Source organism: Aethalodelphis obliquidens, unplaced genomic scaffold (genome assembly GCF_003676395.1).
Source record: "Aethalodelphis obliquidens isolate GAN/ISIS:26980383/991018 unplaced genomic scaffold, ASM367639v1 scaffold24, whole genome shotgun sequence".
Taxonomy (NCBI): Eukaryota; Metazoa; Chordata; class Mammalia; order Artiodactyla; family Delphinidae; genus Aethalodelphis; species Aethalodelphis obliquidens.
Window position 1 is genome coordinate 22,795,279 of NW_020837968.1, and position 72,089 is coordinate 22,867,367.

The 72,089-nt window shown below is 41.9% G+C and overlaps 2 protein-coding genes across 11 annotated transcripts; one reads left to right on the plus strand and one right to left on the minus strand.

The window, feature by feature from the left end:
* Positions 1-29,568: 29,568 nt before the first annotated feature.
* On the minus strand, positions 29,569-38,269 carry ZBTB18 (zinc finger and BTB domain containing 18). Of its 10 annotated transcripts, none has more exons than XM_027122420.1 (3): positions 37,950-38,023; positions 35,583-35,666; positions 29,569-33,242 (listed from the first exon to the last, which is right to left on the minus strand). In XM_027122420.1, exons 2-3 carry the CDS (start codon positions 35,593-35,595, stop codon positions 31,660-31,662), a joined length of 1,596 nt encoding a protein of 531 aa, XP_026978221.1. In that variant the 5' UTR covers positions 35,596-35,666; positions 37,950-38,023; the 3' UTR covers positions 29,569-31,659. The 10 variants fall into 10 exon arrangements, with proteins under 10 accessions (XP_026978221.1, XP_026978218.1, XP_026978220.1 ...); XM_027122417.1 differs by having other exon boundaries at positions 33,446-35,666; positions 37,950-38,022; XM_027122419.1 differs by lacking the exon at positions 37,950-38,023 and adding an exon at positions 37,118-37,897.
* On the plus strand, positions 37,167-38,512 carry LOC113628659 (basic proline-rich protein-like). The gene is made up of 2 exons (XM_027122478.1): positions 37,167-37,221; positions 37,422-38,512. Exons 1-2 carry the CDS (start codon positions 37,167-37,169, stop codon positions 38,510-38,512), a joined length of 1,146 nt encoding a protein of 381 aa, XP_026978279.1.
* Positions 38,513-72,089: the final 33,577 nt, after the last annotated feature.

The window sequence follows — 72,089 nt, forward strand, 5'->3', positions numbered from 1 at the left end:
AACCATAAGCCTTTTGAAAGCATGATATGATGCGTATCTTGTCATTTTTGTATCTCCCATAGAGTCTGACATATGGCAGACACTTAGCAAATATTTGTTGAATGAATTAAGGAATGATGAATAGAGGTGATGATGCACTACCAGAACTACTACCTCAACCAATAATTACACCTATCACTTTTGGGACATTTGCTATGTGCCCAAAATTGTGCTAAGCACTTGTCATATATATTTTTTAATTCTTACAAAACCTTATAAGGCAGATGCTATTCTTAGCCCATTTTATAAATGAAGAAACTAAAGTTATCTTTTCCAAAATTGCATACCTAACAAGTGGCAGAAACAGCATACTAACCCAAGTCTGCCTGATCCCTCAGTCCATGAACTCGATCATTCAATTATACTACTTTGTAAGCCCAGCCTTGTCTGACCTTGAATTGGATTCTAAAGGTTGTATAATAGAATTCCCTTCAATCCCCACCACCCAAACTGAGTTCAATTCCCCTCTTCTGTACTTTTTGGGCAAGTCTCCACCATATACTCAATACATTGTCAAATAGTTACGTTTAGATGAGCATCTTGACAGCAGGGACACTTATGTTCCCCTATGGTGAATACCATAATGCCTGGACTACATTAAATAAATGTTTGTGGAGTTGACTAGCTACTGACTTCTGAATTAATGATGGTCGTTAGAAGTCTATGTTTACTAGAGACCATTTTGATTTTGATTCATGGATTCCCTCATGTAAGGACTGAAAGGTCAAGAGATAAGATAAACAAGGCTATTTCAACACCCCTCAGCAGCTACCTTTGGGGCTGGATTTATTGCCTTCTTGGGTGAAATGTTGCCCCTCAACTTTGCTGAACTGTCAAGAGTGGTGATCTTAGGTGTGAGGCTGTCAATTGCCCCACAAACTTACTTTTTAACTCAAAAGTGCCGTCTCGCACTGGAATGGGAGATCTGTCATGAGGAGTTCACAGGACCACTGGACCTCCAAGGAGGTGGGACAGGGGAGGCCATCAGAAACAAGGATCACCCTGTTCCCAACTTTGAAATTAAAATAGTAAAATAAAGGAAGAAAATTTAAACTATAAAAAATGTAAAGCTTTTAGTAAAAGATTAACAATAGTAATAAGAGCATCCTAGAGTAATGGTTAAATAGCCCAGGCTTTGGAATTAAACAAACTTGTTTCAAATTCAAATTCTTCACTCACTACCTGTGTTATACAGGGCAAGTTACAATCCTAAGCTTCAGTGTCCTTGTCTGTAAAATAGTACGAATAATGACTACCTTATATGATACACATTAGATAATGCATGTGAAATATTTAAATTAGCACCTATTATATAGCAATGGCCCAATAAAAAATAGTTCTTATTCAAACAGTTAAATCTTATTTATCTACTTAATAAATATTGATTCAGCACCTACGCTTTACCCATCAACATAGAATAGTGAGCAAATACGTATAGGATCTGGGCCCTCACAGAGCTTCATGGTGAACCGTAAAAGTAGCCACAGACTTTTCTCCTCCTAATATCCACACCCCCAACAGGCCCTTTGCGCGCCTTCCCACTTTGATGCTAAACTTGGTCATGTGACTTGTTTTGGCCAATGAGATATTAGCCAACATGATACAAGCAGAGTCTTGTAAAATGCTTGTACTTTGTCCTGTATGGCTGCTCTTAGAGCCCCTGCTGCCACCACCATGTGAAGAAGCCCAAGCTAGACTGCTGGATGTTGAGAGACATAAGGCACAATTGTTGCTGTCTCCTTGTCCAACAGCTGCCAAACTTCTGAAATGTGAGTGAGGCCATCCTAGGATCATGGCCTCCAACTGACCCACCAACCGACCACAGGAAGATTAGAGTGCCCAGCAGAAATCAGCTGATCGGCTGACCAGAAAACCTACCTAGCCAGGTCATAGAATTATGAACTAAATAAATGGTACTTGTTTTAAACAGTTAAAGTTTTGGGGTGGTTTCTTATATAGCCAGAACCAACTGATACAAGCTTACAGCCTAGCATGGGGGTCAACAAACACTTTCTGCAAAGGGTCAAATGGTCAATATTTTGCCTTTGCAAGCCATAAGGTCTTTGTGGATACGACTCAGCTCTGCTATAGTAGCCCCAAAGAAGCCGTAGACAATATGGAAATGAACAGTCAGGACTGATTTGCCGCGAGGGCTATTGTTTGCTGACCCCTGCTCTAGCACAAGAAACAGACATTACTCAAATAATCACAAAAAGAAATATGTGCATATAGACTATATTAGCTACTGTGCAGCCAATGCTCATCATGCTATTAGAAAGAATAATTGGAGGACCTGTCCCAAGCTGGTCATTCATTTACAGTGTCTTAGTTAGATTTCCCCAGAAGCAAACCCCGAGATAAGGATTTGAGTGTAACAGTCTGTTTGGGAGGTGACCCCAGGAAACACGATAGGAGAGTGGAGACACGAGATAAAGAAGAAAGCTATTATGAAGCAAGTTAATGGGCAAGTTAACCCACTGGCAAGTGAGGCTTAGTCTGCTGGGGCCTCTGAGAGATGCCCTAGGTCACTGTGGGTTGAGGAAGCTGGGCTGTCTATTCTCCACCGTCCCGCCCATCATTGTTGGAGGGTAGCTCCTGGAGGGCTTCACTCTCTGACGTTCTGGCCACAAGAGCACTTGGGCCGAGAGTAGCAGTTCACAGGAAGAGTTGGACCTGGTAGCGAGGCATGCCAAGGGCTGTGGGTGGACTCCAAGAGTGACTGCTGCAGAAGGCTTCCCTGTGGGAGCCAGGACTGAGTTAAGCTCTGGAAGGAAAGATTAACAGCCACAGCTGAAGCGTAGATGTAGAGAAGGTCCCCTAGGGAGGAGGCTATTCAGAGAAATAAAAAGAAGCCTAGAACTAAGTGTTTAGGAAAACCTACATCAAATGGAGGATGAGCTGGAAAGGGGACATTAGTTTCTCAGGCTACCATAACAAAGTACTGCAAACTCAGTGGCTTTAAGCAACAGAAAGTTATTCTCTCGCAGCTCTGTAGGCCAAAAGTCCAAAGTCAAGGTGTCAGCAGGGACATACTTTTTCTGAAGGCTCTAGGGGAGGGTCCCTCCTTGCCTCTTAGTTTCTGGTGACTCCTGGCAACGCTTGGGAGTCCTTGTTTTGTGGGTGTATCACTGAAATCTCTTCCTTCATCATCACATGGCCATCTTCCCTCTGTTCGTATCTTTGTCCAAATTTCCCTCTTCTTTTTTTTTTTTTTTTTTTTTGCGGTACGCAGACCTCTCACTGTTGTGGCCTCTCCCATTGTGGAGCACAGGCTCTGGACGCACAGGCTCAGCGGCCATGACTCACGGGCCCAGCCGCTCCGCGGCATGTGGGATCTTCCCGGACCAGAGCACAAACCCGTGTCCCCTGCCTCGGCAGGCGGACTCTCAACCACTGCGCCACCAGGGAAGCCCTCCCTCTTCTTAATAAGGACGTAAGTCATTGGACTAGAACGCACCCTAATGACCTCATTAATTTGATTGCATGTGTAAAGACCCTATTTGCAAACAAGGTCATGTTCTGTGGAAGTTAGGACATGAACATATCTTTTGAGGGAACATAATTCAACCCATGACAGAGACCGACCAGCAGCCACAGAGAGGAAGAAAATCCGGAGAGGACGCGTTCATGCATAGCCACAAGAAAGCAGCGCTTTGCGGAGGAGGGAGAGAGTGTCATAAATAAGGTGAAGACCGCTCATTGCATTTAGAAATGCAGACAGCATGGTTCTTACCAAGGGCTGATCCTGTGGAGAAATGGAAGAATAACAGCAGTGAATGCGAGATGAGGAAATGGAACTAGCATTCAAATCTATCAAAACGCTGGACAGTGAAAGGGAAGAAATAGACAGAAGCAAAGATTTACGGGGCTGAGGGAGGATATTTTTTAAGATGGCAGAGATGGGAAGGACCGAGTGTGGAGGGAGATATTGAATGTGGAATAGACCAGCAAAACGCAGGATCCTGAGGAGACAGGAAGGGATGGGTTCCTGGGACCAGGCGTCTCTGTTGTAAGAGGCGGGGACAAGTGGAGACGTGCAAGCCCCAGAATGATCCCCTCTATGCTTTACGCCCTCGTTCTTCCCACCTAATGGCCTCATTTGCCAGTCTTAGGACAATCCGCTTGGTAACAACTACCAACTGATCTGCCCCCAGGGAAATCTGGTTTTCCACATTTTCCTGGTATTTCCCTTCCGCGTGATCCTTTACCAATGTTTGTCAATAATTGTCTTTTGGGTCTACCAAGGCTCTGTCTAAAAGGATTATCCTGAGAGGAGTGAGCATAAGGGTGCAGGGCTTTGGTAGATGTGTGCATTATTCATTCATCTTGAAAACAGCCCCAGCAGGTAGGCAGGACAGCGTAGTTATTTTCACTTTACACAAGAGGAAACTTGACTCCAAGATGTCAAGGGTTTTAGACAAGATCACGTGGATTTAAACCCCCCATCCTTAGATATCTTGTTGGAGCTTTTTCCACTGCAGAGAGCTGCCTCCCTCCACGTGATGTCAATAGTGGTTTAAAAATTACATCAGAGGGCTTCCCTGGTGGCACAGTGGTTGGGAATCCGCCTGCCAATGCAGGGAACGCGGGTTCGTGCCCCAGTCCAGGAAGATCCCACATGCCACGGAGCGGCTGGGCCCGTGAGCCATGGCCGCTAAGCCTGCGAGTCCGGAGCCTGTGCTCCACAATGGGAGAGGCCACAACAGTGAAAGGCCCGCGTACCCAAAAAAAAAAAAAAAAATTACATCAGAAAAGGAATATTATGGCCTCCAGAAGGAAATGGAATATATTTTTCTCCAAGATTTGTAGAGTAACAGGAAATATTTATGGCCTTGTTTTCTTGGGAATAATGAAGCAGGCTGGCATCTTGGGAACTAAATTTGCCTTCCTTGAGAAGGCCATATACCCGCATGATCCAGATGAAAGTACACAAGAACTATTTTCCCATCATCTTTGAGCATTACCTATCCAGCACACATTTACTGAGATCTACTATGGGCCAGGGATTATTCTAGGGACTAAGGAATAAAAATGAATTGGGCATCATCTCTGTTCTCAAAGACCTCAGAATCCGGGGAATAGGCAGGCACATTTGTGGGCAGGCTACCCTGATCACGTGGAACGGTGATCCTTAGGAATATACTCCAGTGTCTGGGGAATGATGATACTTCAAGGAAGTTGGGGGGGGACACAAACTCTGTGAGAAGAGAGGGGAGGGAGGAGAGCGGGCCCCAGGAGATCAGGCCAGGGAGGCAATAATAATAGCAATAATAAAATACACTTGTGTGGCATTTACAGTTTTATATAATTTTTTTCATTTAGTTTTTACAGCAACCCTTTGAGAAGTAAACAGTAAAGCACTCTCTCCCCCATACAGGTAGCTCTGGGAAATGCGCTTTCCCTAAGCAGCAATGTATTCAAAATGAATAAAGTAAGAAATCTGCCCATATTATGCCACAAATTCATTAGACTTGTCTTCCTGAGTTTCAATTGACAGATATTGCCTAGTTTGGGGGGCTCTCATTGATCATGTGTAGCCCAAGCGGGGCTCCACAATGTCATCTCTTAAAGGTTCCTAATTCTGCCAGCTAAACTCTGAAAGCTGGTTAAAGTCTCAAGCCCTGTCTTCCCCACGTTCTGCTTCCTCAGCCATGCGTTATCTGCCATGACACAGCTGCAGTCCTTCCTGGTATTTTGTTAACTGATCACCAGTGTGAGCGCCAAGAATGGACAGCTTCAACTGGAACACTCACTTAGGTGGAGTTCTAGACAAGTCTGTTAACGATGAACTCCCTTCTTAAGGAAGTGATTCATACCCCACAGTTCATCCATCCATCCTTCCATTCACCAAATGTATTGAATGCCCGCTCTGTGCAAGACACACACTGATAGACTATGCAAAGGACTCAAATAGCAAGACATGTATTTGGAATCTATTGGGAGGAATAGGATCAGAACACAAATAAATAACTAATGTGCAAATCCAAGTGAGGTAAGTGAGAAAAGGGAGCTAGGATCATCTGTTCTTTTATTTCTTCAGCAATCATTTATTAAGCCCCAATTATGGGAAAGGAACTATGCCAGGTTCTCTCCCGTATGTTGCCTCATATAATCTTCACAACAAGGAGACAGAAGCTCTTAGCTCCATTTTATAGATGAGGAAACCGAGGCTCTCCTTCCTTCCTTCCTTCTATGGAAGGGCTTCATGGGAGAAGTTTTTTCTTTCTCTGTTTGGGAGTTTCTTTGCTTGTTTTGTTTATTGTTGTTGCTGTTGTTCAAGTTTGAGGTTTGCACATGATTTTAACATTTGAATCTAGGAGGATTTAACAGGAAGCTGAAGAAGCTTGGCCTTCAAGGACCCAACTTTTCATGGGTTCCTTTCAAGGACTCCTATGAGGAGCCATAGACAAGTGTTCACATTTTCAGATGTTTCTGAAAAATTTGCCGAAGTAATGTATTTTAGCATTCTTTTTAGAGAGGCTGTCCCAAAATGTGTACACTTCAGGTCCCACAAAATCTGGACACACTATTGCATTTAAAGAGAGAATGAAGGGCACGTGAAAAAAAGGAAGCTGCTGACAAATGCAGTGAAGTGGAGAAAGGTCGGTCAGGGCACACATGGGAGGAGTGTGTGTGGCCCATTCTGCGCAGGACCAATTCAAGGCAAGCCTAGAAAGGATGATATAATGGCTTCCTCAACCTTGCATCTGCCCCCTCCTGTCCTCCCCTTGGCAACACTGAAAGAGGGACCTTTCCTCCGCAGGGCTGATCTCTCACCCAGGCTCAGATTCCTACTGAGGGAGGGAAGGAAGGGAGGGGAGGAAGGAAAGAAAACCTCTTTGAAAGATTTTTCCTCTCCAGACTCAGTCCTTTCTTTTTCTCTCCATTCTTGGCCGAAGTTCTTGACAGAAATCATCTTCACTTAACTGTTTCCATCATCTCAGCTCGGATGACTTCTCAGCCCACTGCAGTCTGTATTCTTCCCCCACCAGCACCATCTCCTCCTGCAAGGAAACTGCTCCTGTCAATGTCATCAGCAACCTCCTTGCTGAGACAACAACCAGCTCGTGCTCTGTGGTCCTCATTTTCCTTGGCATCCTGACTTTGAGGACCAACTCCCAGGATTTCCTCCTGCCTCTAGGCCTCCTCCCTGTCTGTCTCTGTGGCAGGCTCTCCTTCCCACGTCCAGCCTTGACCACTGCTGTTCCCTGCTTGTCCCCAGTCACGATAAATATTTCTCCTGTGTGTCACAGGCACTGACTCTCATCATGTCTGAAGCTGAGCTCAGCACCTCACACCCCAACCCGGCCCTGCCCAGACCTGACAGCTGCCCATCCGATGCTCCGGCCCAGGAAAGGCACCACTGTCCACAAGCTGCCCAGGCCAGAAACCTGTGGAAGGGACTTGTCACCTCCCTCTCTCTCACCCGCTACCTCAAATCATTGCCCAGACTTGCCCTCAACATCTCACGTCTGTCCCCTTCCATCCACCCCCACTGCCACGATTCTTGCCTGGGTTCCTGGACGCACCCCGTCACTCGTCCCCCAGCCTCTCTTCCGTCTGCTCACCGACCATTTCTCCAAACTGCAGACAGAATGGACTTTCTAAAACACAAGTCTGTTCACATTACTCTTCTGTTTGCACCCCTCAGTGGCCTCCCGCTGCTCTCAGGACTGGGTCTGAACCCCTGCCAGGGTTTTCAAGCCTTTTATAGTTGGGACGACCTCCATCCTGCTGTCATGCTGCTCTCATGGACTACAGCCCAACTGCACTGCTCATATGCTCGGGCCTCTGGCCTTTCACCGCCCTGCGCCTCCTACATTTTCCTGCCCCCCACTCCCACCCCCCAGCCTGGTCCTTATCTGGATCCCTCCTGTGCATTCAGGTGACGGCAAATGATTTTAGACAGGAAGCCTTCCCTGACGTCCTAGGGATCAGGCTACGTAGCTCCACAACACTTCCCCCGTGGACCCTACCATACTCTCAGGTCCTCAAGAGAGGCACCAGGACTTTGTCATTTTGCATCCACAGTGGCGGCCCCAGTGCCTGGTGCATGGAGAAACAAACATGTGTTGAGCGAGTCATGAATGAAAGATTGGAGGAAACTAGGTGCCCGTGTGCACTGAATGAATGCCAGGCTGGAGAGCTTGGGTTTTATTTTGTGCGGGAAGTGGAGCCAATACAGGGTTTGGACCAAGGGAGAGCGATGACCTGACCTGTGCCTTAGAAATTTCGTTGTGGTGGCACAGTGGTTGGGGGCTTCATAAAGACAGACAACTCCTAAAGCAGGAAGCCCAGTTAGCAGGCCCTTGGGAAAGTCCAGGCAGGAGGTAGCCAAGCACGGGTGCAGGCAGGGAGACGGCAGCAGGGAGGAGAAACAATGCAAAAATCACATTGACGGACCCCATCAACTGATTAGCCTGGGGCTGGGGGAGTCCAGGTGACCAGGGATGGTCTTAGACTTGTTCTCTTTGTCCCCCGAAGTTTCAGGCTCTGAGACTTTGAGCCTCTGCCCCAAACCCTTATGTGGAGAGCAGATATTTGCATAGCACTTTTTATTATTACCTACCCAAACAGGACTTGAATGATGAAATCGACAGCAGCTTGCACTGGTGTCTCTTTACACAGAGAGCATGTCCCCGACCCCACCGGGGCTGTAAAGAATATCTACGGCAGAGGATTGCGGGTTTGGAGTTCTGCTTTGTTTTTCAACCTTTAAATGCTCTGCTCAGCGCTCCGCAGTGGAGCTTCCCCCGTGCGCCCTTCGTGGGCAGCGGCAGCAATCATCAGAGCGTGTGCCACTACGGCACAGCCAGCCTGGGGACAGCCCCCACCACGCCCCCTAGAGACCAGAGCACAGCCAGAGGCCCAGCAGCCGGCTCTCCACGGGGTGGGACTGGCAAGGAGCTCATGTCTTCTCTGCTTCCCACAAATGAAAACTTCAGGGCACAAGGTTCATTGGAACATGATTTATCATCATCCGGCGTAGCCTCACTGGGGTTCAGGTGTTCAGCAGTTTCACCAAGCTCAATATTTCTGCAACACTTATCCCTGTTGGACAGGCTATTACTGATGAAAGCAGGAAGGCTAAAGACAGGAATGTTTTCACTTAGTTCAACGGCACTGTGCTACACTCACAGATCACAGCACAGGACACACAGGTCTATGATGTTGGCAGTGAAGAGTGTGGACCTGGAGGTCCGACCACTTGGAATCAAAGCCCAGCTTTGCCATTTACTGGCATCGGGACCTTGGGCAAGTCTTTCAAGCTCTCTCACCTTAGTATTCTTCTCCGTGAAATGGGTGTGGTAAAAGTAACAACGCCCAGGGCTATTACAAGCATTAGAAGAAACGATCCCCATAAAGCACTTAGATAGTATGGTTTCTCAACCTGCAGACACCTTCAGCAGAGTAAGTAATTCTAATGGCCGTGTGGTTCCCTTTCCAGGTCTGTATGGTTCCCCATCCCCAAGGGCTTCTTCTTATTCTTTTTTTTTTTTTTAATTCATGATATTATATCCCTCCTTAAAAAGAGCTTCCAAAATGTAATTGCCCCCAGAAATGATTAGTAACAGTTTTTCTTTTCTTGTCTTTTTTTTTTTGCATTCTTAAAAATTGTGGTAAAATTACAAATATAAAATTTACCATTAGTGGGACTTCCCTGGTGGCGCAGTGGCTAAGAATCCACCTGCCAATGCAGCATGCACGGTTTCGAGCCCTGGTCCGGGAAGATCCCACATGCCGTGGAGCAACTAAGCCCGTGCGCCACAACTACTGAGCCTGCGCTCTAGAGCCCGCGAGCCACAACTACTGAAGCCCTCGCGCCCTAGACCCCGTGCTCCGCAACAAAGAGTAGCCCCCGCTTGCTGCAACTAGAGAAAGCCCACACGCAGCAACGGCAAGGCAGCCAAAAATTAAAATTAATTAATTAAAAAAAAAATGACCATTAGTGACTGTTAGTACATTTACAATGTTGTGCAACCATCACCGCTATCGAGTTCCAGAGCATTTCATCACCCAAAAGGAAACCCCGTACCCATAAGCAGTCATTTCCTATCCATCACCCCCACCCCAGCCCCTGGCAACCACTAATCTGCTTTCTGTTTCTATGGATTTGCCTATTCTGGGCATCTCATATTAAATGGAATGCTTCTTTTATTCCTAAGACAAAGTTTCATTTCTCCTTGGAAGCAGTAAGTAAGCTCTGTCAGGCAGGGACTTTTGACTGTGCAACTGTGGGCGAGTTACTTAACATTTCCACAACTTGGCTTCCTCCCCTAGAAAGCAAGGATGACAGTCATGGGACCCCTACCCAGGGCTGTGTGAGGAACGAATGGGATGGCATATGCCCAGTGCTTAGTAAGTACTCTCGACTATCACTCATGTTATTTTCGATGACACAAGTAATGCAGGTTCTTTGGAAAACAGAAGTGTACACATAAGAAAAGAAAACTGCCCCCGTCCCCCAGCTACACTGGCGGTTGAAGGTCAGTGGCCACATCCTACCTTAGTGTGAGCAGTGGAAGCCCCAACAGCCGGTACTGGGGTAAGTGGACCTCAGCCTGCCTCTCTGCACTGTGACAACATGGGTGACCTTGGACAAGTCACTTAGCTCCTGTGAACCCTATTTCCTCATCTGTCACCATGGGGAAACATCCACTGCAGGAGGCCAACGTGAGAAGCAAAAGAGATGTTCAAGGCCAAGGGCCTGACACATAGTAGGGTCTCAGCAGCCAAGGGCATGCTTGGGCACCAGAGAAGGCAGCAAGTGAGGAGAGGACTCGGTTACAGGCACTGCACGCAGAGGTCATGCAGATCCGGGGAGAAGGTGGGGGTCTGAGGGGCCGTCAGGATTTGCAGAGGCAGAGACACGAGGAAGGACCGTGCAGGCAGGGGGACGGAGCTGAGCATGGCAGGGCTGGGGGCTGTTTTACTCCCTCACCTTCACGCTCGTCGCTTCCATCCCTCTATCCTGTTCACTCTTCTCTGGGTCCCTGCATTCCCAGGAAAGTGGGCACTGGGTGGTGCAGAAGACATGGAAGTCGTGGGTAGCAGCAACTACAGCAGTAGTAAGGGCTGGATTCATAGGGAGGGTTCCCGTGGGCCAGGCACCAAGCCCATTGCCCTTTCTCACTTCATCCTCAACTCCAAGGGAGGGAGGGATGAGGAAGCTCCTGCTGTAACAGCTCTTGAGGACGGAGACAGAGACAGCAGAGGGTCTGCCAAAGGGCTGAAGTGGAGGCACCCGGTCTCCACAGGCCTCGGCTCTCCCAGCCACACCTCCTTGGAATCTGAGGAAACATAGCTTCTGAGAAGGGAACAACAAAGAAGAAGGCAAACACGCAGACTTATGTTCAATTCAGAAAGACCCTAGAAAGTAATAGGCCAGTTGCCTCAGGTATTGGAAACTGCCATATGAAACTCAGAGTGCCAGGCCAAAGTCACATGCTTCTTTCAGAAAGCCAAAGCAAGGCCACCTGGGCTCAGAATATGCCAAACGTCAATTAAACGTAAACTGATCCCTCAATGCACAGCCGACCTGAAACAGGGCCAAGGTTGTTCACTGGGTTTTGCCCACATGGCACCAAGGAAGTCTGACTCCTGGCAGAGGGTACGCGTAGATTGGCCGTGAGCAGAGCCACGTAAACTGTTGTAACAATTGCACTGCAGTTCGCTCCATCAACTAAGAGATGACTGTGATCATTCCCAGCACTTCCGTGGGCCCCAGATGACTAGGGTGGAGCCACCTCCTTTACCGTGCTGAGTAGCTCAGATGGTGAAAGGAACACCAGGCAAAACCAAGTTTTATCTCCACACCACAAACCAGCTGTGTGACCTTAGGCCAGTCACTTAACCTCTCTGGGTCTCAATTTCCATACTTGATAGTGAAGGATTTGACTGAAAGAATCTAAGTTCCCTTCTGGTTCTAAATTCCTTTTTTGGGCCTTCTTGCATTGACTTTTGGAATCAGCAACTGAGGCCAAAAGAAGCTGTGGCTACATACACTTCCAGATTGAGCAACAAACTCCTCAGCCAGCAAGGCCTCCTGCAGCCCACTGTGGGTGTTCCTAAAACTGTGGAGGTAAGTCAGATGAGCAAAAACTGTATCATAAAAGTTCTAGAATCACTCAAAATTAAAAAGAATTAAGAATTCTTTTGCAAAAGGAAGAATACTTCTGTAATGCCTCTAATTCCCTTTCCTCTGCATTTTAATTTGAATTTTCACAAGTGGATTTAGTGGACTTTGGAGTCAACAGAACTGGGGTGGAACCCTGGTTCCTGGAGGAGTTACTCTCTGAACTTCAGCTTCCTCATCTGTAAAATGGGTGTTTATACCTTTCTGGAAACATTGTTGGAGAGATAAGCAGGGATTTATATTGAGTGATACAGAATGTGTAAAACATGAGGTGCCCATTAAATGCGTTTTTGTGCCAGTCCTAAAGAAAGACACGTGGCATGTGTATTCACTTTTTTCCCCCCAGTCTCTTTTAGGTCCTCCAGGATAGGGACAAATTTCTTCTCCTCCTTGGTAAAGCCCACAGTGTTTTGCATGGCACTGAGCAGAATAAATGAATTCATCAATTAATGAAATTACTCTTTTGTTCTTCCCTAAGATTCTGCCTTCCTTCCCAGAGTTCACACCATTTCACCCTTCCTCTTTGAGGTGGCAGGTTTAACGTCTCTCCTGACCTTGGCAAGTCTTAGAGACTGTCCTTTTATGAAGAGGACTCCTGGCGTTTGCACATCACAGCAGAACACGTGTCCACTGAGAACCACGAGGCCCCAGGCAGCCTGAAGGTGGAAAGCAGACATCTCCTCAGTACCCCAAAGAGCAAGCCCAGCCCCCTCAGTGGGGTGAAATGGGGTGGACCCTTTACACTTTGTGCCTTTCCAGTCCCAGGAAACCACACAGGTCTTTATGTTCATATGCTCCTACAACATCTTTGTAGGTACATACAGTTTCAGCCCCGCCCTCTCCGTTTCCCAGACTAAGAGCAAGGAGTAGGAATGGGAAGGAGGTGGCAAAAGACGGGGTGGGGAAACGTGTTGCAAGTAAGACTGGAAATATGCCTGAGAGGTAGGGCAGGAAGGCTGCGCTCTCCAAGGGGAGCCCCATTCCACCTCCTGGGACTTGGGTAGCATTTCTGTGTCCCCTTATCCCCAGGTTAGACTGGAGAAGCTAACTCATGCTCCTCCTCAGTTTAGCTGCAGAGATTACCACACCAGAAGGAAACCAGGAAACCAGTGGATCAGGAACGTCCATGAGCAGAGGGGAGGTTGGCTGCTGCTGGGATCAGCAAACAGGAGCTGGGAACCACAGTTACCATCAGTTACCACGTTCCCGGTGCTAGCTCGGTGCCTGGCCCGCTCGAAATGTTTGTTGAGTGAGCAGATGCATAAATACAAGAAGAAATGAGCAAATGAATGAATTGCAGCCGGCACTAAATTCAACAAGTACTTCAGGTCCCTTTTCAAGGGGCTAAGACCACCATTTCATACCTTGCGCTGCTTAGGAGGGATAAGTGAGAGAATATTTGTTGAAGGCTCCGGGGCAGTGGAGAGGGTAACTTGTGTGCAGGTCCCAGGAGAGAAGAGCTGCAGGTGGGGGGAGCCAGCTGCCCAGGAAGCAGATGGGGAAGAAGGAGGAGGTGGGCGCAGCTGAAGCCTGGGGGGGGAAGTACCGGGGGGAAGTGGTGGTCGAGCACTGAGAGGAGGGGAAGCCCACACACTGGGGGCGCCCACATGGTGTAGGTCGTCATCTAGTCTCCCCAGAGCCCTGTGAAGTCAGTATATCATCTCCATTTTTTTTTTTTTTTTTTTTTTTTTTTAACTGTTGTGGCCTCTCCCATTGCGGAGCACAGGTTCCGAACGTGCAGGCTCAGTGGCCATGGTTCACAGGCCCAGCCGCTCCGCAGCACGTGGGATCGTCCCGGACCGGGCCACGAACCTGCGCCCCCCGCATCGGCAGGCGGACTCTCAACCACTGCACCACCAGGGAAGCCGTATCATCTCCATTTTATTGAGGAGAAGACTGAGGCTCAGAGAAAATAAGAAACTTAACTAAAGTCAAGAAGCTGGAAAGTGGAAGTGTTGGGATTTGAACCCAGGTTTAGCCAATTCCAAAGCCAACATTCTTCCCCTCTCCCAGTGCTGTCTCCTGGAGAACACAGAGCATAACGATGTGCATTGTCCACGAGGCTCCCTCGGCCTCCATCCTGCTGTCCCTCACTCAGCCACTGAGGGACTGTAAGTAAGTGTGTTCCTACTTACCATATACTTCTCTTTGATACTTTGATCTCTTATGATACTTTACCATGACTTTTTGTTTAATTGTTTCATTAACCAGTAAGTTCTATGAGGGCAGGAACGTTGTACCCTCATGCGTACAGCTGTCACTTCATAAAGCACCACAGCAAGTCTCCTGACAGACCCCGCCAGCTTCTATCTCACTGCCCAGGCACAGCCTACTTTCACAGAAGAAGCAGAGGGTTTTCCAGAATGCAGATGGAAATGTCACTGGTCTGCTCTAGGATGCATCTAGATTCCCTAGGACCCAGCATCACCTGTCAGTCCAAACTATCCCTCCTCACTCTCCCCTCTGTACTGGACTCCATGGCACCCCCAAAAAGGTGCCACACCCACATCCAAACACCCCGACTCTGTGAATGTTAACATCTTTGCAGATGTAGTCCATTTAAGGATCCTGAGATGAGGAGATCATCCTGGATTACCCAGGTGGGCCCTAAATCCAAGTACAAGTGTCCTTATAAGAAGAAGCACAAGAGGATGGGCTTCCCTGGTGGTGCAGTGGTTAAGAATCCGCCTGCCAATGCAGGGGACACAAGTTCGAGCCCTGGTCCGGGAAGATCCCACATGCCGCAGAGCAACTAAGCTGGTGTGCCACAGCTACTGAGACCGCGTACCACAATTATGGAAGCCCGCGTGCCTAGAGCCCGTGCTCCGCAACGAGAGAAGCCACCGCGGTGAGACGCCCGCACACCACAACTAGAGAATGTCCACACGTAGCAACAAAGACCCAATGCAGCCATAAATTAATTAATTAATTACTTACTTAATTTTTAAAAAGCACAAGAGGAGAAGAAACAGACATGGAGTAGAAAGCCATGTGCAGATGGAGGCAGAGATTGGAGCATGTAGCCACAGGGAATCCCTAGATCCGCCAGAAGCTGGAATTTAAGAGTGAAGGAAGGAGTGAGGCCCCGCTGACATCTTGACTTTGGACTCCCAGCCTCCAGAACTATGACAGAATAAATTTCTATTGTTTTAAGCTGCCCAGTTTGTGGTAATTTGTTATGGCAGCCCTAGGAAACTCATTCATCTTCCCCCACGTTGCTCTAGCCATACTCACTGGCCTGAGAAAGAACTAACAAGCTCCTGAATGCTGCATGGTTCTCTTTCTGGGCCTTTCACATACTGATCCCTCTGCCCAAAACAATCTTCCACCCCCTTATTGTGTGACTAACTCCTACTCTCCTATCACTTCTTATGAAAACGCTTCTGTGACACATCAGCCGGGCTGGGTGTCCCTTACCATGTGTTCCTACTTACTATATACTTCTCTTTTCACAACACTTATGATACTTTACCATAACTTTTTGTTTAATTGTTTCATTAACCAGTAAGTTCTATGAGGGCAGGAACGCTGTACCCTCATGTGCACAGTTGTCACTTCATAAGTAGTTGCCCTCTACCGTATCACTTTTTCCTCCCCTCCCACACCCAACTCAAATTAGTCTTCCTAGGCAGGAACCCATGAATAGAAATTATCCTTTATCTTTGTTGCCCTGGTACAGTCTTTCTCTCCTGTGTTTGGGCCCCTCAAAATTTTCTGCAGTTCTACTTCCGGCTCTGGCAGGCTTGAATTAAGGCTCATCCAGCGGCTATAAAGAGCCATTGGGAACTCCCTGATGGCCTAGTGGTTAGGATTCCGGGCTTTCACTGCCGTGGCCTGGGTTCAATCCCTGGTCAGGGTACTGGGATCTCACAAGCTATGCAGCGTGGCCAAAAAAAAAGCCATTATATGGCCCCAAGCCTACCCAAGCATAGTACCCCCTTTATCGGGTCACAGTGATTGTCTTGTGGATAAGCCCACCATCTAGGTCAGGTTAGAGTTCTTTTATTAGGATTTAAATACAGATGTTCAGAGGATGCCATCCTCTTCCTTTTGGGGTCACTGGCTGGGACAAGGCCAGCTAGGACCATCTTTGTCTATGTCCAATTCCCCCATCGTGTGAGGAAAGCCCATTTTCAGGTATAAATACAGAAGTAAACCCAAGAGTGGGTGGGAAGGGAAAGAGAGCTAAATGTCACTGTCACCTGAGTCCTTGTACCCAGTCATCCCTGAGGCCACTGCCACCCCCAGACCTCCCCAGATGTGAGTTAGTGAATTCTCTTCTTTTGTCAAGCTAGTCTATTTCCGGTCACCTGTGACTGAAACGGTCCTGGCAGATGCAGTGCCTATGCTACTTGAAAGGTACCGTATCACCAGTCCACGTGGCCCTTCTAAAGGGGAGCTGCAGAAACTTCTGTTTTGGTGAGTCAGCACCTGCCTGAGCTCAAAGCACAAACTCTTCTCCTCTCCTGGCTTCCCAGGTGCCTTCATAGGCAGGCAGGAGGGGGAGGTCAACAAAAGCTGGAAATAAGATAACATCTTCTATCAGTCCCCAAAGTTCCCCCGATGCAGGCCACAATAATATGAGCAAAAATAGCAACAATGAAACCCAAGGTGCCTAAAATACTCTTATCTGTTTTCTGCTGAGTCTGTGACACCCTGAATCAATTAGCCTTATGCTTCTCCACCTTGGCCTTGAGGACCTAACTCTAACAAGGAGCCTCCTTCAAACTCTGATTGTTTTGCATCTTTAGGGAGCGGGCAGTGAGTACCCAAGGAGTGACGAGCCACATGTCCAAACAGCCTGTGTCTGCCATATAAAACAATCTCAGGTTGGGGAGCCACATCTCCCTGAGGCTCACTCTCTCCTTCCAACAGGCAGATGCACTTCTCAACTGCAACACTTTGACACCGTGACTGGGGAAGCACCTGAGAGGGCTAACGCAGCTTTGAGAGAAGCCAGCACCCTGGCTTGGAGGACCTCTTTCGCAGCAACCAACATTGCCACCCCTACCCTTACCCTGGCCCCTCCGTACTCTGCACCCATGGATTCCTGTGTCCCAGGTTGAGAACACATGGCTCTTGCCTGCTGTAGAGCTCTTCATTGCACCGTCTCTTTCCTACATCCCAAACAAGAGGAAAGGGAGAAGCATCTTCTCTGTCCACAGTGCTCTGTTACCCGATCACCCCTCTGCCATGCCCATGGGGCACATGGATCACTGTTAAATCGCTGAGAGGCGAGGCCAGCAACTGAGTTCTGTGGCCTCACCAGGATGAGGCAGGTAAGGATTTCTTGAACATGCTCCAAGATTACCAAATGGTAGGTAACTGGAGAGACATTAGATGAACTAAGTTAAACGAAAATTAATTTATATTTTACAGTATTTAAAAAACATACATTATTTCATTTAACTACTTGCCCATGGGTTAGAAATTAACTGGTATTAGACCACAAGGGAGAATATATTGTTCTCACTTGCAGATAAATAATATTTTTTTCAGAGTTTCCCTTGAATTTCAGTAGAGAAATGTAATGGCCCCTATGATTTTGTCAGCTCAGCACCAGCTTCATTTCAGGGAACTCTCTGCCTGTCCGCTGGGGAGTTCGCCCTTGGCCTTCCCATACCTGTGCCCTCCACATGCACATGGCTACCATGTGGACTGCAGATTGATACAATGGGCGTGACTTTGGCACAGCCCATTGGTCAAGCAGTGGGCGCCCAATCCAAAAAGGCCAATCAGAATTCTCCCCCAGGATTTGGGAACTGCAACTGACAAAAGAAGTCAGCCTTTCCCTGGGTGTCTGAAATTGAAGACATGTAAATGCAGAAGCAGTTGGCAGTCTTGTTCTACCATGTGGACTGAGGAATAGAAAATGCCAATCAGCAGAAAGAGTTCAGAGGCAAGGAAAGGAGAACAAATCCTGACAGCCTCTGAGCTCCCACTTCTAGCTGCTCCCAAGGCCTGTCCATATTCCTCTTTTGGATTCCATTGAATCCATGTATCCTTATAATAAAATTTTTGTTTGGCTTAAACTAGCTTAAGTTGGATTTCTGTTCCTTGCAAGCAAGAGTTTTAACTAATATAAGAATGCAGTCCTATTTCAGTCTCACTTACATGCTAATCTTGAATTCCTCAACCATTTTACTTTGTAACTTCAGGATGAAAAAACTAAAAGTGAAAATATTTGAGTTAGACTCTAGTACAAATTAGTCCGCCATCATTCTCTTGGACTGTTTTTTTCACACAACAGTCTGGTGGGGTTTTCCTCCATACTGGAATGGATTAAGTACAAGCTAGGCATACAGGGGATGACTAGGTCAGCGGTCTAGCTGCCAATGACAAAACATGGGATTTTTATAATAGTCACTAAGAATTTGGTCTTCCCTAAGTTTAGAGTCCATTTGTGAGCGCTGTGTGTTCTCTTTTGATGACCTACTTAACTCAAATGACCTCTGATTTGTTGACCTCACCAGTCCCCTTGGACACTCCAAATTCGGTGAACCACGTCCACAGCAATGGTCTGTGGTGCGCCCCTTCCTATGGAAGCCGCCTGTCTACCAGAATTAGCCTTTTCATTTACAAGGCCTGTCCTAAGAAGGTGGCAGGGAGCTGTCCAACCAAGACTCCGAAGAGGAGCTGAACAAGCACAAAACCTTTCCAGGACTAACAGGGATGACTCCTTAGCCAGGAGCCCTTAGCGCTTGTTCACTGCTAGTTAAAATAGTGAATGACAAAAACAAAGGTGATACCGTCCCATTCACTTTCCCAAAAGTATGTGCGGAACTAGATTAGCTCTTGCCTGATATCTGGCTAGGATCTCTCAGGGTTCTCCTATGAAAAAATAGAAATTAACCCAAAACCCACTGGGCTCGACCAAAAACAAGGAGGCCTGTGTCTAGCACATGCGAGGGAAAACACAGCTGGATACTAAAAGTCCCAAGGCAGGTAGAAATGCTCACCAGCCTTGCCCGTGCCCTCCCGTCTAAGTGAGTGTGCCTTTGATCACTATGAGCCTCGGAAGCCTGAGTGGCAAATTAGTCACCATTTCTACTCTAACTGGAAAATATTTCCTTGTTGTGAGCCCCAGTTGAATCAGCATTTCAGTTAAATAGGTTTAAAATACCCGAGGAATTTAGAGCTGGAAAGAACCTCAGAGTCTTCTAGCCCAAGAGTTTATTTTAAAGATGAAGAAAAAGAAGCCCAGAGAGATACAGTCACTTGTTCAAGAGGCACAGCCAGTGAGCAGAGGGCTAGAGAGCAGAAGCGCGTCACCCCGCGCTGGCTCCAGGCTCTGAGAAACGAGCTCGGGGCCTTCTGGATCGCGCTGCTCCCGGGCAGCACTGCATGCGCCGAGGCCTAGATGTCCAAGAAATCAAGGGCACTGGCTCTTCTAAATTCTCCACGGAGAAAGTTCCAAGGCGCTGGGGGCCGATGCGGAGGATTTTCAAAGGCCTGCAGCGGAGCCCTGCTCGCAGGGACACGGGCCAGATGTCCTCACGTCCCCTCTGCAGACGCTGGGCTGCCTGCTGCAGTCCACCCCGCGCGGGCGGCACAGCCGCATCAGGCTCCCGCAAGCCCCGGGCGCGTTCAGAACACACCCAGGGAGACGCCGAGAATTCCTGCCCGGGGGAAGTGCAGGGGCGGCGGGCTGGCTGCGAAGGTCAGTCTGTCTCCCCTCCCTTCCTTCCCTGGTCGCTCCCTGTGGCGGCAGAGAAAACAATGAACCCGCGGGGCAAACAGAAGACAGCCTGACGCATCACCACACTGGGAAGCGAGGGCCCAATTGCTAAGCAGCTTGAGTGGGGTCGTGAGAAAACCGTGGGGTTTTCACAGAGCAGGTGGAGTTCAGTGCAAAGGCAGCATGTCTTGCCAATCATTGGAGATGACACTTTTGTTCGGATTAAGAAGTGCAATTCCAGGGGCACTTTTTTTTCCTCGAAAAAGAGACTGTAAAGACAAAATAAATTTGTTTAAGCTCAAGACGTGAAACTGATGCCATGCCTTCTCAGCTTTCTAAGTTAGGGATGACGGTGTAATTTAGCATCACCTGAAGCCAAAACTCACCTGAGTAGAATTAGGAATCGTCAGTGAATCCCCACTCACATCTCCAGAGATGAGTCTGATTCTTCTAGACACACACACACACACACACACACACACACACACACACACACACAGAAATAGTTATCCTTCTCCTTGGCCCTGGTATCCTATTGAACAATAGATATGCCCAGGACATGTGGGGTTTGGAGCTTCTATGCGGAGAAGAATGTGCAGGATTTCTCAATCCCTATTATTCCCCTCTCTGTGTATGGTTTGTGTGTCAGCTGCTACCTGAACAGAGGTGGCAATTCCATATAGGCTGGCCTAGAGGAGAAAACTGTTCTCACTCGGGTTCTATAAATTACTCATATTCTCACTTTAATATCAAGTATGATATGTATTAGAGTGCATAGTTTTGGCTAGAATCAATTTGGAAGGCAGTCAAATAAAAAACAAAATAGGAAAATAAATCCAAAGTAAAATTTATGACATGATTTTACTCCCATTACATTCCACTTAACAAATGCATATGTTTTACAATATCTTTAATAATAATTATTAAACATAGTAAAATACTTCCAAACTTGGCTCATTGCATAATTGTACTCCGAGTGAAAAAAAGTGATCTGAAGCCTTGTCAATATGCCACTTCCTCCTCCCCCAGCTTTTAACAGAAGCAGCCTCCAGTGGAATAATCCAAGCTGTGTTCAAGAAGTTGGCAAGTAGGTCCAATTAAATGTGGTTTTACTGTATTCTGGCGTTTGCATATCTAGTTTGCCAAGAAGTAATCTTTCACAAAAAAAAAAAAAAAAAAAAAAAATCTGTACTGGTCCAGACACAGCCTGGATGGTGCAATGCATCACATAACTTTACCCCATGACTAAGATAATCTTTTTTTCTTAAATAGCTGTGGAAAACGTATCATACATCCATCATATTCCTATATGAATCACAAAACACCATCCTTTACGGAGCTTCTTACATTTATACATGACAAACTGAAGTTCATCTGAATAGCTCTATTTTAATTATTAAACTCAGAGGGGGTTACTTTTAGCCACCTGAGCTTGATGTATTTATTCAGGTGTACTCCAGTCGGATTATCTGAATGAGGCTATAAACGACCCTATTGACTATGAAATGCTGGCTTGTCCAGGCGGCAGTCATCCACATTCACAAACCAGGGACCTGAGATTCAGGGACGGACACGCTCCTCTGAGCTTTGCGAGTGAAATCCTGGGCCGCGGCTTGCTGATGTTTTACACACTCCCGATCCCTTCTGGAGGAGCTGACTCTCATAGCCCCTTCCAGCTAACGCACGCGCTACGCGAACAATCAGCCGTATCCAAAGTCCAGATGGAAAGCTGTCAACAAAGAGACTCCTTCCGCTCTGCCTACCGCATGATTCATCCCTGGCATGAAGACAGGCCGGAGATGGGCCCACCACCTTGACTCCCATAGGTGAGCCAGGAGAGGAGCACAGGTGCCCATTCCTCTGGTCAGCAGGGAGGGATCAGGTCAGAAAATGCTGCAAAACACACACACAACCTGGCCTTTGTTATCAACCGTCACGAGCTCATTAAAAACACATGCAGAAATGGTTAAACAAAACCCTCTAAACCTTTTACAAAATTGCCAGTCTATTAGAAGGACTGAGCTCACAGCAAACTCTCCCTTCCAATGTGTGCAATGGAGCAGCTAATGTCCTTTGGACTCTTGTCTATGGCACCAAGCAAAGGGAGGTGGGGGGGGTGTTTGTTTTTGCTTCTTGTTGTTGTTTTTTAACTTTTTAAAAACAAAACTCTTAAATATAGCAACCAAAAGGACTATTTTACCAAACACATACTGTTGAAGTCATTCATTGCCTTGTAAAAAATCCATGAAAATTATAAAATAAAAAGGGAGATTTGTGTCATTATATCAAGGAGAGCAAGAAGGAAAAGAAAACCAGATGACTGTGGCACGAATGCTTTTGTGAAGTGGCATTGCATCAAAGAGCATAGTGGACTCACTGAATGGGGAGTTTGAAGCCTGTTACGAGGAAAAGTTGGATCGTAAGCTTGATCGGGGCAATATTTACTCAAAGTTTCCTTATAAGGAACAGAGCGTTGCATTCCATCGAGTCGTGGACTTTCACCAGGTGCCTCTTCCTCCAAATGGATGTATTTGCTATGATGCAATTTGCCCATAGATTTGCAGTGTACCATAACATGGCTCTAACACATAAAATAGCACATCGGTGATGTGAGGCCTGAGATGGAGATGCTCTGAGCTCTGATCTGGCATGTGCCACCTTCTCCTGGTGAGAACGGAGTAACTCATTTAAATCTCTGATAAATCATTTTAATATGTGTGCTTCTCTGGGGAGCTGTGCTTGTTCGTTATCATTATATATATTATTCATACTGTTTTTTATATTATGCTGCCAGATTAAACATAGGCTGAAGCTTTCGGTCTTGGTCTCTCCAGCCTTAAGAGAAAAAATATGTGTCCAGCTTAGGTTTTTGGACTAATCAGATAGAGAGCTGAAAGGACTTTGGGAGATTCGTCAAAAAGAACCAAAAGTATGATGTAAGTTCTATAAGGTTTGTACGTACCTAAACATGTACAGACGTACAGACCTACCTGAGACTGTAGGATCTTTTTCATTCCTATGGTACTTGGACTTTCACATTTCATGTAGAAATTGCTTTCCTCAGGGCCTGCTTAAAACTGAGATGAAGTTGAATCTGTTAGTGCTCGATGAATTTAAATCATAAAAATTCACATTAAAAAAACCCCACGTTGGTAAGAAGTCTTTACGATAAGGAGAAACTTCATCTTGGTGTGAAAATAATAATCATTATAATAGTGAGGTCACTGCAAATGTACATAGCACATTTCTGCTGAGAGCTTAATGCTTTTGCAAATTCATTTTCACACTATTCTAAGAAAGAAGATGAGAAGGGCGTTATTTTTCTGGTCTTTCTTACAAGAGGAGAAATGAAGGTGTCAGGGTGGGGTTCCTCCAGTGGCGAGTCAGTAGACCTTCCCTAACTTTCTCTTGAACCTCCTTTCTCTCAAGCAGATGATACTGAGAGAAGGGGGTTAGAAACATTCCAAGTAACCAAGGCCAGTTTTCAGATTACGTGGAAAGTTATTCAATTTTCCCCTTTTAGCAGCAAACAGGTTTTGAGGTTCCTGTCTTGGCTGCCACCCTCTGCCATGCATCCGTGTTTCTTCTCTCCCTTTAGCACGTCCAGCAACAGCTCTGTCAGCCCTGCAGTTACTAGCCTGCAAGTAGCAGTGCCTCGTTGTGGTTGAACTAGTAACATATTTGGAAACCTAAGCAACCCTTTCATGGCTGGGAGCAGAGAGGGAGAGCGTGTCAGTTAGTAGAATCCAGCCAGGGTCTCAGCTCTGGGGACCCCGAGGTAGATGGGCCTAAACATGCCTTTCTCACTCACAGGAGAGAGTGTTCTGCTGTGATAATTCTTTTAATAGTTGATAGGATCCAAGTCAGGAAGAGAAATATTCAACAGCATAATTCCAATCTTTGGTTCAACTTGTAAATGTATATATCAGACAATAGTAAGTGCAATCATGGTAAATATATATTTACATATTGCAAACTTTACCATTTGGGCATAACCAGAATGTTGATTTCAGATACAGACTTGATCAAAGATGTGCCCCGAACAAGGAATTCAACTTCCATGTGCCTCTAAACAGAAAAAAACCCTCATGTCTGAAATGATAGATACCTAAAGGTTTGGGTAATGTATGAAACGTTTGCAGAATGCCTTGGACCTCTTCCCTTCCCTTATGCCTTGCCCTGGACCTGCTCTTCCACTTTTAGGATGAATAAACTGGAAGTCACTTTTGCCCCTTCCAGCTCTAAGTTTTTGTGGTTTCTAGGAAGAACATGTGATACAGCAATTTGTAAGGGGAGAATATCAGACACACAATATAGGTCTTCAAATAATGGGGAATAATTGGGCCATTCTGGCCATTAGATTTTTGCAATTTGAATAACAAAATTAACTCATTATTTCAAAAGCAACCAGTCCAGAATGCAAATTTTAAAATTCGGGATACAGATGTAAGCTGGGAATTGTTTTTGTTTATAAGGCTTAAGAATTATGTTATTTTTGGAGAGAGAAAAAAATTATATATGTATTATTAAATAAGGATAACAATACGAGGATTGATTGCCTCATAGTTCGAGGGCGTTGTTTGACTGACTTTTAAACAGAAACACTTCAATCATTTAAAATTCTTCCATGCTGGTCAAGCCTTCAAACTGCCTGTATTTTGACTAAAGTATTATTTTTTACTGCAAGATAAGCACCTTTACAAAGCAAATTGAATAAACGATGACAAACCCGCCCTCCCTCCCCCTTTTGCACATAAGAGATTCTACTACTGCTTTGAGGCATCCCTCAAGTAAAATAACATATAAATAGAATGTGAGAAATTACCACGTTTTCTAGACTTCACACGTAGTGTGAAAAACAAAACGTCATTGTGCCTCAACATATCCTTTCATTTTTTTTCTCTTAACCTAAGGATTTCATTGAGTTCAACGTGGTTTATTAAAAGGAGCACCTGGAAATGCCTCAGCTCCTTGGCCCGCAGGCTTCGGACTCACTGACTGGATATATGTATGTGGTTTGCTGGTGCAGACTGGTAAATAGGGCCAAGCTCAAATGTAGTTTTCATTCAAATTTATTTCAATTTTTCAAAATGGTAGAAATTCACACACAAAAACAACTTGGTTGAAAAATTCCATTGTGCAATGGTATCAAAAATCACTCAATGCATAATATTTACCCTCTTATAATTAATAAAAGGACACTGAGAAAAGCAGAGAACAGACTATAAAGTATGAATTTTAGTTTGAGTCTCAACAAAAATAAAAACCTAAAGAATATTCCATCCGCCAGCCTTCAGTTTCTTTTTCATTTATTTGGTTGCAAAATCTTCAGGTTTCTGAAGAGATACTAAATTTTACAATAAGGGCATATGTATAATGTCTATGCTTTGAATATAAACCTATACCATTTCTCCCTGCTGTCATGTAAGAGACCCTCTTTCTCAAAAGCAGTTATAGAAATAACCTTATAAATTAGATTTTCTTGGAATATGGTTCTACGCTCAAATTTTTTCTATTTGATGAGGATTTTAAGTACACAGAGAAATAGTTATAAATGAGAAGAAGTGGATTTTTTTAATAGATGCCACAAACTTCTGTGGCTATGGCTCACAAGCAATAAATGCTTTTCTTAAATGTTTTAATTATCTATTATTGTATCATTGTGCTTTACTAGAACTTATCCAAATAGACATCCTAGGAAGCGTTGTGGTGTGTCTAGTAAACATGCAATAGGCACTTCAATGTTACTAAACAGCTCATTTACATGACACAGTTCCAAAAAGTGGTCCACAGGAAACATATATACATATAATTTTTAGTCTGTTTTTAAGAACAAATTTAAAAGGTTCAGATTAAAAGCTTAAATGCTCCTACTTTGATCACAGATCATTTCAGAGCAATAGACGTACACAAGTAAGTGTCAGGGTGTTTAGTAATCCCCTCAAAGTTGAAGTGCACACTGTACTAAGTATGATTTTTTAAAAAGAGGTGACTCTGTCCTTATTTATACATCATTTTGAGTAATCTATATTTTAAACTTACACGTGGTTAATTCTTCTAAGCTCTATCTCATATGAAAAGTTAGCTCTGATTGGGCACAGCACGCGTAAATAAGGCTATGCTAGTCTTTCAACCTCAGTATCATTGTACTTACATGCATTATGTATGTAAACAACAGAGTTAATCTAGCCTATAAATGTTTACAAATATTCAAATACATTTTTCCATGTACCACTTCATATTAACTACAAATATACTTTTTACAAACTTGAGTATTTAGGCCAATATGACTTTTAAAAATTCCTATATAGTCATATTAAGCCTGCATATGGACATTGACTAAAAGCTACTTGATTTAATGATTAACTACAGAGATTATAATAAACTGTAAATAAGTCATTTCGGTGAATGGACTCTCTGTGTCACACGGCCTCTCAAAGCCACTCTAAATATCCTCACTGAAACTGTTACTGACTAATGTGCTACATTTTAAAGCCAAATTGGGTTTTTGCTCCTCTCCTGCCAAACGAACTAGAGAGAATTGCCTCCTATAGCAAAATGCAAGCTCAACTGCAAACCCATTCCTGAAGACAATTAGAAAAGGGGGACAAGTGCCTGTAAACTTCAAGAAACATTTTAGTTTTGACAGAATTGTTTTGCAAACTACCCTTCAGCCAGAGGAAAGTACCATGCTCACTTAATCCTAGGGATCAAGAGTAACAGTAAATTAGTAAATGTTAGAATAGAATCAGGAAACTTAACTAGATAGTTCATTTCTCTCTCTCAAAAAAAAAACCTGATTTCTTTCAAGAGCTTGAATATTTTAGGAAAAAGCTATTCTATGAGCCTGAATTATCTGGACAATTAATTCAACAAATTATTTAGTGTAAGCAGATACTTATAAAGTAATTGGGCTTAAAAACTTTTCAAGTTACCGTTTCATTTCTATGACCTCACCCTTCCTTGTTACAATGTTTTAAATTTGGAGTTCAGTTTCTTCCACAAGAAGTTACAGAAATTAATTAGACAAGATTTTTAAGGGATCAGTTTGCAAAATGCTAAAAGTTTAATTTCTAAAATGTCTCTGTAAATGAATGAATATTTCTAAAAGCCTCCAGCATCATCAGTATGATCTGACTGCTTTAGCTCTCCTTTTATAATACTAAGAAAATCTAAGGAGGGGTGGGGAAGGCTAGAAACATAAAATGTTTCTATGTAACTACATCGACAAAGTCAAAAGATAAATGGTTCTACATTTTGGACCAAAGGATCACATACAAAAGATACTTTGCCATGTTTCAGCAGGCCAAAGGCAGGAAATTTTTAACATAAGAGACAAAAATCCTATCAGTTTTGTAAACTTGGACTGTAGCCAAAATGAAACTCCTAAAAGTTATTTGCTTTTAAAAATAAAATTATTGCTTTTTTTAAAAAAATGGTATTATCTCTAGCATTTTAATGGCAAATGACTTTAAAGAGAAGGATTGAGCTCTTCGGTCCTGGATTTCAAAATTCACACTTACTCAATTCACTGTACCTTATCAGTAAGTTTCAGACATGGAAACAATTATAATGAAAAATTTAGATCAATATCTACAAATTAAAACTAAAATTATCTGAGTTTGCTATACAGATGTATGTGAAAGTTTCCCTCATTATACTAGAAACCAAAGAATGTTTTAAGCTTTATAATAAAATGTAGTCATACAATACAGGAAATTTTGAGATGGTGAGTTTTTTTTTTTTTTTTAATTCTAATCTGGTACAATGGGATTTTTAAAGTCAAGTTTTTATATGTTTTGCGTTCTAGTGATAAAACTTTTGGGAGATTCAAGATTTTTTAAGTACTATTACTTCTTGGGTTAAAAAAACAATTGTTTTCTCTGATAACAGTTCAAAACTTTTGTTTTACCTGAAAAATAAGTATTTCAGCCATTTTAATATGAGCTCTATAATTTTAATAAAATGTTTACCTTTTTCTAGTCTTCCAGTAACCTGTTTGTAGATCATTACGACAAGCGTATTTTAAAAAAACCAAAAACAAAAAAAACAAAACTCTACTTGATTCACCTATTAATCTGGTAGCATGATTAACTAGAAAGGAAATCCAAAACCAGTATCCTTAACATTGCATACTTCTTGGATCTCCTAGGGTACACCTTGCACACAATGCTGGGCCCACATTAATCTAGGGCATAATTGATTATCTAAAAGAAACAGATGTTTTCAAAAGTAAATGAAACCATATATTTAAAATATACTTATGTATCAGCCCGATGTCAAAGGGGAGAGCAAACTGAATGGTTTCCAACATGATTACGTGAAAAATTAATTTCCTTTTTAAAAAATGTAGTGAACAACTGATTCCTTCACTTATAAAATGTGGCGATTTGTGTAATTGTTCTAGTTTTGCGAGGAATGTTTTAAGAAGTTATTTCTTCCAAAGTTCATGTCAAAATACTGTTTTTATAAGTGGATCCAGTTAAGATAATGCTCCTCATTTAAAATTAGATGCTAGTCAGTGGAACTAAATTACAACTCTCGATATCCTCAGAAAGCTTTGAGATGCTGTGACCCTTTCATGTGAAACAATGTTTGGTTAGTTAAAACCAAGTGAGTTTCATGTAACAGAAAGCCTGTTTCAACAAAAAAAGGGAAACATAGGATCCCAAATAGTAAATTACTGATTGCGCTTTATGACAATCTTTCGGGATTCCCATCCAAAGCCATCAGGGAACTTACAACTGGTACATTTTCAAGCTCCAGACCTTATATCCCACTTCCAACAAAGTTAAGAATATTAACCTTACTATAGGTCACTAATATAAATGTATTTAATTTTGACAATCATGTAAAACTGTATTTTCATAGGTATCTTTAAGGCTGGAAGTTATGGACAATTATAGATTCCAGGATTTACAAAAACTCTCAGGTCGGTGCCAGCCGTGCTCACACTTAGGACGACGGCGTGTAACAATTCCTCTATAGAACTGTCTGGCACGTGTGAGTGCTCTGTCAATTCTTTAGGTCAACCAGCAAATGTTTCTCACCTTGACAAGCCCAATGAGGCAAGCATGAAGTTGGGACGATCACAAAAATTACGGAACAGTTTTTTTAAATGGTTGCATGAACTTAATTACATTTTAGTTAAAACTTAGGAATTAAAACCTGGGAACTTTTGAGTTCTCCCAGGAACAAAGAGGACGTATACAGCTATTCTTGAACAGTCGAATGCCTGCTAATTCGATTGCCTAGAATTCCAGTCGTTAGCCAAGCATTTTTCCAAATTAAGACATCCGGTCTCCTTCAATTTTCCACTTAAACCAGAACACAGAAGAATAGATTTGACCAATCAACTTAGGATAAAATTACCCATGAAAATATGACTTATGGTGTATGGATTAGTAGTTGTACAGCACAGTACAAAAAATCTATGCTGCCACTTGAGGTTTCACAGATTCACAAATTTCTAGAGAGTTACCTTAACATTCCTGATCTAGGCTATAGAAACTGGGTCACATTTTTTAAATGTGCATTTAGTATCTTCTTAAATGACTAGAAGCAAAATGTTTGCACACTTCCATTTGAGTGATTTAAGGCATTCTAATAATTCATAAGCTCTGAACAGAACTGGTATTAAAAAGAGAGATGCCATGTATGATACATATTTAGGATCTATGTAGTACACAATCACAATTTAAAAAACGCACAAAAATTCTCAGTTCATATAATTTATTGCAGTTAGCACACAGTTTAAAAATTCACCAACACACCAATAGTACAAAACTAAACAGCATTATAAGTTATTCCCCCCTCAGGAAAATAAAACATACTATGATTGTCAAAGCTAGATGTCAGTCTAAGTTTTAGAACAAAGGAAGAATGTGAAACTAATAAAAGGAAAAAGCAATCACTCACAATGACCACAAAAAGAAAATCCAAAAGAAAGTCCGTTTTCTCACAGACATTGATTGTCTTCTCTAAATTAATAAAAATTATTTTAACATAAACTGTATTTAAAAAAAACTAGAAACTCTTCAAGTAACTAAAGATAATGCTCCAAGGCCATTTTCACAGCTTTTTTTGTTTGTTTGTTTGCTTTAAATGCCATTACAGCCAAATTAACACACATTTGACCAAATATTTCCAAAACAGTCCAGCAACACACAATGGAGTTTTCCATTCAGTATCTTAAGCACAAAAATAGGCTATGTTTACAGTAGTTAAGGCGATCAAATTTTAAACAAAAGCAATTAAAAAAAAAAAAGGGAAAAACAGCAAACGTTTTCCATGCTACTCCCATAGACCTTATTTGTAAGTGCAAGACAGGAAAACAAACACTGTGCAAAATGCTTTGCCCTGCGTGCTGGTCATTAAAACCACACGTTGGGCTGCAGCCTCTGCTGCCGCGATACACATAGTCTACTAACCCCCTTCCCCATGTCAATCAAGGCAGTCCAGTCCTTTCAGCCTGGGGCTTTTTCAGTCCATAGAATCTTTTCATGAGTTTGGGGGGGGGGGGTGGGGGGGGGGGGGGGGGGAAGGAGGAAGGGAGGGAAAGGAAGAAGGGGAGAAAAAGAAAAGGGGAGCAAAAGAAGAGAATGACCTATTGTCAATTTGTGCAGTAGTTACTCTAAAAACGCTCAACTGGGTAAATGTGTACATCTAAACTTTGAGCTGGCCTGGGTTTTGTGCAATTAGAAGTTTTGTTATAAAATGCACACTGCACATGCAAATCTTTAAGCCTTTTGTAAACATTTATATTTTCCTTGTTATGTAGCGAAGTTATCAATTTGCAGCTTAAGTTTTTATTCAGCTTAACAGTTTCAACTTAAAGACAGTGGGAAAGTCAATTTAAATTATATAAAATAAAAACAGTGCATTAACGTTCTTCATAACACCAGGTTTTTTTTTTCCAAATGGTGCTATTTTTCTAAGGAAATTAAATAATTTTAAACTCACTCGTTAAAGTTATACAATGCAAACAAAGACAAAAAATATATTGAAACTCATGCATTTCTGTAGCGTTAATATTTACTTTTCAAGACTCAACTAAGAGCATCAACACAACCTGTCAAGTCCTTTGACACCCCCCCAGCCCATGTAATCAATTACAGTATACAATAACAGTAATTCACATTTTTCAACACACAGTTCAACACTGCTGAAGCTGCAATATCCTTTTTCATCCCAAGCAAACCTTCACAAAGACAGCGTCCCAGTGATCCCAGTGTACTTTCAGAATTTCTCTCATTGGGAACCGTCAGAAAACCAGAAGTTGCCACAGAAAGTTTTAAGTCAACTGCTTGTTTAAAAATAGATAATCCAGCATTTCAGAAATTTTCCATTTGGGTCTAAAAGCATTCAGGTTTCCAACAGCCAGAAAAGATTCATGCAATTTGAGACATATAAAGAGGCTAATAAAACCGGAGGGAATTTCTACTTAAAAAAAAAGAAAAGGTGGGAAAAAAAGAGAGAGCTCAAAAGACACCGCAGTGCTGACAAAATAGGCCCTAGGAAAGCATTTTGTGATAGGACGATTTGTTTCAAAGGTTCTTATTGGCTTACTTCCCCTACCCCCCTTGAAAGAAAGAAAAACACCTCTCTATTCTCCGACTTGCTCTAAAGTTTCTTTTACCAGAATGCTAAATTAGTGAGATTCTCATGCTATTCTAAAGTGCAAAAACAAGTTAATACCCCAACCTTTCAGTTCCAGGAAACAAGACTGCTTTTAGACCGTACCACAACTATATAGAGATCTATTTATATATAGGTATATATATATTATTTATATATATATATAAAATTATTTCCAGAGTTCTTGAGAGCTATCTTCTAAGGTCCAGTCTCTGACAGCGGGCAGGCTCAGCGCCTCGCTTTTGACGGACAAGGAGTTCACCAACTCACAGTGGAACTTGCGGATGTGCCGGTACAGGTCCCCGGACTGCGTGAACCTGCGCTCGCACCACTTGCAGGCGTGCGGCTTTTCGCGCGTGTGCACCACGGCGTGGCGGCTCAGGTTGTGCGAGTACTGGAAGCTCTTGCCGCACTGGGTGCACGTGTAGGGCTTCTCGCCCGAGTGAGTCCTCTCGTGGCGCTTCAGGGTGTACATGCAGGAGAACGTCTTCCCGCACAGAGAGCAGGTGGGCACGTTGACGTCGGCGGCCGGCTTGCTGCGCAGGCCGTCCTGCTCACGGAAGTGCGTGCTCAGGTGGATCTGCAGGATGTGCGGGCTGGGGAAGACCTTGTTGCACAGGGGACACATGAAGATCTGGCCCGCCGGGCTCAGGATGTTGGAGACGTAGGGCAGCAGACCGCTCTCCATGCCGCCCTCCACCTGGACCCGCTCGCTCTCGGGGGTCATCATCTCGTCGTCGCTGCCTTTGTCCTCCCGCTCCAGCTCCCTCAGGACCGAGTCCTCCCTCAGCGGAGCCAGATGGGCAGGCTCATACTGTACCCTGTTATTAGTGCTCACACTCTCTTTCACAGTGCTATGTTCCATGTCATAGTCATTAGTGCCAACATCACTCTCATCACAGGAAGCCTCTTTCTCCACCTTCACCTGCACCAGGTTGCTTCTCAGCACGTCCTGTGAAGAGAAATAAGAGCTGTTCAGATTTTCAACTCCTGAAAGGCTGGACTTGACAGACAGGTCCAGCACACAGTCAACATCTGCCGAATCCCTCACGGAGGTGACAGACCTCTGGGACAAAGACTCTGTTGAGCTGCAGGGGCTGGCTACTGTTTTTCCAGCTGCTGTGGCGTGTGGCTCTGCCTCTCCGCCAGCCTGGGGGATGCCTGCTGAGTCCGAGGGCAATCGCATCCACATGTTCCCAGGCTCGGCCGCCAAGTCCCTTTTGCTAGGCAAGATGTTCAATTTTTCATCTTCCCCTTCATCTTCATCACTGGGCAAATCGCCTGCCATGTGGCTGCTGCCATCAGAGAGACTCTCGACTTTGTCCGAACAACTTGAAGCATCTTCTTCCTTTTTGGTGCTGTCTGCCTCTGTGGTGGCTTTCTCTTTCAGCTTCTTTTTGCAGACTTTGACAATGTCATACATGTGGAGATAACTGGCAGCTGCTAGCACGTCTTCAATGGGCAAGTCTTTGAACTGGAGTTTCCCTTCATACATGAATTCAAGCAGGAGAGCGAAGGCTGGGGCTGTAACAATGTCGCTGTTCAGATGAACAATGTCTCTTTTGTCCAGCTGGTCCTTGTAAAAGAGGTGGAAATACATGCTGCATGAAGCCAGTACAGCTCGGTGCGCTCGGAACTGGGCATCTCCCACCAGAACAGTGCAGTCACAAAGAAAACCCTGATGTCTCTGCTCGCTCAGACACTGCAGCAAATGTCTACTATGGTCTGGAAACTCCATACTGTCTTCATAACCTGGGAAGAGAGAAATTTCTCATGAGAGCCTGCTTAGGAACAACTTTTCAAGGCTCTAGTCCCCATTAAAAAAAAAAAAATCAGCTTGGGCCACGGAGGTACATGTCCCTGAATTTTAATCAGGCTAATGACCCAAGCACTACCAAATCACACACACAGAACCAAATGCAAGAAGAAAAATGTACACTTTTGAAACTTCTTACCCCAGCCAAACAGTCTCTGATGCATCTCCACCTTCCTTGAACTTTTAGTCAAGTTTTAAAAGCGTTAATTTCAGTACAGTCTCTTACTGAGAATAAGAATTTAGGTCTCTTTCAGAAGAAATTTAATTAACTCTAATCATCAAATTATGTCCTACAAAACCTACAAAATAGCTTTAATTTCAAAGGGAACAACTCAAATAATGAACAAAGAAAAGTCCCAAACACATTCTGGAAGATTCAGAAAACTTGTTCAACCATCCTTTTTTATTTTATTACTTTTGATACTTGACTGCACTTAGCAAGCACAATTTAAACACACATTTGGCTGAATCAAGAAAAAAAAAAATGAAACCGCATAATTAGTCCAGAAATTAGCAAACAACTTACTTTTAAAGTCAGAGTGTTAAAACAACAAAAGCCCTGTGTATAAAAACAGATGTTAATGCCTTAAGATTTGCAGGTATAGCACACATGTATGAGATCAGAAGGAACTACACCAACAGATGGAAAAGATCATCTCTACTATGAACAAATCCAAATTTTTTTTAATGAATTGAGAAAAAGAAATGGTTATATTTCTTTGTAAAATCTGTACATCTAGAATATTAAGAACCAGAAGGGCTTTATTTAACTCCGAAAATTCTCATCTAAACTTTGATCTGTTGCAAAGCAAAATGAGTTCCATATTAAAATTAATGCAAACTTTTAAATAAAGGCATATTACATTCAAATGAAACTCAAAAGCTTTACAGGTTCACCATACAAAAAAAGAAAAAAAAAGTCTTGCTAGTAAAAGAGAAACTATTCTTTTGACTCCCCGATACCTCAGTCAACAGAAAATACTTTGTTTCAACATAATTTGATATATTTTGTTTTCCCACTAGCTTTTATTCTTTCAAATATGCACTGTTGCCCTTATTTTCTGGTGAAAGAGGGTAAAATGGAGGCAGGAGAGACGCAGATGTACAAAGGGTCAAAATTGAACCACAAAATTCAACTCCTTAAACCTGACTTCCCCTTTCCTATGACCAGAAGCAAAGTTCCACACCATCCATCTCAAAAAGTGCATTTGGGGAATGGATACATATTAATTTAATATTTAAAAATTACTTCCCTGCTTCTTCTACACTTTGCCCAAAATGGGCTAAAACTTTCATCCTAACCCAATACATTCTGCAAGACGCCACTGCTAGAATAAACCAAGATTTACAATACAATCACTTCAAGTGCCCCACAGCTAACATCAATCCTAATCCTTGAGAGGGCTAAAAATAAAGATTGGAGGGCAGCTCACAAGGTAGCCGTGATCAAATTAGGAGGCTGAGAGGACAGAGAGGGACGAAGAAGGAAGCTTATAAACATCTGATCCAGCTGACTGTGGCCATATGGCAGCTGCTGCCCAGATAAAGAGATTAAGAATAGAGGAGTGCGATTACAGCTGTCTGGCCAATTCAGGCAGCTCAAATCTACAAGTTCTAAATTAGTCGCTAACACAAAAACTCCTGCAAATAATTATCGTTATGCTGAAATAAAAGATCTCTTAAATATATATTTGAAAGAGAAATGAGGAAACCAGTCAAACTATTCTCCTGGGGACAAAAGTTTTTTTTTTTTTTCTTTTAAAAAAACCCTTCGGTTATAAAAGCACTACAGCTGTATGTTTCAGTAGTGCTGCTGAATGTTTTGAAGAATAAAGTTTCACAGTGGAATTAATTACACAACAATCTAGCTTCTTAACTAGAAAAATCTTCTCATATAAGTTTGAATGCTGGATTCCATACAGTTTACTATTTCTCCCCCCGACTCCAAAAGCAAAAGAAATCTAAATAGCAGTGAACAACAACAACAAAAAATGGATTTTAATCCAAATTGATCTCAAAAAGCAATATTTCAAAGCCTTTCTTAACATTTCAAAACTTGAAATATTTCTGCATATTAAAGTTATTTACCCGATCGAGCAAGAGGGATAGAAATTAAAACTAAACAAGCCCAAGACTCTCAACTCCAATAAGATGTTCATTTAATACTCAAGTTCGTATTTTATTCTTAAACTGGATTAGAAAAGTAATGTGATTTTTTAAAATTAAATAAACACCAAAACAGAAATATACTCCATCTAATCTCTTGCTACTCCTACCTTTAGGACACATAAACCTGATTAAGTCCTTTCCTCTGAGTCTTGCTGGCTCCAGGTCTGTTACATCGGTGGAAAAAAAGCAGACTAAGAGACAGATGCAAAGTGGAGATGATGTTAGAGAGGAATGAGATACCTTCTCCACCACAGATCCGCACACACTAACTCCCTGTCTGTGTGTTAGAATAAAAGGCTGAGGGATGGCAGGCTGTCAGCTGCTCTGACATCATGTTCAGATGGAAATGCTACCTCCAGCTGTGCTCCTTTTAATGCCATATGCTACTCCTCTACACTCCTGCCACCAGCTTTTTCTTAGGAGAACTTTTCTCTTCTGTTAGTATAAACAAAATACTTCAAAGTCTCCCTTTTTTTCCAAACTTTCTAACAGAAGAAATTGAAAAACTCAGCATATGGAGTTCTACTGTATTTATGGAATAGCAACACTTCTGTCTTAAGTTGGTGGACTGGCTTACATACTGACAGCACACTCAAGCCACGGTGCTATTCAGGAAATCCAGATTCACTTTTATTCAACTCCAACGTTTAGTTTCAAAGGCAGCTTAGGGATATTTTTAAACCAACCCATTTGACATCTCCAGTCCCATTTCAACATTATTACGGCACTTCAATTTTTTTTTTTTTTCTGCTGAGATAATGGTATACATGTCTCAGAATGCTGGAAGACTATTCAGAACTACTACTTCAACCTGGTTCACCTTATTATTTCACTCTTATATAACTACTTATCTAAAACTACCTTCTCAGTAAAATTTCTCACCCTGCCAGTTAATGCAAATTTCAACTCTCAATATCAACAAGCTGAAACTGCACTTTCTGAAATCCTGGAAAGTACTTCAGTTCAATGAGACAAATTAATAAACAGATACAACCTGCTACAGCCACTTAAAATGAATGCTGCATCTGCGTATCTGATCCGACTTTCTGCTCAGAAAGAGAACTTGGTCTTCCCCTTGATCTGTGTCCCATAACAATCTTTTTTTGGGTCACTCTGTAATGTTCATGATCACAAGAAAACCTTTCAGGGAGAAAGGGGGAAGGGGTGGGGGAAGCCAGGTCTAGCAAGTTGGGGAACTTTTCAGCTAGATTTGCGGGTCTTTTCGAATGGCTGATGAAATTGTAACGTAACCCGGGCTGGCCTGCCCAGTGCCCTGCAAGGGGCTGCGACATCTGTGAATGTCGAAGTCTCCACAGACTCTTGTGGGAGAGTGCAGCAGAAAAGGCGCTGGGGCCTGAGGCGCAAGTGTCACAGTCCTGGTGATAACCGCTCCGTTCTCATTAGAAAACCATGACCAAGAGTTAAATAAAGAGTAACAAAGACCAAGGTCTCTATCCTGTGCTTCTTGCTTTCCCAAAGTCGCAAACCCAACTTTCTCTAACTTCGCGATGAATGACATAATTACGAATGCCTATTTCAGGAGGCACTCTTTGGGGATAAATTCCTTCTCAGCCACACCACCTATTCTGCACAAATGCCCTCGCCTCATTCCAATATATCAGACATTAATCACCCCATTTACCCAGTGGGGTGGGGGGCGAGTGACAGTTTAATGAGCCCCGAGCACCGCAATGGGCCAGCGACTCCCACTCCACAAATCAGCCCCTCTGCGCCTCGCAGCCTCAGGTCCGGAGAGGTTTTGCGAGGTTGGGTTTTGTTTTTCAAGGAGGTGGGGGCGGGGGTGCGGAGCAGGGAGGGGGGAAGAAATGCAAATCTTTACGTAGTTGGCTGTGCATAAAACACTAGGGGAAAGAGGAAGGTTAAACCACAGGGAAGGAGGTGGAGGGCGTAGAGCCGGTGCAGCAGGAAAACACCTTAAACAACAGACAAGAAAACAGACCCGGGTCACGGCAACAACAAAAGAAAAGTCGTAAGAAGCCGGGGGAGGGTGGCTGCTACTGCTTCCCTGCCGCCGCGGCGCGAGCCCCCGGCAACTGCCCCGGCCCGGGAGGGGCCTCCCCGCGGGCGCCGCCGCAGCTGCAAGGGTCCCCGGAGCCACGGCCGTCCCGGCGCCGTGCAGCTGCACCGCTCCCAAGCCCCCGCCCCGCGTCCCCCGCCCCCGAGAGGCGCCGCCGCAGCTGCACCGGCCGGAGCGCGCCCCGAGCCGCAGCTGCACCGGCCGCACCCCGCCCGACCCGCAGCTGCGGCGGCCCGGCCCCGCACCCGGCCCCCGCCGCTGCGGCGCCCCCCGTCACCCCTAGCTCCACCCGCACAAACTAACTCCACTCGCGGGGCCCGGTCGCCCGCCCGCCCGCCCGCACTGCCCCGCCGGCCGGGGCCGCACAGCCGGCGCCCCGCCCTCCAGGGCCCGGAGGGGGCGCCGGGTCGGGGCCGGGTCCGGCGCCGGGACTCACACGGAGCGGCCCTAAGTCACCGCGTCCCCACCGCCGCCGCGTCCTCCGCCTCCCGGCCGCCGCCGCCGCCGGACTTGGTGGGCTTCCTCCTCCGCGGGTCCCCCTCCCTCCCTCCCGGCCCCCCCGCCCCCCAATCCCGGCTCCGTCGCCCGCTCCCCCTGCCCCCTCCCTCCCGCCCACCCACCCCCGCTGGCAGCCGGAGGAGCGCGGCGGAGCGAAGAGGCCCCACTCTCAACGGCTCCCCATGGCAGCAGCCCAGCGGCGGCCACAGCCTGCCAGACACAGCGAGGGAGCGAGCGAGCGAAGAGCGAGCGAGGAGCGAGCTCGGAGCCCGGGCCGGGGGGCGGGGGGGGGGGCGGGGGGAGGGGCGGGGGGACGCACCACGCACGCACGCGGCGGCGCCGGCCAGATGTTCCCCCCCCGCCGCCCTCCCTCCCGGCGCTGGGCTGCTGCGATTGACCGAAAGCAGCCGGACCGAGTTCCCCGCCCGCCCCCTGCAAGCAGTCTCCTCCAATAGGAGGGCGGCTTTTCAGGGAGGCGGAGGCAGTGGCGGGCAATCGTAGGACTGACAAGAGGGTCCAGCCAATGGGATGGGCGAACCGGAGCTGCCTCTCGCGAGTGCCAATCGCAGGCAGAAACTGTTGGGGAGGGCGGGCCCGAGCGGGCGGGGCTGGTAGCCAGGCGGTGCGGGCGGAGTCGGCGGGAGGGCGCAGCGGCGGTGGCGGCAGCGGCGCCCCTCTGGGGTACTTGGCCGTGAGAAAGTGAAAGGAGCCCGCGGGCGGCGGCGACAGCTGCACTGGGAGGGGCTTGTTTCCAGGCTAGGAGGCCTCGCGCGCTCTGGGGGTGCGGAGCGAGCTTTTCGGTGTGCGCCTTGACAACCATAAATACAGTTTTGAACGTAGTGGGGCTGGGCTGCTCGAAGTTGCGGAGGTATCCGCGGAGGCAGAGCACCCGGGACACACATGACCTGAGTCCGGCATTAGGTGGCTCCCTCTGCTCCGGCTGCTGTGGGTGACGACGCCCAGGCCCTCGTCTCCTAGAGCGCAGAGGGTAGGACTAAGGGACGTCCTCGCTCCGTCCCGCGCTGCCCCGTCAGCAGGTGCAGGTGCGCGTCGGGCTCAGCGGACGCCACCGGCTTAGACGGGCAGTTTCTGGGCGTCATTCTCAGGGCGTCTTGTCAGACACGGCGGAGCACCTGTATTTCTCGCAGAACCCTCATGTCACGTGTATTTGCAGTGTTACAAGTAGCCATTCCCGACTGACCAAATTCTAGAGAACTACAGTAAAAGTGATACTTGCAGAAGCCATAGCCTGATTTCTTAATTGGTACATCTCAAGCCACAAAGTTAAACTATGGAGGGAAGATGTAAGACTGTTGTATCGTTTCTCCCTTCAAATAAACTTTTATTCGATTCCTGTTCTTTGCAATTAAACTGTGTTCATCACGGCCACCAAGAAAAGTAGAAACCTCTACCTCAAGAAATTGGAAATATTGTTGAAGAGGCAAGAATTACAAGTAAAAAGTTGAATAACAAGGGGGAAAACTGTTCTAAGAATATAAAATAGAAAACTGCAGAGTGAGGAAGTTAGTACACTAGTAATTGTCAAGTGAAATGTGTTTATTCTTTGCTAACTGAACTGAGACTGGCAAGCCTGTTGCTAACCAACTTGCCAGGAGACCTTTCAACTGGGCAGAATGTGCTTTCACTTTGTTCCAGGTCAGATGGGTAAACTAAGTTGAAAGTATTGTGTAGGCAAATCAGACATATTGAATTACTAATGAAGTAAAAACAGGAGCACACAAAATTCCTGCAGCTGATATTGGAATATCCTGTTAGAAATAGTAGTGATGTTCTCTACTCTTTCCTCAATGTTTTCATGCACCCTCATGATTGATAACTGAGGTCAAGGCCATTCTATGACAACTAGAGCTTTTTATTCCATGGACTATATTCCATTTGTGCTTTTGGTGAATTCTAGATCTTTTAGTCGGTTGGTAGAGGGCCCAATTTCAGTCTGACCTGTTTAAAGTTAGGGAAGTTTATAAATATTCTTGATGAAGGAAATACACTCTTTTAAAAACAGGTGAAAAGAAGTACATGCTTTGCCAACAAGTTCAGGAAAGAATTGGAAAAAGAAATATTTGCATTCTCAAAGTTGTTTCTCACCTACTAAGAGTTTAAGATAAGAAAAGTAACATCTCTGAACAAAAAGACAAAGTAATTAATAGTGTCAGCATATGAAGTAAGAAGTTCATAAGAAAATTAGAACATTAAGATTATCCATAAAAAGTTTAGAAACTCAGCTCTGTTGCATGTAAAGCCACAGCTCTAACAAAAATTTTTACAAAAAGCACCTACAGATAGGTTAAATCCCCAGAGATGTGCTGGGGGAGACATTGATGCATCAAAAGTTATGAGCATTGTTTTTTAGATATAATTGTCATCACTAGGATCCATTTTGAGAGCTGAGTAGTGTAGCCAGAAAATGTAGATTAAATATATACTTAAGGATGCAAGTTTGTAGTCCCTCAATTATTTAAAATATTTTCTAAATTCATGAAAATGCATGGAATATTCATACATTGTCAGAACCAATAAAAATGTTTCTGGAGTATTTACTGTGTTCAAGAAAGGTACTGTGATGGATACAGAAGACAACAAAAAAGTATGAGACATTTCTCCTTCTTGGAGTTTAAATTTAGTTGGGAAAGAAATGGCATAAGTATATAAAAATCTGAACCAATGGAAAAACGAAATAACAATATAATAGCATATGAATGTCAGAGCTAAATTTAATATTAAATTTTTATAAACATCTTGTCCCTGGTCTCTGGTTGCCGTTACATTTTCTCTGCCCTTTTTTTTACATTAAAGACAATTTTTTTTACTCTGACTTTTTTTTTTAAGTGTTATAAACTTACTGTAAAAAATGATACTTGTAATCATCTTTGGAAAGTCATCAGCCTACAAATTGTAAATAAAATAAGACTGATTTCTGAGGTATCATAATACAGAATGATGACTATTTTTACTGGGCACCCACTGGAACCATGGAAGGTAAGTCAGACTCTAAAGCACCCCTTCAAGTAAGCTCCTCAAAGTAGGGACTGTTTGGCTTAGCAAATTAGTAAGATACAGAGCTACTTGCCAGCGTTTGAGAGCCAATAATCTTTCTTTTTTTTCTCTCCCACAATGGAAAAAAATGCAAAAAGTATAGTCTCTAAACTATTAGAAAAATATACCATTGCTTCCCTCTGGAGGAATCCTAGTCCCAATACAATTCCAATTAGTCCATACTTTTCTGGGAGTCCTGAAATTTAGAATGATACCAGTCAAGTTAACCATTCATGGTTAGATTTCTTGCCAGAGAACAAGATTTATGTTTTACTAACACATGTATTCTGACCAATAACAATATAACACTATAAAACGTTGACATACCAAATAAAATTTAATTTGATGAGCAACTCCATAAAATGAATGTCTGACTTTTAAATGTGAACCACAGGTCAAATCTCTGAAAAAAAATCAGTGTTTTTATTACACTTTGTGCAATAGGTCATGTTGAAAAAGTTATCTGTGAAATTAATTTTTGAATATTGACTTTTTATAAACTTCAAGTATAATTGGATTTTTTCTTAAAAAAATAGGGAGGCAAGCATTAATAATAAAAGGCCAGATATTCCAAAGTGTAATGTCTTAAATATAAGAACTATAAAATGTGACAAAATGTGAGTAGAAGTTAACCGGTTTTGAATCTAGAGAAAAAATACACTAAAATGAAAAATTTGTTGACGATTCTATTAAGCCCACTTTCAATGTCATAGCACACATGAAATTCTATTAACTTATTTAGATACTCTGTCTCCCTCTCTCTCTCTTCTGGCTTTTAGAAATGACCAGGTTGAAATGGCCTAAAGGGAGAAGGAGACACAGAAACACAGCTGACACAATAGTAAAAAAAGGAGTTGAGCAAACTGCAACACACACCACTATAATGAAATGAAGGAGCATATTTCCTAAAGCATAGTGTGTGTGTGTGTGTGTGTGTGTGTGTGTACACACACACACACATATAAAATAATTCCACAAGGACATTATATGCCAAATCATTTCTTAGGTTATAAATTCTGTAATACTTGAATCTATTAAATTCCTGAACTATGATAAGCCATAAATAGGAGATAATTCATCCTGATTCTCAGCCCTGAAGACAGAAATGTTATAAACACTTGAAGAAAGGTCCTTAACAGATTTACACAGAGCATTGGGGACAGACCCCCCTATACTGAAAGCAAAACGAGCCTCTACACCAGTAATTCAAATCTGTCTGAGGTCTGTTAAAGGGCAGAGAGGAGCAAAAGATACAGTCCTCCCAAAACTGCTTTTCCTGTATAGCCAGTTTTCAGTTGCTTACTGTAAATCAGTGCTTTTACGTGACCACCATAAATCCAGAGACAGCATAATGGCTGAAGGAGGCTGATAGCTCAGGCTTGGCTGAGACCAAGACTGGCCCCTTCGGAGAACTTAGGAAGAAAGCAAACAGCCACCCAACCCACACCCCTTTCCCCTCTCTCTCTCTCTCTCTCTCTCTCTCTCTCCATCCCTCCATTAAATTCATTATGCCTCATGGCATATGGAAGGCAAAACAATGCATACAATGACGCTCTTTACAGTTAACTTTGTACTATAATAGATTCATTATTCTATTGGCGTATGATCCCAGGTAACTTTTGAACCCCAGGTTGGTTCTCTTCCTTGCTACACAGAATGCCTTCCTGCCATCCACTGATGTCAGTTCAATCAGTTAAAAAGTATTTAAATACTATCCTAAACAAAATAAATTTGTAGAGACAAGTCTACCACCCTTAAAAATCACACAATTCCTCCAAAATCCGAATGTTGGAACTGTTCTATTGTTTTGGAAGTTATATTAATTAAAAGATGCCTTCATTTTATCTGTGGGTTTTTTAGATTAAATTTTAAAAAATAATCCGAAGAAACATATGACTTTTCCAGATGAATAGATTCTGTTAAAGAAAGATTTAATATGAACCTAGGATATTCATGCCCCATTTTTAAAATAACATAAATCTTTGAGTATTGATTGTTTTAAAATTCTGTAAAGTATATATAGAGAGAGGTAGTTTGTTTTTGTTCAAAATGAAAGAATAAAACTTCTAGATATTTAAATGTTCTTAATTATATTCAGTTGCTTAAATTTGGGTGCAAATGAACTTAGAAAAAGTGAAGTAAGAGAGATTACCGGAATTGACACCGCATACCTACTACATGACAAGTATTGTGCTTCTGACCAAAAGACAGAAACTTCATTTGTCTGCATTCCAATACAAGGATAAATTTTTCCTTCATTTTAGGCCTGCTCCACCCTCAAAAGCAGAATCTTTTGGGGCTTTAAACCGGCAGAAAGGAAAATGATACATCCAAAAATTATTTGCTGAGAACTTACAAATACATAAGAGAAATATGGAATTGCATTCTCATGGTTCTTGTAAAATTTCCATGTGCTAGGTGCCAAAGATACATGAAAGAATACCATTCCCCCTTATATTTAGGACTTCATTATGCATAAATGTCATTGTGAACCCATTGGACAAAGATAACATTGCATTTTTCGTTCATGGCTAATAAATGCATACCAACCCTAACTATCATAATAATATAAAATTGTCATAATAAAAACCTTTTCTTATAAAGAAATCCTTATGAACTTAACACAAAAGTCTTGATACATACCGAATTCAGACTATTCCTGGTAATAAGAGCAGACAGAAGGTTAAATCTCACTCCAGAAATTTATTTCACCCTTAGCGATAACATGAAACTCAGGAAGTTACTTCCCTTACAAAGAACTAGCATTTATGCTTAAGACTAAAATGATTATTTTTAAAGTACCCATTTTACAATGCAAATGTGTATCTAAATTAAACTCAGTAAAAAAAATAAGCATTTTAAGTTGAAGCTGCAGTAATGACTTTATGGGAGACAATAGGAAAAGCGGTTCTTGAATATGAACGCAGAAGAAAACAAATTTCAAATTCCTTCCAGGTGTCTTGAAGATTTCTTTGTTCCCTGGCTCTGTACCTTAATGTTTTGGCACATGTTTAACTGAGCACCCATTGCTCTGAAGTTGTTTTACAAAACTAAGGCTGCCCAGCAAGATCATAGCAAAAGAAAAAAAAAAAAGGGCAAAAAACTGACAGCTGCTCTACATTGCCAAGCCGTGCCTTAGCACTTGGAACATGGGACAGATGTAGGAGCAGAGGATTACTAAGACAGAACAGCAACAAAAATCTTTGTAACAAAGACACACGCACAGAAGAGCATTTTAGACAGAGACAAATGACAGAGACGAACAATATAAAGACAATAGCTTTAGAGAGGAGAGGTAGGGTGATAAAGGAAAGTGAGAAGATGGTGGCAGTGGAGAAGCATGATTGAAGAGAGGTGGAGAGAAGGAACGGTAGCCACGGGAAGTCTGTGGTAGAGGCCTGGGTGGTGGAGATGCTGGTGGACGTGGGGGCAGAAGAAATGTAAATACAACAGAGATGTCAGTATTTCTTCCTGGGCTCTGCTGATCCTATGCTACTATTATTTGTCAAATCGTATCTTGCACATTGTCCTTAAATAATGCTTTATGAAATAGCTAGCCCTGAAGTAAAGAGGATTAGAATATACTTTGTATTTAATCGTTTCCAGACATTGTTGCCACAATGAGGGCAACTGTGTGTGCCTGTGTGTGTGTGTGTGTGTGTGTGTGTGTGTGCGCGCGCATGCCCTTATGTGCATCTAGGTCATTAGTTTGGCTGGTTTTTCTGATAAGACCTGCTCAATACAAACTAGGTTTTCTTAATATAGAGTTAGAGCTTCTTCACAGCAAGCACTCTCATTACTTAGATTTAGGTTGATCTTACAGAGAAATTGTGGGGATGTACTGACATTTCATTGAGAAGTATGACCTATTCATTAACCTAACTAATCACATTTTGGAAATTCATTCATTCAACAGACACTAAATAACATACATGGGGCCTGGTACTAGGCATATCAACCTCCATATAAAACATCTGACCTGGATCATAACCAGATGCCTAAATTAGCACCGGAAAGAAAGAGGGTTGAACAACTTCAATAAAGAAAAAATTCCCATGATCTAAGATACTGACTCCATTTTTTTCACTATCTTCCTTGATAGCTCCCTCAGGATGAGAACTTTTTCTACAGCATTAGCAACTGTACCTTTAGCACCTAGTAAGAGTTCAAGAAAGATTTATAGGCAGGAAAGGAGGGAGGGAGGGAGGGGAAAAAGAAGGGAGAGGTGAAAAGAAATAACTTACAACTTTTCATTTCTCCAGAGGCCAGAGGAAATAACAGTGCTTTACCTGTTCAACTGTTCCCTTCAAACTCAGGAAAAAGTGAGAAGTACAATTTGTTCTGTAGACTACCAGAAAAAGTGTCCATTTACTTTCTTAGAGGTATTCTGACCCAGTATAGAAATAACCCAGGTGAATGTGGTAGAGACTTTACTCCTAGTGGAATCATAGCAGTTCTCTAGCATATGTAAAGAGTATTCCGTCTGTGAGGCATTTTAGAAGTGAGTTACTCCTCAACAGATCTGTCATAGGCATGGGATGTGTTGTGATTTTTGTTACTTGGAGGAGAATGTTGATACAGAATGGCTAAGTGGCATATCCGAGACCCCAGATTAAGACAGACGCATTGCAGGGCTAGTCATCAATTCCTTAAATCACTGTTCTTCAGATATTTAGACCACTCTGAAACTAAAAGAAAAACCTCCATTGTTTTTAAATGAATTTAAATCTACTAGCTTTGAAAGAATACAACCTATCGGGTCTTTCTCCTTAAGGAAAAAGTCCATGATCTCAATTGAACCACACAGGCAAGCTAAAAATATAATGAAAGAAATTATTCCTGACTTTTCATGTATAGCTCCAATAAAGACATATGCCATTGGTGGATATAAATGAAGATGCCTCCAAGCAAGAAATGTTTTCCCTTTTTGGACACCCTATTAAGACAGTAGGGTCCTAACGCAGTAAATCTGGTGCAGAGTTATCTATAAAACTGTATATATTGGTGCATCCTGTGACTATGAAAGATAAAAGATTATATTTTTCATTTGCATGGTTTGTTGGGTTTTATTTGGCAGATACAATAACACAGGCTACTCAGAGCCCGTAAAACAAAGTGGGAACAGCAGCTCATTTGGTGGCAGAATGTAATAGTTATGGCTAAAGGGCTTACATAATTCATCTCCAACCCTTATGCCTACATTGATTGTTGTTTAAATGAAAATCAAACTCTCATGGCTATAAGAAGGGATCTAGTCAGAAATTTGATTGAGATCCTTTCTTCTTACACAGCTTCTGAGATGATCAACCTGCAACACTTAAAAACAGCTACAGAAATGTCCAAGAATAAGCATACATTACTTAAGCACATTAGTACCTCATGTCTCCAATCCTACTTCTCTAAACAACTCTAAAACTCCCACAGAACGAGAGTGAGTGAAGAGAGAGGACCTGTTCTTTATTAAGACTCGGAAATCCTAGTTGGACTCAGGAAAGCCTCAGAGCAATTGTAAGCCATGGTTAAGAAATAATGTTTAGCTTTCAGATGATGTTTAGTGCAAGATAATACTTTGGGGGGATAGGGTACAGCAAAGGGGGACAATACAAAAGCAGAGTTGAGGCATGTGTCGTTTAAGATTATTAAAAGTATCTATTAGATCATAATTCTAAAAGAATATTTTTAAATTTGGGATTTTTAATAACTTTATTCTTGTTATGTTGCAAGAGTGAAAACTTTGGCTCTCAACTGTGACTGCTCAAGGCTTCTGTTTGGGGGGATGTTTTCCATTTTTGTTTTGATTTTTTAAGGATCGGACCTCAAATAAAATTTGTTAAAGAGAAGTCTGTACCATATTATCAAACGTACACCAATTTAGTGAAAATGGAGCTATATGACTTAAAACAGCTGTGTAAAATAACATTATAGCTTTGTTTTCTGCAGATCTCATAGAGGTGAAATATATAAATATTGATATATAAACATATATTTTATAATAATGGGCTATTGTAATATTTGTGATTAAAGTAGTCTTGAAAATAAAAGAATTAACTCAATCATTTTTAAATGACTAGCTTACCTTCTCCATGTAAGTTAAAAAAGTATGAAAATAAATAAAAACGTGACCTAAATTTTACCCACCATTAGCAAGTAGCTATTTTTGAAACTGGGTTATTCCTCTTGATTTTAGAAATTCTTTATTATTTTTAAGTAAATCGATATGGATATTAAAGTGATTAGCTCTAACTTCCCAATCTGAAAATTTTATGCCATTTAAGATGTCACTATAGGGCTTTCCCGGTGACGCAGCGGTTAGGAATCCACCTGCCAATGCAAGGAACACGGGTTTGAGCCCTGGTCCAGGAAGATCCCACATGCAGCAGAGCAGCTAAGCCTGAGCACCACGACTACTGAGCCTATGCTCTAGAAACGACATAGGCTCAGCTATTGAGCCCAAACGCCACAACTACTGAAGCCCGCACGCCTAGAGCCCGTGCTCCGCAGCAAAAGAAGCCACCGCAATAAGAAGCCCATGCACTGCAACGAAGAGTAGCCCCCGCTCGCCGCAACTAGGGAAAGCCCGCATGCAGCAAAGAAGACCCAAAGCAACCAAAATTAATTAAATTAATTAATTTTTAGAAAAGAGGTGTCACCATATACATACATGCACCAATCTGGAGGGGAAAGACAAATTTTTAAAGTTATTTTAAACCACTACTGAAAGCAAATAATTCATTTTCTATATAATAAGATAATTGATAGACTTCATCTTGCTTTGGTAGTAAGCTCAAGCAGTTTGTGTGTGTGTGTGTGTGTGTGTGTGTGTGTGTCTGTCTGTCTGTCTGTCTGTCTATGCAAGCATAGCTTTAATTGCATATTCCTCAAGTTTAATGGAAAACAACTACAAGAAAAAAAAACAAGGAACATTAAAAAACAAATGGGATATTATACATTTTCACTTGAAACCAAAATGTTGTTGTCATAAATATATTATAACCTTGTATATTTACTCTTGTCGGGAAGATGTTTCATTACTAATCCATATTCACGTTTCAATCAGCTGATTTTCATGGCCTTCTAGTGGCTGCAGGGAAATCTGACAAGTAGAAAGGAAAATAAATGGTAAGCTAACACTGACTAAGAGAATTTCAAAAAGAAAGAAAAGAAAAGATCAAAAGGGGAGAAAAATGAAGAAAGGAGAATGGAGAGAACCAAATAAAATTAGGCCAACTTTTAGGGATAAGACAATTATACAAATTTGCAGTTACTTTATTTTTCCCAATATATAAGTTTTAATTGGAAAATTATGCTTTAATATTTTAATTAAAAAGAAACTCTCCCTTTATTAAATGAAAAACAGTCACTTAATGTCTTGTAAACATGAAGAATCTAATTCTAAAATCTTGACAGCTAAAAGGGCTCTGTTGCTGTTTTGTATTGCCACTCCACTAAGAGGTATACGGACATCCGAAACAGGAGAGCAGCGAGTAAGAAAACAAGAAAAACTTTTATTCATTCAAAGACATTCCAGCATGAAGAAGCATCACTTTCTGAACTGCCTGTTATCAAGGCAAGTAGACGTTAGTTTGGTCAGAGCAAATACCCAGATTCTGTTATCCTAGATGAGTAAAAGAATTGATTTATGTTTTTCTCCCACCTCCATGCTATGTGCCTTCAAACCTCACCTCATCACAAATATTTTCCTTTTCATTCTTTTATTTTTGAATTCTTAAAGCATATTATTATTATTATTTTTAGTATTGCAGTCTCCAATAGTCCTTACTTTCACTCAAAATTACAATACAGGGGACTATGGCCAATGCTATGCAGATGGCCAAACACATAATAAAGACTCAGTTCATGAATAATATCCACTCAGAAAGAGGACAAAAGCAACAGGAAAAAAGAGCCCAAATTGGACAAAATGTGCATGCTATATTTAAAAAAACACACACGCAATCATTGTCAGAGATCATTAAGGGTGCCCTGTCGTTTTAATAATATGCCAGTGACACCAATTTGATGTGACTGTTTGCTCTTATAGTCAATAAAAAAAGTCATAACTGCTATCAAATTGAAATTGAATTTATTTTCTACACAGCCCTTTCTGTTTTCCTTGTTTTTTTCTTTTATACCATTAACACTTTTTTGTTAAAATATGTGTGAAAGATTAATTTGTAGAATGAGGGGAGCTGTGGGTACACAGCACAGGACAGATGGCGTGGGTGGGACGTGACAGTTTTCGTCTGTGGCATCATTTTGTTGTTGCTGTTGCGAGTGAGCAAAATAAAGCTACTGCCATCACGATCATTTCTTGGGAGCCCCTCTGATAAGGTGTGCTGCTTTTCCTCATGTCTGGCCCTGCCGCTTGGGGATTCAGCCACCCTCTACTCTATAATCAGCCCGTTCGGGACCATTGTTATTCAGCCTGAGAGCCCTGGAATTTTAAAATTGTATTTATATAGAATTCCACCCGACTTTTTTATACAACGGAATGAAATATACTCTTTCGTGGTGAGCTATTTTGAAATGAATTAATGATCTGTCCTCTCTGAGATCCTGTATTGTAAACCCAAACACGTGAAACTGTAGATGCAGAAAAAGAATGATTTTTTTTTAAGGAGAGGATTTTTTGGTTTTTTGTACCAGTCTAAAATTCATACTCACACACACTCATACTCAAGGGGAGGGAGAAATGGTGCAGATTTATATTCAAAGATTCACTTTTTGCCTTGGAACAGCCCTAATTTACACATAAGTGTTGTAGGAGTTCGCTATTGTAAAGGTTCTTATTGAAGAATAAAGCAATTAGCACAGAAAATCACTGTCATATGGCACACACAGACATTCTGAGAAAAAAATAAAACTTTGAGAAGGAGGAAAAGGGGAATTCAGGACAGCTCGTGGGAGGAAAGATGCGAGTTCTTTCTATGTACAAAGAGATCCATTAACAATATCCTTATCAGTGTCCTTCTTCCTCGTTAATTGAACCGACTTGCAGTGCCCAGAACGTGTGGATGTGATTGCAAATAAAAGGGGTGAGGGTAAATAAGGGAGTGCAAATGAAAATGGCTGGTGGTTAATTCATGGCAAGAGAAGATTTGCCTGAAGAAAAACGTTCACAAAACCCTTGCCTCAAGCTAGTGCTTCTGTCAGAGGAAGGCAAGATGGTCCACAAAAGGATGTTAGCAGTCACAGGGTGGAACGTGTAACCCTTCTGCAGTCATGAGGCCGCTTCAGACTTGAGATTAATGTGTTCTGGTGGATAGGGTATTGATATTCATGTCACTTTATATTATTATTTTATTTTCTTAAATTTACTGTAGGCTTTCCCAGAGAGGGATTGCTCCACATCAGGCAGCCTCCACAAGTGCACTTTGTTGGCAACCAGCACTATGGGATCAGGGATATGGGGAGGGGCAATGATGGTCGCAGCAGGACAGAGTGGTTACAAGCGTGGGTTCTGGTGGCAGACCGTTTGCACTGGATGTCAGGCTGCTCCAGCTATGTAACTGTAACCAAGTTACTTTAACATGTCCAAGCCTTAGTTTCCACATCTGTAAAGACAGGGATGACAATAATAGCATGCACCTTCATTATACTGCTAGTCCTATAGAGACAGTCCTTTGTAAAGCATTTAGACAGTGCCTGGAAGGTAGTTAATTAGCCCTCATTTCCTAGGAGTCCCTTTTTGGCCTTTGCCAGCACCTGATGCCCAAGGGCACACAAAACTCCAAATCTGTGGTATGAAACATTTCTTCCTCTGTTTCATTAGGGGGTAGTGCAGGAAAATACAGTGTTGGAATGTACATGGGTGGATGGGGAATGAGGGAGAAGTGGATATAATTTTAAGACCAAATATACAGTATTACACAGAGGAAGTGTGTCACCAGTGTCATAGGAAAAGTGGGGGAAATCTGGTGTATGTGTCATATGTCTGTAAAATAGAGTACACAGAAAGGAAACGTGATGATGAAAGGTGTCTACCACATATCTAATTTAAAAAGAGTTATTTATTTTACATTTTATTTGTTCTACTAGTCTTTCTCCATGATTCAATATAGTAGTGGGCATTATAGAAATGGAGGACAAGTTCTTGTTGTTCCCTCAAACACACGTACAGACATAAACAGACTCAGAACAGACATGGATCTATCCATAAATCAACACCATGATCACAATACTAGCCCTGCTTAAATTTAAACAATTGCAGGGCTTGTTATTTATACTCATATGTTCATGTAATTACTTTCTATGCATCCTGATTCACAGATGTAAAGTATCCCTATTCTTCCTTTGTCGTCTGATGCAGTTATGTTTATGTCCAAAACACTGGAGAATAGTTAACTCACTGGCTTCAGAGGAATTCTGATGGGCTGAGACTAGGGTGGAAATGATAAGCTATAAGAATTTCATATTTTCAAAATATAAACAAAAATTTGTGAGGGCTTCCCTGGTGGTGCAGTGGTTGAGAGTCCACCTGCCAATGCAGGGGACACGGGTTCGTGCCCCGGTCCGGGAAGATCCCACATGCCGCGGGGCGGCTAGGCCGGTGAGCCACGGCCGCTGAGCCTGCGCGTCTGGAGCCTGTGCTCCGCAACAGGAGAGGCCACAGCAGTGAGAGGCCCACGTACCGCAAAAAAAAAAAAAAAAAAAAAGAAAATTTGTGTATATGTAAACAGATGTATGTTTAAAATTGCATTTTGTATAAGTCAATTCTTCCTTCACAGTAAGAAGTTTGTACTTATTAAATGTTGTAAAGTTTTCTGGAGGTGTACCCCAATACCTGTTCTTTCTTTTTTCTTTATTAATAAAACTCAACTTTTACTAAGTACACGACAACTCAAAATAAAAACTACATTTCCCAGCTTCCTCTGCAGGTAGATTTATCCATATGATAAGTCTGGGACAATGAAATATAAGTAAAAGTGTTTTGTGACAGTTTATAAAAAGATCCCTATAAAAATAGTTATTATACCTTTTGACCCCTTTCTTCTTTGCCCCTTTCTACCATCTGGAAAATCGATGTGATGGCTGAAGCTTGGGCTGATATAATGGATCACGAAAATGAGAGCCACACTACAGGGAGTGTACAGAGGTAAGCTAAAAGAAGCTTCTGAATTTAATGACTTCCTAAAGTAACCATATCAGCCCAGGACTGCTTACTTCTCAACTTTGTTTCTGTAAGAGAGAAATCATGTTTAAGGTCTGGTTATTGAGAGTTTCTTCACATGCAGCTGAATTTAATTCTAACTGATGCTTTACATACGCCTTTTCCTAAAGCACAATGGAAGGTAGGGTGTATATTACCACCAGGGTTTGCACCTTTAAAATGGAATATAGTATCATGTAACTATAGCAACATAACAAAGGCTATATTTAAATAGTAGGTTCTAATATACTTACAAAACATATTTAATACATATAAAAATATTAGTTAGGGTAAGTAATGTTAGCTGTTGAAACAACCAATCCCCCAAACTTCAGTGGCTTAATTTTTAAAAAGTTTATTTCTGACATAGTCTACTGTGGACTGGCTGGGTTGGAGGAAGGATGTGGAGCCCCTGTTCCAGGCAGCTATTCTGACAGCTAGGATTTTTCTATCTGAACCACCAGAGACCTGGGCCATTTTCCATACATGGCTTCCCAAGTCTCAACAGAACAGAAAGAGAGAGTGTATGATCAGACATAGGAAACATTTAACAGTCCAGGCCTGGAGTGGCATTTGACACTTCTGCCCACATTCCATTAGCCAGAACTCAGTCAGATGACCCCAAATTAACTACAAGAAAGCCTGGAAATGGAGTTTAGCTGTGTTCCCAGGAAGAAGAGAAGGAACAAGAACCCTAGCTCTCCCTTACCTAAAAAATACACAGAAAATATAGCTTCCAATATCCCTGTTTCTAACTTCTTTGTTAAAGGCCAAATTAAACAAGGACCACATGCTCAACACAGTTCATTGTGTAGCAAAATATTCTTCATAGGTCATTTTGTTGTTGAAACATATGAGTCAAACATTTCTGATTATGGAAGATGAGTTCCCCAAATGGTGAAGCTTCAATCACAAGCCCTGGCCACTACTATTCTTTTGATTCTTACTATTGCTCTTTCTCCTTGTTCAAGTGCTTTTCCTGTGATGAAAGGTAATTCTCTAACATCTATGGAAGACATTAAGAAAAGTCTCCATAGCTTTATACTGCTGAATAAAATAGTTAAAATGCATTTAAGTGATGGTCTGGGAATATAGTGCTGGAGATAACAATGGATCATGAAGGCAGAGCTTTTCCATTTTCTCTTATACTACTGTTGTATATTTTGTAGGCTTTGTGATTATGTGCTACCTAATACTTGTGTAAAATAGGATCATTTAGGGTATTTTTAATATGGTTAGACCCTCCAAAAACAGATTGAGAGAGAGAGATGATGTTAGATAGATAGATAGATAGATAGATAGATATAGATAGATGGATAGATAGGGCTAGGTGGGTGGGTAGGCGAGTAAGTGGGTGAATAGATAGATAGATAAAACTCTATTGCTCCTTGGAAAATTAATCATTATGGTTTTATTGAACCAACGTTTTCCTCGAATTCTGGGTAATTATTAATGATAACCCATTCAAGGAAACATGATTGAGATAAAGAATAATAGATTCAAGAGGAATAAAGTCCAAGATCCCATTTCAACTGAATTACTACTTTGTGGCCTGCATAATAGGACAAGTTATTTCATCACATTTTATTTTGAGAATCCTTTTTTAATTTTTTTTTTTTTCCGGTACGCGGGCCCCTCACTGCCACGGCCCCTCCCGCCGCGGAGCGCAGGATCCGGATGCGCAGGCCCAGCGGCCACGGGCCACGGGCCCAGTCGCTCTGTGGCATGCGGGACCCTCCCGGACCGCGGCGCGAACCCGCGTCCGCCGCATCGGCAGGAGGACTCCCAACCACTGCGCCACCAGGGAAACCCTCTTTTTTAAATTTTTATAAAAAGTTTGAAACTTCCTTTTCCAGAACTGTCCTGAAGATGTTGTCACTATAAACTATTATTTCCTTTCATGGTTTGATTTTGTAGTTCAGCTCTTTTCCAGAGGTTTGAGGCATACAATAGGCGGAAGGTAAATTTTAGAGTATCTATTTCCCAGGTGAAATATAAAGCAATATTTAATGTTTTGGATTAAACTTCACGGGAAGCATAAGAGTGAATTTTGAATTTTTGTGTTAACAGAAGAAATCTGAAGCATTGGTGTTCATACAGAATAAAAGAGGAAATTGGTACAAAAATGCTTTTGTAAAACCAGGAAGAATTTTAAGTTAAAAATGAGAAGATTTTCAATCAATTTCTGTATGTTTCAAGGAAGCCCCAGTTTAAGATTGTTGGATTTAGGAAAACTGGGGCCACACGTTAGGATTACTTGTTACATGTCTAATGAGCCTGGCACGTAGTAGGCACTCAAATAGATTTTGAATGAATGTATGTGAATGACGAGGACCCCAGAGTTCTGGGAGAAGAAGAGGGTGAATAGGGAGACAAGAGTTGGGGTGGTCTTCACCTTCAGTGAGAAATGAGAGGGCCTTCAAGGATGCCCAGTTCTGCAACCCCAGCAGGAAGCTCTCCTGGATAAATAGGACTCCGGCAACTCTCAAGATACGTAGTGAATAATTTTCCTGGTGTGAATAGAGTGAATAGTCCACTCTTATCTACCACAAGGAAATCACCAAGCACTTGCCAGTGTTTTGTGACTTATGGAAGGAGAGACTTCTCAGCTCTAAACCTCTGAGGTTTAGGAAAAACATCAGGAATTCTGCCTTCTGGTGCTTTTTGGTGTGGAGCCAGAACTGAGCTAACCCTTTTTCCCTCGAATTTTTTTCCACATATTCAGGTTTGACAGTCTGGCCACAGGCATAGGTCACTAATTCACAACATTTAGTACTCATTAGAACTATCTGGGGGCTTTACCCAACATATTGTTGCCAGGATTCCACCTCAGACTTACTGAATCCAAATCTCTAAGAGGGTCCTGGACATGGGATCTTGGGATGCATGCCTTAAAAAAGCCTCCCTGTTGAATGTTACTTGTCAAAGACTGAGAAACTCTGGTCCACCTTACCTCTGCCATTAAATGAAACTGAGTGTTAATTGGGGCTTTGAGCGCAATTGTCGCAGCTTTTGGTCACCAGCTTGATAGAAAAGGACTAAGCCCATGTCCTTGCTCATCATTGATCATGAGCAAAATGCTAACCTTGCTGCAGTCTCTACCCCCACCTCTAAGGGGTAGAGTCTGGGCATCTTCATATTGTACCACTGTGTTAAACACTTACAACTTACCTATCTCATTCCTAACCATTTGGGCTAAGTTCCTGTGAACATATGAGCACTAGAAAAAAGGAAGTTTGAATGCATGTAGTTGGACTATTAATAATTATAAAACCATAACTAACAATCTGGAGACTCATTTAATACCATTAAAAGAATTAGGGCATTTCTCAGTATATAAATAAGAGGCTAGAGTACAATGAAATATGATTTTCTTCACTTAGAAAATCCAGAAAGTAGATTATATCTAGTTAAGAACAATCTGGTCTATAACCAAAGATACTTTCAAACAAGAAGCCAAAGTCAAAATATTGGATTGCAATTATGAGACTATCAAATAATTTAAAAAAAAAGGGATCATTTCCATCACCATTTTCCAGGTTCCTTTTATTATTGCCAGTGCTATAATAAATTGCAGACAGAAAGAAAAAAGGACTACTTGGGATTAATGTTGTATGGTATTTTTTTATTTAACCTCCTGTCTTTTTGAAACACTGATTTCCATCTATTCTTGAGTCTTTTGATATAGATCAGTTAAACTTGAATGAACAGCCTTCTCGTGTAGTTTGCCTTATCCTAATGACAAGAATGGAGTGTGCTTTTTTCCCCTTCAATAGTTTATAAATAGTCCATATAAAAGTGCCCATTACCTTTTTATACATACTAAGCTCATTATTGAAAAATTACACCTCCTCAAACCGCCAGGCTTTTTTGCATCTGAATGAAACTCTTTGCATTTAAATATATATGGCAGGGGAAATCAGTAAACACTAATGTTCAAACCCCAAGGGGGCAGCCTGCACACAGATGAAAATATGACCAGGCATGTATACAGTTTTTGTTGCATGGCACCAGGCCTAGAGGAGAAAACGAAAGCCTGCGTAAAAGAGTTCACTCAGAGAAGTAAAATGAACCCAGTATTCAGGTGTATCTAAGCACATATGTAAACTCAAAGGAGTCAGTAGAAATCCAGACATTGTTTCAAACCACAGCATAAGATTAACAGTGCATAAACCACAGCACATTTTTGTTAAATTCACATTTACTTAATAATACATATCACCAACTTTGCACTCAGACGTCAAGGCAGCAGGCAAAACAAGTTAACTTTAGGAGTCTAGCCAAGGACCATTTGCTCATCCATGAGTGGGTTCTAAGAAGGCCAAAGCCAAAATAACAAGACGGGCCATTCTCTGGGCAGTGGTTGCTCGCCAAACCACCTCCCAAGGGGAGTGCTGTCAACCGCGCTCGATGAGAGACAACATGTGGCTTACACAGGCCCATTACTGTGATGAGAAAAGCAGCCACGAGGACAAATGCTGACGGTGGTCAGCGCACGTTGTATTCAAAGACTGGCTTACAGATTGGTTTGGCTAAGACTTGGCTAAGGTGTCTAACATGCAAAATTTATCTGAAGACTAATTTGTTTCTTACGAAAGAGATTTAGGTAAGGGGCAAACAACAACAGCGATTACATCTAAAACTGAAATGTAACTTATTGAGTTCCTATTGTTTCCTAACTGCTACCAGAGTGGCAAGACCACAGCTTCCAGTTCTCGTCACGATGAATTATAGCAAGTCAGAAGCTGTTTCAGGCTTATAAGGCATTCTATAGAATGCCTTTTCAATGTCATATGACTGGGATCTGCTGGGAGAGAATAGCAATAAGTACCCACGCAACACTGTCCCTGCCTTCTAGGCACATTTATTCTTACTGTCATTGACGAATCAGCATCATCATGTAAACAAATACTCCACACAACAAATACCGGTCCTTGAGCTTCCCCTAAAGGAAAGGGGAGAAACATCTATCTATATACTTGTCATTGCTATTCATTTTTGGATAATGATTGTCATTTCGGCCAGTTCAAACAGAAACAGGGCTGTTGGCCACATCCCTTAGGTGGAGCCATGTGACTAATTCACAGCCTGATGAGCTGTGAATATGTGACTTTTACAGGTCAAAACTCAGGAGAAGCAATGCTCAACCCTCCAGCTGTCTCTTCCCTTGCTGGGACAGTCAAGGAGGACTCATGAGGAGATGACAAAGATGCAAGATCAGCCTTGATGGTCAAGCTACAGCATGTGGACAGACGTCTGGGAGGGTCATCCAGCCCACAGTGGACTTCCTGAGTGAGAAACAGACCTTTGTGGTATTAAGTCACTGAGACTTGGGGGCTGTTTTTCACTGCAGTATAGCCCCCTAATAAATGTTTTGCCTAGGACTGTTAGGTGAGACAAGAAATCACTGACTCTGGAGAAATGAAAGGGACTTTATGGGTTAATAATAGACTCACCTAGTACAGTTAAATCCCCCAAAGGAAAAAACAATTTCTCCCTGTGTTTTTTTCCCCCTGAATCAACCCCAGCCACACCGACACGTCCCAGGATGCTAGGCTGTGACAGTTGCTGCCTCCCTCATATGCCTGGTGTCTTGGGCTCCCAGATACCCCCAGGTATTCCAGTCTCAGTGTATTCATACCTCTTTTCTTCTAAGTTTAGTGGAAGCAATACTGGGTTTCGCTAAGTGAAAATTTGTTACTAAGAAATGAAGATAAAGTAAGTACAAATGTGTGGAAACAGATGGATTTGCTGAGTATAGATTTTTTTTTGTGTGTGTGTGTGTGGTACGCGGGCCTCTCACTGCTGTGGCCTCTCCCGTTGCGGAGCACAGGCTCCGGATGCGCAGGCTCAGTGGCCATGGCTCACGGGCCCAGCCGCTCCGCGGCATGTGGGATCTTCCCAGACCGCGGCACGAACCCGTGTCCCCTGCATCGGCAGGCAGACTCTCAACCACTGCGCCACCAGGGAAGCCCCTGAGTATAGATTTTTAACCAAAGTGTATTTGATCCTCCTCTTCCATAACATTGGCAGGATAGCTTTTGATCCTCGTATCCTGAATCCATTTAGTTAAGACCAACCTGAAATGGAAAGGAGAGACTTGAAAAGCCTCATGACTTGGCCAGATGCTAATTTTATTTATTCACCCAAAATTGTGACAACATAAGACATATTCCTTTCTATGGAACAATCATATTCCTTATGAACAATATAACTCTTCAAGAGCAATATTCTCATTAATAATTAATTTTTGGTTTTAAAGCACTTTGTATGTTCAAAGCTATAACTACAGTACTGGGAACAATAATAGTCATCACCATATTTTAAGCCTATTCATGCACAGAAGAGAGTAAGGAAGTTCTTTATAATGTAAATTATTCCTAAGCGCTAGAAATTCAGTTTATCCTTATAAACATTACTTAATTTCAAATTCTTCCATTAAAATATATACTTGTTGGGGCAACAAGCTCTATATTTAATTGCTAACTCTTTCAAAATAAAACAATATTGAATCTTACTTTGGGTGAGAGAAAAGTGACCACAGATGGAAAGTTAATACTTTCAGGGCATGGTTTAACACTCTGGAAGAAGTAAATCACATGTATTTCTTGTTAAAAAAAAAAAAAAATTAAGCGCCTTTCTTCTTGTGTATACTATGTTTTAACTCACTATAAACCCCATATTTAACAGGGGCTGTGGTATAGTGGTTAAGAACATAGACTCTGAAGTTGAAGTGGGTTTTAATTCCTCCTCTGCCACTTAACTATCTGTGTGACTCTGACCAAGTTCTTTAACCCTCCAGGGCCTCATCTTACTTGTAAAATGCAGATTATAATTGTCCCTACTTTAAAGCAGTACCTGATATAGTAATGTAATTATAGTGTTTGTTGAATAAAAATGAATTCATAAACTAGCTGTGAAGTAGAAAAATGGTGAAAAATACCAATCCCTGATTCTCTATAATATTCCAAAGTTGAATGCAGAAAAGTTTCGCATGCCAACCCCCATAATGGCCACCAAAAAGCAATGGGTACAGAAACTGGCTGTTTGGGGAACTCAAATTCAGAGGACTCTCAGACTTTGGGTAATTACATAAGGGTGAATTATTCCCTCCAATATGCCAAAGTTAGACTAAAGATTTTCCAGGGCTAACAGGGTCTACTGGGACACTGCTTGTGGAAGTGAACCCCAAGCCCAGCACAGGGACTACTGAGTCCTGGCATTGGGAGTGGAGGTCCACACTCACATATCTGTAGTTACAGAATCCAGAAAGCTCTGACAACCAAATGTTGTCTGTTTGTTCTTAATAAGAGAAAAGCAAACTCACTTAGCATCAAAACTCATCCTGAATGAAGATGAGGCTCTTTGGAGTCTTTATTTATCCTTCTTAGTGTGACTCTTCGTATGTTTACCACAGAAACAGTAATACACCTTTTTATGGGTACTTCCCCAGACCTTGCTGGGATGTTATATGATTTATGCACCACGTTACCTTCCTAAAGTTGGAAAAGTCCTGAATTCCAAATCCCATTTGGTCCCAAGGATTTCAGGTAAGGGATTATGGACCCAGACCTTCTCACATGTGATGCTTTCTGTTTGGAAATGGGGAGGTCATGGACAACTCTAAGCTCTCTCCAGCGTTGAGATGTGAGCACCATGGAATCTTTTCTGTTGCCTCCTCAAAGCCAGAAGGTGGAAAAAGGAATGAGAGTCTTTGACCAAATATTAGAATCGTTCTGGAAGTCTTTTCTCCCGGAACTGCTGCAGGGAGGTCTGCTGTAGAGATTTACAAGGAGTGGCTGGATAAGGACCAGGACATAGAAAGCACAAATGATCAAACCCAAGAGACTCAGCAGCAGCAGCACTATTCCCTCCTCAATAAGCCATGCGCAGTGAGTTAGTGCTTAGGAGTAAGAGGGCCACCCCAGGGATGCGTGTGAAGAGAACATCGGCCAGACAAGGACCACATGGAGGTCTAACAGAAAGGCTCCACTGCCACCCAAACCATGTTTGTATTCGCATCTCATCACTCAGCTCTCCAATCTTGACACAGGCTGGGACCAGGGACCTGGGACCCTTTGCTGCAGTGCTTGCACCTGGACACACGTCTTCTGGAGCAACAGAATACAAAGAAACTATAGGGGACTAAAAATAACTGCGTGCAGGGACAGTTGGGGCAAACTATGGACAACAAGATACAAAGAGGCCAAAAAAGCCCAACTGCCACTTCAAAGAGCCAGGAGCGAAAACAGGGTGTCGGGAGCAAAAGCATTGTACTTCACATGCCCCCTGCACTCAGCACCACCAAAGGGGTGGGCAGACCACCTAAGCCACCCCTTGGGCCTGAGCCCTGGACACACCTCTACCCTTACCCCACATAAGGAACCAGCTCGCCTCCACTTGGGGAGGAGGCAAAGGAACCTGTTACTTGTTTTTGCTCTCTCCTATGGCCACAGGAGTCCCAGTAAAACCTTGCCTGAATTTCTTGACTGGCTTCTTATCAATTTCTATTGGTTGGGGAAGGCCAAGAACTCTGGTCGGTATCAGCAGCACATCTCAGTTTAGGTACATTTCAAGGGCTAAGTGGCCATATGTGGCTGTGGCTGCCTTATTGGATTGAGCAGGGCTAACCTGGTCTTGCCTCCACCCCACCTCTCTTCCTGATCCCTTCCTCACACCCCCACAAAAAGTCCCAGGCAATTCTGAATTCCTCTGGATTATATGAAGCTCTTCCCCTGTTTCTGCTCCTTTATTCCAGGTCTGTTTCTACTTTGTCAACTTCTATTTTATTTTTTTAATTTTTAATTATTTATTTATCTATTAATTAAAAATTTTATTGGCGCATAGCTGATTTACAATGTTGTGTTCATTTCTGCTGTACAGCAAAGTGAATCATCAACTTCTATTTTAAAAGAGCCACTTTCCTTAGAAGTAAGTTGGGCGTTTGATAGCAATTTCTTTTCTCCTCTTACATTATAGAAACTATTATTATACCATGGTCTGACAGATAGAGAAATTTAAGTTCAAAAGTTAAAGATTCATCACAGACACAGTGTGAGACTATGGCAGTGCAGGGTGAGCCCACAACTCCTGAAGGGTTGCCTTTCAGCTTTAAAAGTTAAGAGCACATGGCCACAGACTGGCAGATTTGTTCTCCTTTTTCCTTCTCTGGGTCTGTCATTGGCCTCTGTCGGATCTCCAAAGTCTTGGGTTTAGTGGGACTTTTGTTCTTTTCTCTCCCTACACTCTCTCTAGTGGCTGAATCTTTTCTCCAGCCTTCAGTCTGCATCCCCAGCTGTCTGCCACAGTTCACCTTCCCCTCCCCAGCCCCACCCTCCTTGCCAGGTGCCCACCCCTGCTCCTCTGAGGCCACTGTCTCTATTAACCCAGAACCTGGGTGTCCTTTTGTCTTGGACCTCCCAGGCCCACAACCTGCCAGTCACCATGCCCTACTGACTACAAGCTTACAAGTAATTTCAAGACTTATAATGGAAATTTTAAGTGTTTAAGTTTGTAAGCAATATTCAAATGTCTGATAGAACTTAAAAGTCATAATATTAAAACTCCCAATTTACCAAGTTTAAAAAACTTTAAAATCATTGGAAGGTTTTGCTTGTCAGAATCATTAATTTGCAAGATCAGGCATCTGAAGTTGCTTAGAAAGAAAATTGTGTTAAATTGATTACTACATTTTAAGAGAAACTAATAGTTAATGAAAATGGCACTAATGGATTATGGGGAATTTAGTCCTTTCAACTTGAGTCAATCAAAAACTAATCAAAGGCGTCTCTTTTTATTTATATAACATGTACTAAATTTATAAGTAGAATAACTAGATTTTTAACATAAACTTAAAGGCTTTAGGAAATTGGGCTTTTAAGTGTGTAATTTTAGTAAGATGAATATTAATTTAAACCTCCAGGTCTATTGTGCTCCTTGAAGGGGGCTGGGCAGACTCTCAACACTTTAAGCATCCATGACGGTTCCCCTCTGGGCCTCCACACAGCTGAGTCTATCAGAGAAGGCCACAGGCAGGAAGTTTCCGGTGTGAACAATGGCTTGATGATGCCACAGGGAGGCAAGAAGAGGGACCAGCAGGGCCGGGAGCAGGAGGTGGAGCAGAGGAAGGTTGGTTACCCAAGCCCGACTCCCCTCAACCTCGAGGGGGGCTGGAGTCCAGAAGCAGAAAGAGGTTTTTATCAAATGTGCCCTTTCTACACATGTGGAGGCTTGGCGTTGTCCTCAGAGCTCTTCTGTGGGTGCTGTCTTATCTGCTCTCAAGGACACTCATTAGATCCAACTGTAGAGCTGTGGCAAATGAAGCTCTGTGAGGTTCAGGACATGCTGTTTTTGTCCATTTAAGCTACTGTAACAAAAACATCAGAGCCTGGTGGCTTAACCAACAGGCATTTATTTCTCATAGTTCTGGAAGCTGGGAAGTCCAAGGTCATGGCAACAGCAGATTTGGCATCTGGTTAGAGCCCACTTTCTGGTTCATAGATGGTGTCCTCATGTGGTGGAAGGGACAAGGGAGTTCTCTGGAGTCTCTTTTAAAGGGCGCAAATCCCGCTTATGAAGGTTCCACCCTCGTGATCTAAGCACCTCTCAAAGGCCCCATCTTAAAATACCATCACACTGGGGATTAGGTTTTAACATAAGAATTTTAGGGGAACAGAAACGTACAGTCTATAATGTACACTCAAATCCCAGGACAGGGGCAACAGAACCTGAGCTGAGTTCCGTGACTTGTGGTTCCTGGTTCTAATGTCACCAGCACACTCCACTGTCTGTAGAAAGCAAACGCAAACTTTAATGGAGAAGCAGAAGGGTCCTATCTAGCAAATTGGATAAATCCATAAGCACATATTATGTAGCTATCCTGAAATAAGGCTTGAAAGATACTTGTCATGGCTTTAGTGCTTCTATTCAGTGAATGTGACTATTGTCTCTCTCAGTGGATTCCATTTTAATGACACAGCACTGTCCCCAGCAGGAGACTGTCTGGTGGCTGCAAGTAGGGCCAACAGTATTTAAATCACATTAGACATCATAGACACTCCAAGATGGAAGGAGAATTCCCTAATTAAAGTTTTGTTAGATGGCTGTTTTAACCATTATTAATTTTTATCAAAGCAGGCCTTCTATAGAGTGATTAAGGGCCACCACCTTCTCAGACAAAACTCTGCTTTTGAGGAAAATGGGGGGCACAGCACAGAGTAAAGGATATTTCACAGATGCTTAATGAAATATTGATAAAAGGAAAAGGAAATAAAGCAGGAAAGCATTTAATCCATTCATATTTTTGTTTGTTTCAAATCAGTTGTAGTTAGGAGACAAAATAGAAAATTAATAAATTAGACCCATTATCAGTTGTCATTTTAGTCATCAAGCCATGTGCCCATCATGCCTCTTTGATAATAGTTGAACACAAGAATTGGGACAAGAATGACGAACTGTCATGACACCAGGAAAAACAATTTTTTCTACCCCATTGAGCTAAACTTTGTCACTTATCTGAGTGATAAAAACAATGTTATATGTAGGGTTGTTAGATTTAGCAAATAAAATATAGGACACTCAGTTAAATTTGAATTTCAGGTAAAAAATAAATAACTTTTTAGTGTAAGTATAGCCCAGATATTGCATGGAACATAATGCAATATTTAGAACACAGTATACTAAAAATTCTTAAAATCTTTCCATAGTTTGTGTTAAATTCAATTTTAACTGGGTGTCCTGTATTTTATCTGGCAATCCTAACTGTATAGTCATTGGGCTTATGCATACCTAATATGCATTTTTTTGAATTAGCATTAATAGAAAAAAAGAAAGAAAGAAATGCAGTGCAGGCACAGTCTTCTTTAGTTCTCATTTTACAGTTGGATAGAAAGATCTTTCGTAACCTTACGGAGTTTCCATCTTAGGGAAATTTTGGATTATGGAAGAACTAGCCCAGGGCCACCCTGTCAATATGCAGTGGAGCTAGGATCCAGACCCAGGTCTGCAGGAGTCCAAAGTCTACTCTTCACCATTACCCTGCATTACCTCTCAGATGCTGAGTTAATAACATAGGAAAGCATTGTTCTTTTTAAATTCTGATAAAATACACATAACATAAAATTTACTTTAACTACTTTTTAAGTGTGAAGTTCAGTTATGCTGAGTACATTCAAACTGCTGTGCAATCAATCTTCAGAATTCTTTTCAGCTTGCAAAAATAAAACTCTGTATCCAGTAAACAACACCTCGTTTCTCCCTCCCTCTTCCCCTGGTAACCAGTGTTCCATTTTCTGTCTCTATGAATTTTACTATTCTAGGTCCTTCTTATAAGTGGGATCATAGAGTATTTGTCTTTTTTATGACTGCCTTATTTCACTTAGCATGATGTCCCCAGAATTCATCCATGTTGTAGCATGTGTGAGAATTTCCTTCCTTTTAAGGCTGTATAATATTCCATTGTATGTTTATATCACATTTTGTTTATCTATTCATCTGTCAGTGGACACTTGGATTGCTTCCACCTTTTGGCTACTGTGAATAATGCTCCTATGAATATGGGTGTACAAATATCTGTTTGAGTCCCTGCTTTCAATTCTTTTGGATATATATTCAGAAGTGAAGCTGCTGAATCATATGGTAATTCTATTTTAATTTTTTGAGGAACTGCCATAGTGTTTTCCACAGTGGCTGCACCATTTTACATTCCCACCAACAGTGCACAAGAGTTCCAGTTTCTCCACGTCCTCACCGTCACTTGTTATTTTCTGGGTTTTTTTGTTTGTTTGTTTGCTTTTTATAGAAGCCATCGTAATGGATGTGAGGAACCACTGCTTTTTTTGTCCATGATAAAATCAAATATAAATCATATAGTTTGATTTTTTTAACTGATTTAACTATTTATTTTGTTGGAATCTGCAGAGACTATTTTACTGAGTTATTTGTTCTATTTGATACTATAATCTACACTATCATCAGCCATCATGAATAATAATGACCAACGTGCACTGAGGCCCTACTGGAGGCCAGGCGTGCCGAGTGCTACAAGCCAGTCTCTCACTCAAGCCTCACAACGACCTGCCAAGTGGATACTCACTCTCATTGTTCCCAGTTGGCAGATGAGGAAAAGGATGCTTAGAGAGAAGTTAGATATCTTGTTCAATTTAGCCATAAAGCTAAAACTCAAATCCAAGTAATCTGATTCCTACTTGACCCTACCTTTTGGTGGATCTTGATAAGAAAAACACCATCTGAATCAAGTTGACACATTTGAGGGGAATTAAAAATTTGTTGACTAATGGAATCATTCTAATATGACTCCTTTCAGAGAGCTTTAAAGCTTCTTTAAAAAAAAGAAAAAAGAAAACAACTTTATTGAGGTATAATTTACTTACCATAAAATTCACCCATGTAAAGTGTACAACTCAATGGTTTTTAGGATATTCACAGATCTGTACAACCATCATCACAGTCAATTTTAGAACATTTTTATCACCTTGAAAAGAAACTTTGTACTCTTTAGCTCCCACCCTTTAACTCCCACTCCCTCCCAGCCTTAAGCAACCACTAATCTACTTTCTGTCTCTATTGATTTCCCTATTCTGGACCGTCATATGAATAGGTTCATGCAGTATGTGGTCTTTTGTTCCTGGTTGCTTACCGTTAGCATAATGCTTTCAAGGTTCATTCATGTTGTAGCATGTATCAATGCTTCACGCTCTTTTATGGCCATGTTAAAATTCCACTGTGTGAATATACCACATTTTGTTCATCCATTTGTCTGCTGATGTGCATCCACCTTTTGACTATTATGAATAATGCTGCTATAAACATCTGTGTACAAATTTTTGTGTTCACATATGTTTTCATTTCTAGTGGATATATACCTAAGAGTGGAATTGCTGGATCACATAGTAACTCTATGTTTAATCACCTGGAGAACTGCCAGACTGTTTTCCAAATCAGCTGAACCATTTTATATTCCCACTGGCAATATATGAAGGTTCTGATTTTTCCACATCCTTTCCAACACTTGTTATTATCTGACTTTTTATTCTAGCCATCCTTGTGGGTGTGAAGTGGTATCTCACAGTTATGATTTGCATTTATCAGCTATTTATATATCCTCCTTGGAGAAATGTCTATTCAGATCCTTTGCCCATTTTGAAATTGGGTTATTTGCCTTTTTATTATTGAGCTGTATGAGTTATTTATATACTCTAGATACAGATCCTTTGATACAAATCAAATATGTGATTTTCATAGATATATTTTTTCCATTCTGTAGATTGTCTTTTCATTTTCTTGATGGGGTCCTTTGAAGCATAAAAGTTTTAAATTTTGATGAAGTTCAACTTATCTATTTTTTTTCTTTTGTTGCTCATGCTTTTGGTGTTATAGCTAAGAATCCTTTGCCAAATCCAAAGTCATGAAGATTTCTCCTAAGAGTTTTATAGTTTAGCTCTTACATTTAGGTCTTGGATCCAGTTTAAGTTAACTTTTATATCTGGTGTGAGGTAAAAGTCCAATTTCATTCTTTTTCATGTGGCTATCCAGTAGTTCCAGCACCATTTGTTGAAAAGATTGTTCTTTCCCCATTGAATGATCTTGACATCCTTGTTTAAAAATCAGTGGACCACAGATGTATGGATTATTTCTGGATCTCAATTCTCTTCCTTTGATCCATATGTCTATCCTTGAGCCAGTACCACACTGTCTTGATTACTGTTGCTTTGTAGTAAGTTTTGAAATCAGGAAGTGTGAGTCTTTCCACTTTGTTTTTCTTTTTCAGGACTGTTTTAACTATTCTGGGTCTCTTCCAATTCCATATAAATTTAGAATTAACTTGTCAGTTTTAACAAAGAATTCAGCAGGATTCTGATAAGTATTGCTTTGAATCTGTAGATTTTTTGAGGAATATTGTCGTCTTAACATTAAGTCTTCTGAGCCATGAACGTGGGATGTTTTCCCATTTATTTAGATCTTTAATTTCTTTCAAATATGTTTTGTAATTTTCAGAGTATAAGTTTTGTACTTTTTTGTCAAATTTATTCCTAAGTATTTTTATTATTTTTAACGCTATTGTGAATTGAATTGTTTTCTTAATTGCATTTTTGGATTTTTTGTTTATTGCAAGTGTATAGGTATAAATTGATTTTTGTGTATTGATCTTGTATCCTACAACCTTGCTGAACCTATTTATTAGTCCTTACAGTTTTGGGGAGGTTTTTTGTTTTTGTTGGGTTTTTTAGTGGATTTTTTAGGATAAGAACTTTAAAGCTTCGTGACTTTGTGGAAGAATCATTGCTCTCATGAGATTTGTGTTAGAGAATAACTTACTGCTTTCGTAGACCATAAGATAAGACCCAAAATCTAATTGGAAAAGTAAAGAAAGTCTGAAAACCATCAATGCAAACTCTAAGATAAAAGTTAATAGGTCATTGTGGAGGACACTCTCATACTGAGTAACATTAGGGTTGAAGGTGCTGGTTGTTGCTTAGGAAAGGTAAAATTACACTCCAGAACAACCTGTCCAATACAACTTCCTGTGATAGGAGGAAATGTTTTATATCTGCCTTGTCCAAAACAGTAGCCCCTGGCCACATGTGAATATTTAAATTTAAAATAATTAAAATTAAATAAAATTTGAATTTCAGTTCCTCAGTCACACTGGCCACATTTCAAGTGCTTATTAGCCATATATGTCTAGTATTGGACAGCACAGATATAGAAAACATTTCCATCATCACAGAAAGTTCTATCGGACAGTGTTGCTCTAGATTCTCCAGTAAAGCAGCCACTAGGTGTATATAGTTGTGGGCTGGAGGAAAATAAGAGAGGAGAAAAAGGTATTTCCACTTTTAAATGATTCATAAAAAGAACAAATTCAGCATATTAGATGATCCAATTAATGCTTGTATCCATAACTATCACAGAGATGTTAGAAGAAAAAAGGAATTCACAATTTAATGGTCCCTCTGTACTCTCCAAGAAAGGTAGAAATGTGAGTGAGGGAGTAAAATGAAAGAGTTGTAAATTCTAGAGAATCATGGTGTTGAGAATCTAGTGTTGGACTTCCCTGGTGGCGCAGTGTTTAAGAATCCGCCTGCCAATGCAGGGTGCATGGATTCGAGCCCTGGTCTGGGAAGATCCCATGTGCCGCGGAGCAACTAAACCCGTGCGCCACAACTACTGAGCCTGTGTTCAAGAGCCCGTGAGCCACAACTACTGAGCCCACGTGCTTAGAGCCCATGCTCTGCAAAAAGAAAAGCCACCGCTATGAGAAGCCCATGCACCACAACGACGAGTAGCCCCCGCTCGCCACAACTAGAGAAAGCCTGCGCACAGCAAAGAAGACCCAATGCAGCCAAAAATAAATAAATAAATAAATTTTTTTTTAAAAAAAGAAAGAAAGAAAATCTAGTGTTTAGTTTTAAGGGAAAGAGAAAAGTAAAACTCCATGGTGTTATAATACTTTTCTGTGAAATCCTGCAGACTCTCATTGCAGTGACTAAGACCTGGGTTCAAGTGCAAACTCTGCACTTACAGGTGTGACTTTGGCAAGTCACTTAATTTCTCTTTGTTGAGGTTCTCTCTTCTGTAAGATGAGAAAAGACATGTAAAGTACTTAGATGTGCATCTAGCAAATAGTAAGCGTTCAATACACGTTATCTATTATTACCAGAGGGTGAGATAATATTGTATATAAGTGTGATTTGTGCTAAAAACCCATGAAACAGCTTCTCATTGCCTACAGTGTAAAACCTAAGGTCCTCAGTGTGGCCCACAGGGCACAAGTCTGGTCTGTATTTAATGCTTAGGTTTTCTCTCTCAGGGATCCACCTTGAGCTTCAGCTTTATTAACCCCATGCAGCTTGTGTGTAGTTTTCCAAGCACCAAGTCGTTTTATATTTCTACAGCGTACTCATGCCATTCCTTCTGTTGGAAGCCCTTTCCAGTATTCTTGGCCTAATCAACGTGTACTGATCTTTTAGTACTCAAAGAGGTTGGGTAAGGGGCTTCTCCTATGGACTTTCCTTGCTTCTGTACCTACTGTTTTGATTGAAATGATCTGTTTAGGGGTCTGTCTCCACCAATAAGATGAAAACACTATGTGTTAGATACTGTGTTATGCTTTGAGGGCATAAGCAGGAATGACAAAATAATGGTCCCTGCCCCCCATTAAGCAGAATTTGGAAACAGGGAGGAATCTTATCTCTGGTGTTTCTATATCTTCAAAACACAGCACATGCTTGACACATGGTAGGTGCTTAAAAATCTTGAAACAGCCAGAGCCTAACATGTAGAGAAAGGACAGCTTAGCCCAGTACCAAACTTCTTCTTAACATGTTATCTGTTGAGTGTTTTAAAGGAGGAATCGGAGCTAATGAGCAGAATGAAGACATTACCTAGTGTCTCTCAGGCACACTCCACACTTTCAGCTTTCTCTAGCACTTTGTGAGGCCACCAGTCCTCAGATACTCAGCATTGTCTTAGCTACCCATGGGCTCCTGGCTCCCTCTCCATCACAATATCTTCTCCCTTCTGTTGAAATGATTTTATTAAATAAATTAATTCCTTTCTAATTAAACAAAAACTCATTTAACACTTTATAGCCTAAAATTTAGCCTATGTCCCTCTTTCTATAGCATCATCCTTCCTGATACAGAAGTTCAAATGTAAAAATCTCCTCTCATATACAAACAAGGAGCTCTTGCTGTCTGGGATACACAGATGATGCTACCTCAAACAGAGAATTAGCCCCTTGCCCAGTACAGAAGCAATATCTAGACCATAGCAAATTTCTAACAGAAGTACTTGAGAGTCCTGATGACTTAAAGTTAATCTGTTTAATATAAAGTGAAACTGGTTAAAGAGATAAGCTTCTTAAAGAAGATTCATTTAAGAAGAAATTTTAATGCTGGCAATAAAAATTGTCAGCCATATAGAGACGAGGCTGTATGGAGAGAGATTCTGGGAGCCAGTAGAACCTCTAAGCGGTCTCAATTATAGCAATTTGTATTTTTCCTGGATGGGTATTAGTGGATCAGTTTACACATATAATATTATGTCATATAAGTAATAATATTTTGTCAGATACTGTATTTTTACTAAAACAATCCAGGGGTTCCGCAGATAGTTAAGGTTACTTCCTAATGACTGTAGCCACATGACAACTTCTGTTTTTTTTTTTCCAGTACACAGACTCAGATAATCAAGAACAACAATTGTGTGCCACGTTGGATAAAGATGGGTAATTGTTCCCCACCACACTGTGAATCTCATGAAGGTAGGGCCTCAGGCTCATCCATTTCTGGACCTATAATGCCTAACATGGTGCTTGACCCAGAGGAAGAACCCAGAACTTCTTGTTGAATGGGAGAAGGAAGAAGCCCAAGAAAGAAGAGGAATAAAGGAAACAAGAATTATCTCAGGCCCTACAGGACCAAAGATAGTCACTATCCAGAGACTTACAGAGAAGGTTAGGAACAGTAAGTGGTATAATCCATGCCAACCAAATATAAATGGAATCCCATTTGGCAAAAGGTACAATAGTTGAATTAAACTGGTTTTACCAAAAGCTCTACTGTTTCATTTACTTATCTCTTCAGAAGTTGCATAGACTATTGTACATTTTATTGGCTATAAGAGCAATAAACACCTATAATTGAAAACATTGTCATAACAACCCTTTTCCAGTTGTTCATAACTTTCTAAAATTACAGCCTTTTGTTCAGCATTTTCTCCATTTGTTATCAGTCCCAAGGCAACTTTTGGAACTTTGAGAAATAACTCTATGTTATTTTTAATTTAATAAAAGTTAAATCATCGTACTTCCCCCTTAAAATTAAACTCAAAATAGGAGTGAATTATAGAACCAAATACCTTCCCAAGGTGAAACAACAAGAATTTGAGGTTCAAGTTAGGAAATACTAATGATTCACTTTTTCTGAATCTTCAAAAATACATTTTTGTTACAATTTTTACTTTGCCTTTTTACACGGGCCTAATGACATTTTATCTTTAAACTATCCCCAGCCCCAGTGCTAAGTTATGTTTTCCTTCACGGAGGATATAGTTTCATATTCAACCAGCACAGCATTTTCAGGCCTACCAATTAGGTCCGTAGAAGGAATTATCACCGTTCTAGTCATGATGTCTTACCTAGCAAAACTGCAGAATGAAATGGAAAGGCCCACAAAGAGGTTAGGGAAGCAATTCAGTAAAGTAAAGGAAACTGGATGCTGAATTTCGAGAGCACCATTATTATTTGTTGTGCTTTGCATTAATAATTAGTATTTTGCCTGGAGAGGAGATACTTCCGAACTTGGACTTTTGCAGTGATTAAATTTGGAGTTTAATGTTGCCTTTTAATCTTTGTTGGCGCTGGCACTAAGCTTGCTCTTTTACGGCTGGCTCTATTGAACAATAAAAGTAACCATTTGAAAAGTCAAACAACAGGAGTGGTTTTTAGGAAACCAGCAGCCAAACTGATTCACCGCATTAGCCTCCTTCCCAGGGATAAAGCAAGGCTAGGTAGTTGTGGGAGCGGTTGTCCTGGGTGAGAGCAGAATTGTTACACTCAGGATTCTCGACTGCATGTCTGGTCAGGAAAGTTAAAGGATGTCTAGGATGAGAGCAATAATGGAGGTGACCGGACTAGAGCAAGCCCTGAATTAAGTTGGTACATTCAAAGTTGCCATAGAAACCCTGTCTGAATGTCCTCACTTCTGCAGAACTGATTTGATGGTTCAATGCTAATATGCCTTCTTACGTTTAATGACATATGAAATAGAAAATAGATGAATATGGACAAAAGAAAACATACCCTAATGTCTGAAATAAGAATGAAATACTTTTCTGACACTAAGTCGTCTT

Excerpts from the sequence above, each read along its gene's own strand:
- ZBTB18 (XM_027122417.1), bottom strand. The coding sequence starts at position 33,470 with ATGCATCAGAGACTGTTTGGCTGGG. Across the intron at positions 33,243-33,445 it reads TCAGAGACTGTTTGGCTGGG|GTTATGAAGACAGTATGGAG; the intron begins GTAAGAAGTTTC and ends CTCTCTTCCCAG.
- LOC113628659 (XM_027122478.1), top strand. The coding sequence starts at position 37,167 with ATGGGCCAGCGACTCCCACTCCACAAATCAGCCCCTCTGCGCCTCGCA. Across the intron at positions 37,222-37,421 it reads TCTGCGCCTCGCAGCCTCAG|ACAAGAAAACAGACCCGGGT; the intron begins GTCCGGAGAGGT and ends CTTAAACAACAG.